General features: G+C 28.8%; 3 long non-coding RNA genes and 1 other non-coding gene across 5 annotated transcripts in view; 2 read left to right on the top strand and 2 right to left on the bottom strand.

The window, feature by feature from the left end:
- The window catches only part of LOC142329941 (uncharacterized), a 24,104-nt gene extending 10,605 nt beyond the window's left edge, over positions 1 to 13,499 (top strand). Inside the window, exons 4-5 of one of the 2 annotated variants that reach the window (XR_012757630.1) lie at positions 6,767 to 6,836; positions 12,571 to 13,499. This is a non-coding gene — a long non-coding RNA (uncharacterized LOC142329941). Of the gene's footprint in view, positions 1 to 6,766; positions 10,207 to 12,570 lie in introns of those variants that run through there. The other variant, XR_012757629.1, reaches the window with a different exon arrangement.
- Positions 13,500 to 40,069: 26,570 nt separating this feature from the next.
- On the bottom strand, positions 40,070 to 41,977 carry LOC142330385 (uncharacterized). The gene is made up of 2 exons (XR_012757768.1): positions 41,242 to 41,977; positions 40,070 to 40,232 (listed from the first exon to the last, which is right to left on the bottom strand). It is a non-coding gene; the product is annotated as an uncharacterized LOC142330385 (long non-coding RNA).
- Positions 41,978 to 57,122: 15,145 nt separating this feature from the next.
- TRNAV-UAC (transfer RNA valine (anticodon UAC)) lies at positions 57,123 to 57,195 on the bottom strand. The gene has a single exon. It is a non-coding gene; the product is annotated as a tRNA-Val (tRNA).
- A 7,964-nt stretch (positions 57,196 to 65,159) lies between these two features.
- LOC142330144 (uncharacterized) lies at positions 65,160 to 68,577 on the top strand. Its single transcript, XR_012757702.1, has 2 exons — positions 65,160 to 65,373; positions 68,413 to 68,577. It is a non-coding gene; the product is annotated as an uncharacterized LOC142330144 (long non-coding RNA).
- Positions 68,578 to 72,089: the final 3,512 nt, after the last annotated feature.

Here is a 72,089-nt window from a genome sequence, read left to right as displayed (position 1 = left end):
TGTAACAAGAACTTAGTTGTAACGTACAAAATTCTGAGATTTGTTTGTTTAGCAAGTTATCGATGCATCATAAACTTGGTTATTACAAGTATTTTCATTTCTTAAAATACTGCAATTCAAAAAAAGTTAACCAAATCTCAATGCAAGGGATTGAGATTTCTTCATTAACAAAATGTACATTTACGATTTATATGTAAGGATGTGACATTTTATCTTAGGCCTGTTCAACTCAGGTCTGAGGGTGAACGAAAGGTTTGTAACAAGACGTTGTACAGTATGTACAATTCAAGTACAGTACATACAGTATAAATTCCATTGAGGTATTACAAAGGTTGGTAGTTATTTTAATTTCTTGGGTTTTCTGTTTGCAAAATTCCAGGAAAGACTGGGGCCAAACAATGATCCGTGAAAACCATCCAAACAGGTTCATCAAACTCTATAGCGTATTTTAAACGATTTAAGTGAAAGTTTGAAGAGGAGCGTGGTTAAAGATAAATTTTACCTGTCCTATCCCCACCAGTAAATTCAGTAGTCATAATTTTCAGTTTAAAAATACAGCTACCATAGAATAAGTTAAACAGTATTGCGCGTTAAAGTGATCGATCGGATACCCAGTATCCAAATACTGTGCAGTATAACTGTAGTCGCGCCAGTGAATGCATTTTCATTTTAGTGTTTCTTGCTAAAAAAAACTGTACAGTATATTTTTAAAAAAGTGGTATTCTATTAACGCCGGTTCATTTGTAATGAATGATCTCAGGCGTCAAAAGGAAACAACTATCTGTGAGTGATAAAATCCAAGTTATGTAAGAACTAGAACGAGGATTATCAAATTCAAATGTTTGCAAAAACATAGACTAAAACGTAGCATACACAGTTCAATTGTGAGCAGTTGTGTGAATGATAATTGGCTACTTTTTAAATTGGGTTATAATGAAGAGGACATTTTTAATATTGATGTAACCGGCTTGTTTTATAAATTAACCCGTGACAAAACTTTTAAATTTAAAGGTGAAAAATGTATTGGTGGAAAACAGTCAAAGGTCAGGCTAATGATTTTGTTATGCTGAAATTTGACTGGGAAACTTAGTAATAGGGAAATCAAGATATCCAAAATATTTTAAGCATGTAAAAAAACGTTCTATCGATTATGTGTCTAATTCTAAAGTATGGATGACTTCAATAATTTTTGTACAAGAAATTTGTAAATGGGATTGGAATTGCAAAAAAAAACAGGAAAATTTTATTATTGATCGATATTTGCCCCGCTCACCCATCACTGCACAATTTAAAAAAATATAAATCTTGTGTTTTTACCACCTAATACTACAGCAAAACTGCAGCTGATGGATAAGGAGGTTATTCACAGTTTTAAAGGTCATTACAGAATTACATAACATTAAAGTTCATTAATGCTTTTAAAAATTATTGAGAACATGGACAAAAAAAAGAATTCCAAATGACAGTTTTAGAGCTAACAGATTTATGACTCAAGCTTGGTATAACATATCACAAGCCATAATTTGAAACAGTTTTAAAAAATCCGGTCTCATTCCACACCATATTTCGATGGAAAGGTTACCTTGATATACATACTACAGAAATTCCAATTATACGTATTCCTATTTTATATATATATATATATATATAAAATTAAATTAAGGAAACCCTCATTGAGATAATTAAAGGTCCAAGGTCCCTTATCTTGTTTTTAAATGAAATAAATATTGTTTTGTATGCTTATAAAAAAAAAATGTTATTTACATAATAATTTTGAGGGTATATTAACAAAGCATGTTGATAAAAACATATAAAATTAACAAACAAAGTATAAAACAAATATACTGTTTGATCACTTACTATTCCATTATTCAGCTTCTATTAAGAATACATCTTATTTAATATTTAAAATATTAAAACCATTTTAAATACTTATAATTCACACCAACTCTACAATATTTATAAATATTATTATAAAAAAAAAAAGTGAACAAGTATCTATTTGTTGATGAGTTACTCTACACTGATAATTTAAAGTAATGAATATACAGTCAACTCCTGGTAACAAACCTTGATAATGCGATTTTGTTTTTTGTTTCCCTCAAAGAACCTGCCTTACTTATAAAAAAAAGTCCATGGGTAACGTGAAAAAGTTATTGTGGGAAATTGTACCTCTACAAGTTAAGGTGATCAAATGATTACCTCTATAACACAAAAAACTATGTTTAAATTTAAACTTTACACAGCTTTACTTTTTTATACAAACCTTACCTCTCTATCTCAAAGTTCTTGCTATGAAGCTTGCTATCTGGAATCCTGTTCCAGTAAACAAACATATTGTTAACTTGTTGATTGCTGCTGACAACTGTCAATGTAGCATATTCTCAGTTGTGTGAGTGTACAGTTTATTGGAGTTAAGTATAGTGCATTAAGTGCTAAAAGAAAGGTCAACATTTAACTATCAAAGATAAATTTAAATTAATTCAAGCAGTGAACACAGGGGAAAGAGGCAAAAAGGACAGCACATTGTTGTTTAGTTTAACATCCAGTCTAGTATTTTATTCACAATTTCAAAGAATGAGACAGAGAGGTTTTTTAAACAAGTCAACACAAGCAAAAGAGAAGCCGATTTTCCTGATGAAAAGTGTTTGGTTGGTGGTTCAAACAGAGCCAGACAAAAACATAACTTTGGTGATCCACTTTTAAAATAAAAGGCAGGAAATGTTGCTAAAAGTTTACAAATGGGTCAAATTACAATTTTTATCGGCAAATACGACATCAAAACTTCAGCCCCTGGATCAGGGTTTAATTAAAAACTTCAAAATATTGTACCGGACTGAAGTTGTACAAAATTTTATCAGATGCATTGAAGAGGGTAAGAGTGTAATATTAACTAACGAGTTATATCGTTACTGTTAGTTTTCTGTGTTCACTGTTATTTACAAAAACATTAAAATATCAAATTCAATAATATCATCAAACTATGTCACTAATATTCCCTTTATATAATATTTTGCTATATATGTATAATTTTTTTGAAGGAATAAAATCTATTTAAAAATTTGTAAAAAAATAGATTCTTTTCCTACTGCGACAAATAAATAAAACATCAACCATTTATTTGCGTCTGTGTAACAAGTACTTATCCAACATAAGTAATTAATTAAAAAAGTAGCTAGATTTTTTTTTGAAAATAGGATGTGTATAATAAATTCATCTTTTTTTTCAGTAGAAATGGTTATTGTCATAGATCTTTCTCAAATTTTGTATATAGATAGGGTGGATAAATAGTAAAGTTATTCTTTCTATATCTCTGTAGCAATATTCCTTTTATTATACAAAACTATATCAATTATTCTTCAATTTTTACCATCAGACTTTTATAGAATGTAATAAAACACTATAATTTATTTTTTTAAGGATATCGTTCAATTATTAAGCTGAACCTTGAATTAAATCACACTTTCATCAAAAGGTTGAAATCAATAATGAAACAGTTTGTAATAAATCCATATTTGAATGACTTGTTTTATTATTATAAAGTGTGATAAATAAACCTGTAATAGAAATTATAACCTGAAGGATCTGATTTAATGTCTTCTCTGGAAATATCAAGGGTTAACATTGGCTAGGGTGGTGTGATCTCACCACCATCAACCTGTAACTAATTGTAAAAATAAAAACTATACCTATTACCTAAACTTACAGTGAGAATATGGGTATGCCAAAAATTGAGGGATATTTTGTTGTTTTGTTTTTATTAGGCTTGAGAATTGTTTTTCAGATATGGTTTTTGGTTATTCAGTAAAGTAGAAGTTGAAAGAATGTTTATAAATGTGATACCCGACTCAGATATTTTCATACATATAAAATAAATTTTTGCTACAATCGTGTTTGACCCCTAGTGATTCCAATTTCTTGGAATTTTCCTGGCAGGTTTTATTGATGGTTTGCTATTGTATTGAATCTAATGATTCGGACTTTTATTTAAATACATTGATTTAATACATACATTTTCTTTGCATGTGGTAAGTTAATTTTCAGATTACTTCCAACATTTTGATGAAAAACGTTTTCTTGTCTGCCGTACACAAGGCTGAAATGTAATGTACAGTCGCTCATAACTCACAAATGTTTAGAGATAGTTAAATGAAACAATATGATATAGAATTACATTTTACTTCCTGCTAAATCTTATGTTTTACAAAAATTTACATTTATTTTTCTACTTAGTCACCATTTACACGTACACATTTCTTCCAGTTGTGAACCAGTTTTCTCATTCTGTCAATGAAGAATGCTGGCAATCTTTCCTTGATCTACAACCTCACTGAATTTTTCAGTTACACAGTAAAATGAATTTTCTTATTACCCCTCTAATTAACAAGTTTCAAAATTACTTTCAAGTTTCAGTCTAATGAATGTTCAGCAATCCATGTGGATTGTTAAATGAACACCTCTTTAAGAGTTTTAACGCCTCTATGTACTGCACAGAATTTATAAGCAATCAGCTATCCAGGTAGTCTCATTCATGTGTTTAGAATCCCAGAACTCTGTCAAGAAAATTGTTTTTGCTGAGAGGTTTTGTTTTGAATTTTTTTAGTTTTTAAGAGTGCAGTGTGACAAAGTGCATGTCATGATGCAGCATCCAGTTGTATTTGATGGCTGGTTTCATGTGGGCAACTCTTTTCTGCAATCTTTCAAGAATTTCTCGGTAAACATATTGATTTACAGTCTGTTCTGTAGGCAAAAACTCTTTATAGACAATGCCATTACTACTGAAGAAACAAATTAGCATGGTTTTGATTTCTGAGTTGCTCATTTTTACTTTTTTGAGACGTGATAAGTTTGAAGTGTGCCACTCCTTGCTCTGGCAATTTGTTTCTGGTTCATACTCAAATATCCAAGATTCATCATCAATAATTATTGTTATTATTATCCATTATTGTTATTATTTATCCATAGAAAATCCGGACCAGTTTCAATTCGCTCTAGAAGATCGCAACACACTTCCATCCTTTTGTTTTTCTGTTCAACAGTGAGGTTTTTTGGGACCAATTTTGCACAAAAGTTTTTCATGTCCAATTTGTTTGTCAGGATTTGGTGTGGTTCAAAGTCAATTGTTCTGCAACCATTTTCACAGTTAATTGCAGGTTGTACTGTATAAAGTCTGATTCACTCAGCATTATCACTTTTTGACGTTAACGGTCTTCCAGAGTGTGGATTGTCCTTACTCCTGGCCATTTGAAAATTCTTAAAACCATCAAAAAACTTGGGCTCGTGATAGTGTGTCATCTCCATAGGCCCTTTTCAATTTTGAAAAAGTTTCAGTAGCATTCTCACCAAGTTTAACACAAAACTTGATTGCACATCGTTGCTCATAATTAGTATCACTCATTTTTATAATGCACAACAAAAACTCGTTTCACGAAAAGTTTGTTTACATCTCATGTGGCAACAGTAGACTAAAAATATTAATACCTAATATAAATCAGCTGTTCATATAACCATATGTTTACTAGTAACTTTACAGTGTTGCCACTGAGGCTGCCAATAAATACTAGTTCATTACTTTATTTACAGACCTCGTATATAAAGCATAGTGTTGTTGCACAGTTTTGTTGTTAACATGCTTCATACACATACACACATACACACACACACACACACACACACACACACACACACACACACACACACACACACACACACACACACACACACACACACACACACACACACACACACACACACACACACACACACACACACACACACACACACACACACACACACACACACACACACACACACACACACACACACACTTACACACAGCATGTTTTGTTTAAGTAAGGGCCGTTTTGATATAAAAATTGAAATAAGCAAAAAGGAGATATTTATTATAACAATATAAATATATATATATATATTGTTATGAACGATCTCGCCTGAAGACCGTTAACATGTTGTGGTAGATTTTAGAACGGGGTTGGACTGTATGTTCATAGGTGATCAATGAAGACAGTGCCTTGTTGCTTGCTGAATAATGGTTTAATGAATTGTTGTCTTGACAGTTAATGAAATGAATTGTAACATAACATATAACTTGACATATAAAATTAAATACAACATTAAAGCTAACGTTCATCCGAACAAAGAATGAAGTTCATCCGGACTAAGAGTATGACGTGACTGCCTTGGATCAGATTCGAGCTTGAATGAAATAAATTAGTCGCTACCTCATAATGACCACTCCCTGCGGCATTATGACATAGGACATGGCGTGATCAGATCGCCATGCTACCTAGCCCTCGCTAGGTAGCAGCACCCATTGGCAAAGTAGAACATAACATATATATATATATATATATATATATATATATATATATATATTCCCCCATGCCTTTTGTTTTGAATTGAATGTGTAAGTTTTGTAAGCGTTTTACAGTACATATCGGTATTAACTTTTCTTCCACGTTCAAGAAATTCAATCAGCAATTTCTCTTCGGCGTCTCAAAAAACCATAGCCTTAAGCTTTTTCATTGAACTTCAAGGGATAATCAATGCCGCCATTGCATTGATTGCTGCTTTGTCTTAACATTTGAATAAGATATCCACGTTTTAAAATTTAAATTACATTTTTAAAAAATGTAATGTAATATACAATTAGGAAGTATAATTTAATATTGCTTTATGTGTATAAAAGATTAATTTTTTTATGAAAAATGTTTCATATTAATTTGATATTTTGATTTATTTACAGTGCTGTGCCCAACATAAAGCTCGGATGTAATAAAAGTTTCGTCCAATAATATGAAAACTGCATTAAGTGGGTAATTACATATATATTTACAACATACAGTTACATGACAAATACAATGCATGTATAATAATAAATAATAATTATAATAATTATTATAGGCTAATAATTGTATTGTACTGTACTGTACTGTATATGTAAAGAAAATTGTCTAATTTAAATCAATATTAAATTTAAGTATAATAAATGCTCGTATCTTTGTAATGATATTATTATGCATAATATTTTCTTTGTTTTTACTATACTCTTTGTGACAGCTAATTTAGAGTGATTCATGAATATTTATCAATGCTCACAACTATAGGCTTAGGCCTAGAGTTAACTGCTACATGAGATGGTGATGAATTCATAGATGATTAAGTTAAAGGGTAAAAGGGTTAAATCTAAGTAATTTTTTAACTTATAGGTGCTATCTTTATCTCCCATTATCTTATAAAATAGAATTATTAAAATTGGTTGGGCATTTCATCAATTATTATTTTTTAAACATTGTGGATAAGAATATGAAAAATATGGTAATCATTAAACTTTTAATTTTGAAAGTGATCACTTTTTGATTTTTCAATTTCTAAATCTAATATCGTTATTATTTATTTGTTGTTTTTTTTTTTAATTTATTCTGAGGAAGAAGGTGGTATCTTAAGTAGAAATCAACCCAAGAAACAGGATGTCAAAATATAGGCTGAAGATATTTGACATGTAAATAATAATTAAAATAAAAAACGTAAAAACTGTGTAAGAAAATTGCATTATAGCAATGTATAATGGTTTTTTCCTAAAATGCAGAGAAAATTTTATAGAATCTATTTCATAAAAATTTGTTAGTTACTTTTAAAACAAATGCTTTGAATTTATTACATTACTCTTAACACCGTTATTTAATATAATAATTTGAAGCTGCCACTGACATCAGTGTTTTTAATTATGTATTTATTAAAATATACATACATTTACATGTTGTAGGAGATAAATACAAATAAGTAGACCAAAAATATGTACATTATTATAAAGGTAAAATTGTATTCCATTTCAAGCATAATATTTTTTGCTTTTTTCATTAAACAATTGTTTATATTTTATGAATTTATGTACAGTAATGTTTCTTAGAAAATTTTTAATTTATTCATTTTTGTTTATTTATTTATTATTTATTGTTGTTATGTTACCAGTCTGTTTACCTTTTTCATCATACATACTTTAATTATGTATTTGTAATTAGTATATTTGATAAGAAAGTAGGCTTAACAAGAAAATAATTTTTATTTATCTATAATAACATATTGTAATTTTTTAATGGTAATGTAAATGTGATATTTCAAGGCTAGATTAATGAAGCTAATGTATAGATGATAATGCTATTAAATGTGAATATATTTCTCTAATTATGTTAGTGTTTAAAACAAACAAAAATTTCATGTGTAATTTGTATCATTAATGATAAATTAGTGATGTTTTTAATTAGATATAAGTAATCAAATTGTGCAGTGTTTATTAATAATAAATTACTTTAATGCATTAAAGTTGGCTCTCATTAATCAGAACTAAAGCAGTCAAATAAAATAAATAGTTAGTTTATGTGTTAGGTATGATGATGTAACAAAACTCTATTTCTGTTCATTTTATTGAGAAAAACTATAACTAAAGATAATATATAAATATAAACATATTTAAAAATCACAATAGCTTATTTATTTTCAAACAGAAATATGTTTGTTTATTGAACTAAAATGAAAAGAAAGTACAGTTGCTATCTTGAAGTAGTAAAACTTATTAATACTTACAAAGAAAAATTGATTTTATTTCATTAAAAAGTAACTTTTTACTATATGATTGAAGTGAAAACTTCTTTGGGCGTGTTGTGTCAGAATTTTTTGTACATACGAAATTACCCATCTAATTCGAATGTACAAAAAATGAACATGGGAAAAAAAATTGCTGACTCATAATCAAAATCTGTAACATAGCGCAAGACGCTAAGCATATATAAGTGGGTTAGTTCTCACAAAATACAACAGATGGTGCTGATGTGAGACCGCATACTTTAAAATAGTTTAATATAGGTTTTTTAAAAATTGTTCAGCTTATTTTAAAAAATTCAGTTTATTTTTTAAAAAAAAATTTTTTAAAAAGTTCAGTTTATTTTTTAAAAATTTTCAGCTAATTAAACCAACTTGAAATAATTTTTAACAATTAAAAATTAGTTTGAATCAATAAAATATTTATTTTTAGCAGTAATAATTTATTTTAATTAAATACCTACTTAATAATTTTTAATTCAATTCAAATAATCTCACATCAATCAATGCCATCGCTTGCATTTTAAGAGAGCTAACCAAGACCAGCACTATGTATATTGTACATTTTAAAATTCAGCAGATTCAAACAATTTCTTTTACACTCCACGTATTTTTAAATTTAATAAATTAATACATAATAAAAATTTCCTTTGTAAACATTTAATTCATGTAGAATCGCGCATGTAAAATATTATAATAGGTTGTAGTATCTATATTCTGACCGAGCTTTATAATAATTTAAAAACATATTTTATCAGTTATGGTGGAAAATGAAGATAGTTGTTATAGTTCAATTAATAGCCGCAAATGAGGTACTGACGATGAAAATTTGACTTATAAAATATTCAAAAAAGAAAATCATGAAGAGAATGACAGTAATAATGAAGAAAATTATGAAAATATAGTGACAAAGTAATTGTTAAAAATGAACATTCAAAAGAATTAAGAAGATTATGTAACCAGCGGTATAGAGAAAGCCATGACAGAACATTTTCTCCAAAAAAATAAACATTCTAACACAAGATTGTGTGTTCAGCGATGTAGAGAAAGGCAAAAGAGCAATTCTTCACAATCAGAAATGTCTGATGAAAAAAAAAAAACACGAAAAACAAAATTACTTGTATGAAAACATAGAGATAAAAAAATTCTGACAAAATGTGCCTAAAGAAGTTTTCACTTCAAAAATAAATTCAGTTAATTCTGAAATGAATTAACTGAAAATAATTTTTTGATTTAATCTGGTTTGGTAAACTTACTTAACGTTATTTGTTTTGAATACGTATGTTTATTTGTATCAGTACCACAGGAAAACTACTTAAGTGCAATTTAGCATTATTTTTTTTAATATTATAATAAATGCTAAGTATTAAAGGTCAAATGTTTTGCAATAATAGTAAATCTGAAATAATAACTTTTAAAATGGTCCTTAGTTGTTTTCTAGTTTGATATTAAGCTACTGCTAGGTTGCGTTTTATGACTAAAATAGATCGCACTATAGATAAAAAAAACCATCTACTTCCAATCAGTCATCAAATTCAGCTCAAGTATTTTGTAAAATGGCATATACAATTAAAGGTATTAAAAGTATTAGTAATTATAATAATTTAATTATTATTATAACCTTTAACCCTTTGAACCCCGGTCCAAAAGTTTGATGATTAAAATTTTTTACCTAAACTTTGTGCTTTAATCATCAAAATTAATTTCTCATCTTCTGTTAGAAGATGAGACAATTGCTATTGTTATAGTAGAGGTGTCAAAATGTTAAAAGAAGTTGTTTTATTGATAAAAATACATTAAATTATGTTTAAAAGATTAAAAATAAAGAAATAATAAAAAATGTATAAATAAAAACATTATTTTGAAAATTTTTACCTACAAAACAAGAAAGATTTATTGGTGGGAAACTGTTTTATTTCATTCCAAACATAGTCTATAATATACAAAAAAAAAAAAAAATTATAACTAAGTAAAAAATTAAGTTCACTATAAATGTTGAAGTAGAAGGCTGGTCAATCATAAGATCTGTATCGGTAAACAAAATGTCTCTAATATTAGACTCCGAATCATTTTCAGGAATATATGTGGGGTCCACATCGGTATCATCAAAAAAAATTTGAAATTTCTGAGGCCATTGATCTATCATGTCTGTAGTGAAGCATCGAACTGTCTGTCAATTTCACTCAATCTGTCAGCTAAATTTCCAGCCATAGTTCAGTTAAATTATATACATAAAACACTAACAGACAGATAAAAATCACTATACACATCAAAATAACACAGGAACACTGGTATTAAAATAATAACACATGTACTTGCAATGTTAATAAACAAATACAGCAACACACAGACGGACTACTAGCAAATGTTGTAGTAAACAAAACAACACCTGTTACAGGATGTCAGCTCCATACAGTATATATATTTATTTTGTTATAGCATTTTTCTTAAAAAGTGCTATAACAAACTCTTAAGTAACAAAATATTTTGTAACAATTATTAATATATTAAGAATAATATGGAATACAAAGAACATGTATTGTTTTCACAAAAATATAAAAATAATCAGTTTTAAAGCAGAAATATCTTGGCAACAATATCATCGCCTGATATTTTTGATGCAGTTAATGATGACTGATGTATCGCCACCGTGGGGTTTTTAGCTACTTCAGTCAGTCACAACATATTGGCATCGATGGTTTAAAGTTATTTTAATTGTATTATTTTAATAATAAAACAAAGCTACTACAATAAATAATAATACAATAAAGCTACTAATAAAATTTATCTATTACACTGAACAGGTATTGAAATAAAATTAAAAATAAGGTTAAAATATGATAATTTTTAATATTAAATAAGATTTATTTTTGAAAAAAATATAATGAATATTATTAATTTCTGCAAATCACTTGCAGAAATGTTTGTACTAGTTCTCTCTCTATTACCTCCCGCATTCAAATACTGATTGGGAGGATTACCTTTCAACTGCGAGATTAAAAGAAGGCCACGGAGATGGATTGTTGAAAAGGCAGATTGGAACGGATACCATAAAGCATTCCAATCTCAGTATGACGATGGAGTGAACATCCTCGACCAATATTCTTTTTTTATGTCCATGATACTTGAGAATGCCAAACATGGGGTAATCCTAGACGTCCTTTCGTTCCATGGTGGAACGATGATTGCAAATATGCTATTAGGAATCGACGGGAGGCAACTACGCAAATTTAATCGTAGGCCTTCAACAGAACATCTAAATTTATACCGCAGGGCTAGAGCGGTGTGCCGTCAAGTATTCTTGGACACTAAGAGGAATTCATGGACGAAATACGTGAGCACTATCTCACGCACTACTCCCACGTCTACTGTATGGAAGAAAATTCGTGCAATTTTCGGATCACCGAAACAATCTATTCTCGGTCTTATTGATGAAGGAGAACTCCTTTCATCACCCTCAGAAGTGGCAAATAGTCTAGCAAAATCTTTCTGCTCGGTGTCTCTCACCTCATCATATAATAACGATTTTCAACGGTACAAGATACAAATAGAAGTATTATCGTTAAACATTGGTGATTCGGTTGGTGAATTAAGCACTCTGTTCGTATTTAAAGAATTGTTACATGCACTTAAAAACTCACGGGACACTTCCCCTGGACCGGACATAGGTCAGTCACTCACTATGATTCCAGAAGCACACGTTCTGAAGGTCAGCATTAATTGCCTCAGTAGATGGCATCACATCAATCAACTAACCATGCAATACTAATAAAAACATCATGTAATTAAAGGTAAAAAAGAATTCTTAATGTAATGCATCCAACGGAAGTTAACAATGAATTATTCTATCTACTTTTTTTATTAATCTGAAAGTCTGTTGCCATGCAACAGAATTATTTTATATTTGAATTGTTTACTTTACCTAATTCATTATATTTTTTCTACTCATAGGTATAAGAAGAATTTTTATAGCGGTTTAAAGAAAAATGTCGCAAAATAATCAAACTGAACCAAGTCAAATATTTAAAGGAATCATAGAAATTAATGGCGAGACTTACAATACAATTCAAGAGATATATATCAGAGACAACATTATAAAGAGGTTGAAAACTGAAATACTTGAATTAAATCGCATTCAAGAATCGAAAACCAATATTTTAAAAGATTTAAATGAAAAAAATCGTCGGTTCCAAGAAGACATAAAAATACTAAAAACTGAATTATTTGAAGCAAATGAAAAATACATTCTACAGGAAAAGGTCATGAAAACAAATAAAAAAAGAATGGAAGAATTAAGTGAAGATTATGATGAAGTGAAGGCTAAACTAGAACATTTCAACGAATTATACAAAAAACAAGAATACACTAATGCATTTCTCAGAAGAGAAAATGAAAATCTGAAACGTGATCTACAGATACAACATTTGGATTCTATTAGAGCAAATAACAAAACGAAGATAGATTATGAAAAACAACTGGCTAGTTTTAAGCAGGAAATGGTCTGTCATGTCCAGACATCATCGAAAACAACAGATAACAGCAAAGAATCGTATTCTGATAGACCTGTTTCATCAGCCCTGAGTAACGACATGACCATAGAGGTATTCGAAGATAATTCAGTTGAATTAAAGGAAGATAAATGCATTATGAAAACTTCTGAAAATAACAAATTTATAAGTTTACTGCATCATGTGCTTCTCAGAATCAGTTATCATTGGAATCAATGGACAAGGACTTCTCCTAAAGTTTCGCATTTCGAAAATTATATTTAATTTAAAATTAATAGTGGCATATGTGACTTATAATACAAAATTCATCGTATTATCTTCAATATATACATCTTGAACTGTTAGAAAACATAATTTTATACCATGACAAACACCCAGATTTTTACTTAATTCAACAATTATTTCAAGGACTTCAGTAATCTAAATGAAAGTGAAATATTTTTACTAAAATCAAGAAATATGTCTATAAGTTGTTCTATTATAATTTCTTGATGATGAAATAAATTGTTTCGTTTGATATTTAATTAATTGTAATGTCTTTTTTTGCGAATATTAATTTAAGATTCTAATTGCTAGATGATAGTTGTTATTCAACGTCTTCTATGATCACTGTTTATTTACAATGTTACTTGATCTTACAAATATAAAAAATGAAATACATATACACACCCTAAAAACATTACACTCCTTTTTGGGCAGTCGTGTAAAAAATTGAGATATTACTTGGAAGATAATAATTTTACTTCCTTTTTATTGCAATTGACTGGTACCAAAAGTGACCGAAAAATCCCAAAATCAAAAAAAAATTGAATTTTGGACTTTTTCTTAACTGCAGTAAGAAGCCCTCATTGAGAGTTTTTCAACGATATATCATATGTGGTACTTATTTTCATTGGTTCCAGAGTTACATCCAAATGAACTTCTAATTAATGAATTATTTGGATCTTACAAGGGGAAAAAATTGTAAATGTATTGAATTTACAGTGTTTCTTTTTATCAGTATAATTTCATGTGCTCCAAATCATTTGTAATGTTTTGTGCAGTATCTTATTTATTCGATCTTATCAACATAATTACATTGTTTTTCAGCTTATCACCTATTGCTTGTAGTCATTTCAGTAATTTTTTATAAACTTACTAATTCAGTTTTACCAAATGTATTTACAGATTAGAAATTATTGAAGGTCTAAGAAAAAAATTGTTTAATATTTTATAATTGTGATACACAGTTCTGAATAAATAAACTAGCAAAGCCTAATGGATGAAATATTTTCTTTCTGGGTGCCAACTGCTTAAATTTTTTCAAAGTTTGCTTATTAGTATATAAAAATATATTCTGTGAAGAATATATTTTTGAATCAGATTAGATTTATTTGTTAATTTCTTTTTTTTATGATAATATATTATAAACTTTTAATACTCCAAACAAAAAAGTAATTCTTTGAGCACTATTCAAACTATGCACAAACATCAAACATTCAGGTAGTACAAACAAACAACTCAGACTAGTAAACTTATCTACAGTTAATTTGGTAAGTATTAGTGAGTATTATTTAAAGTAAGATTCAAATTCAAAACTATTATAGACTAAAACAACAATAATGGTTTTTTCTATTTGCATGTCCCAAAGTGCTTTTGTAAATGAATCACTCAAAATGCAGTATATACATTTTTTTAAACTTTTTTACTAGTTACTATACAACAGAATATTAGTTCTCTTATTAATAGATAATAAGGGTTTCATTCTAAAAAAGCAGTAACTTTCTTATCGACTTTGCAACAGTCAGTAGTCATTTTTGTGAGAAGGATTTGTTTCAAACCGGTTGAAGGTAATGAATGCAACTATATATTTTTCTAATCTGATAAGATATGCTTCTGTTTTTTTTAAGTCTCTTTGTAGAATAATTAGAAATTAATATTTAATTTTATACTAAATTAGAATCCATCAATAAACATCTTCTGAAGACAGAACAGATAAAAGTTGTTTCAGTCACTGAAGATGTCTCAAAAACCTTTTTGATAAAAAAATTAATTTATTATTATTTCAGTAACCAATATGGATTAAAAAATATTCCATGATTTTATTTTTGAAAACAGAATTATCAGCGAGTGTAATTTCCATTTATCACATAGAATATTTTGCAGTGGAGAATTAATCAGTCCATATATTTCTTTATGGCTGTAAAATATTTAGTTTTCTTCATACGAATAAATTAAATATAAATCCAAATAATATTTAGAATTATTCAAAAAAATACTGTATAAAAATGTGTTTTTCCCTCCAATGTACCAAGGAAGAAAAATGTATTTGGTTAGTAATGCTCTTGGTAGTAATGCCTATTAGCCATATTACCTACAAAAAAAGGCTGTCATATGTGTGATCACATATTTCAATGTAAAAGTTTTTGCTCTTTTCATTGGTGGAGTCAAAATTAGATCATTCCATTTGAAAAAAATCATGTTAACCTTGAAATAACAGTCAAGTTATTCCATGTCAAATCCAGTCAAGGTTTTTTTTTGTTTTTTTTTTTCCCCTACTCTCCCCGACCGGATATCCAATTAAGTATACTCAGTCGGGGAGAGTGTCCTTTTACTCTCAAAGGAGGCGTCCCCCACCCGCCGGCTATACGTCCGGCACGGCAGGTTGGCCTCCCCGGTCTCGGATCTTTTGTTTTACATTGCCTGCCTCTAATCCCCCGCTTTAGAGCCAAGGTCCGGCTATGCCGTCCCCCAGCGCCTCAGCAGGGAACCTTTACGCCTTTGGCCTCTAATCGACAGCGCTGACCCCACAAAGAGCCTAGGCTCCCGCAGGGACGACCCCGCCGACCGGGACTTGGTCTTTTATTTTAACCCAAACTCAAACTCCCCTGGAGTTCACCCCCTTCTCAGGTACCCGCACACCAAGGCGTACAGGCCCTCCATGGAGTGACTGTCCGCCCTACCCTACTGTTTATACTCCCATTCTTCTGTCTTCATCCTCTTTGGCCCGCAGGACCTCCCCGGTGAACCTGCGGAACCATTCCCAGTTCTCATTGTTGTACCCCAGTTTATGAGATTTTCTGGTGTAAGACCATTAATTACTATTTGACCTCTGTTATCTTGGACATATGAACAACGTATGTTCGGCATCGTTGTTCTCTGGACAATAGATGCACTGCGGGGTGGCTCTCTTCCCGATCCTATACAGATACTGACCGAAAGAGCCGTGCCCCGTCAGTAATTGTGTCATGTAAAAATTGACATCTCCGAGTCTATTGTTATTCCAGGTTTTAATATTAGGGATTAGGCGTCTGGTCCATTCTCCCACTCTGGACCCTGTCCACTCTTCTTGCCATTCTTGTTCTATAATCCCTTCCATCTCTTCTTTCGACATACCGCTGTGTCTGAGGGTTCTGGCTTTTATCTGAAGGTCTATGGGTAGGACCCCGGTCAGTACGCATAGCGCGTAATACGATACCGTACAGTAACTGCAGCTACACGCAGCAATGCCAGTCTATGGACACTTCTCAACTTATTTTTATTTCGCTGTATGTTCATTGCCGCCCCCCATATGGGAGCCGCATACAGTACCGTCGAAGTGATAGCTGCGGTTATCAATCTTCGAATAACCATTTTAGGTGTGCCGTGGTTTTGAAATAATCCTCTTAATCCCTTTACAGCAGGAGTAAAGCTTTACTCCCACAAATCATATCAATATGCTTGCTGAACCTTAAACTTTTGTCCAGAAGAACCTTTCAACTACTTTTCCCATATTATTTATGAGCGTAATCGGTCTATATGCTGTGTTCTCTTGAGTTTGTCCTGCCTTTGGGAGGAAGACTGTTCTTGCTTCCTTCCAGCATTCAGGGAAGCTTCTATTTTGTAGGCCGTAGCTGGCTACATCGACTATTTCCCAAGGTACGATCCTAGCTATTATCTTAATGATGGCCGCTGGGATGCCATCTGGGCCGGGGCTTTTCTTATTTTTTAATTTATTTATAGCTTCCATGACCTCTTTTTGTGTAAATCTTCCTCCCTGGCATTCTATCACCTCTCTATTATATTGCTCCTCCGTTCTGGGGAATAACTTTCTGATCTGCAAAGCAGCCGTTTCTTCATTCAGTGTCGGAGCTTGTCTCCCAAGCCGCTTGGTTACTATTTTGAAAGCCCTTCCCCACGGATCAGCATTCAGCTCCTCGCATAGTTCTAACCATTTCCTTCTTTTGACCTGCTTTATGAGGAAGTTAAGCGTCTTTCTCGCTTGCCTATATTGCTCTGTTGCAATGTTACATCCTATTTCCGAACCAACTCTAGCTCGCAACCTCTGGGCCGTCCTCTTGTGTCTTTGCATAATTCTACGCTGTTCCTCTATCTCCCTGGACCACCAGTAGACCATATTATGTTTAATATTATTTCTCCTCGGTATGTTCGCCATCTCTTCTTTAACTATATTTTGGAATATTTCAGGTGTTATCTGAGTACTATTTCTAATTCTATTTGCCGCATTATTAGCCACTCTATACATCTGTTGATCAGACAGTCTGATATTGTTATTTATCTGTCTTATTTCTGGCCGTTGCTCTCTGAAGTTAACAAAGATGGCTCTATGATCGCTGGCTGTTTCGTCATTAAGAACCATGAAATCAGCTGCATCAGTACGCATCCTTCCATCAGTTATAACTAAATCCAGGACCGATTGATGCCCTCTTGCTTGGTAGGTGGCTGTTCCGTCATTAATACATGTCATTCCTGTCGCTGCCAGCAATTCCTCCAGGAGTTTTCCTCTAGCGTTCGAGGAGACCGCTCCAGCTAGAACAGTCCTGCAGTTAGTCTCCAAGGACTACAATTCTCTTCCGAGCTCGTATAATGACTTGTTGGAGGTCAAGGAGTCTGTTCTTAAGAGATTCCCTGCTGCAGTTAGGGCTGATTATAATCAGCTATTATACACCTATTATAATCTTATCGCTTACCTCAACAGCATTGAGTCCGTCACCTCTACCATATAGATCATAATCCACATTTCCAACGATCTTTCTAATTGCCACATCACCATTCCCATCGGTCAGCCACTGTTCTCTGGCCGCCAAATACACATTAGGTTCGGTGGCCACCAGGAAGTCCGCTTCGTATCTAGCTGCTATTTCTATGCTCAAATCACTAGAGTCTGCTCCTGTTATTATTAACTAGTATTACTTTAGTCATGACCTTTGTTACAGCATGGGTTCCCGGTCCTATGTGAAGTGGCTCCACAGTCCAGGCATATGGTCGCCTCCTTGCAATCTTTAATTACATGGCCGGGTTTACCACAGTTGAAGCAGAGGTTTGAACGGTCCTGGCCTCTGCACTCTCTTCTGCTGTGACCGACATCCCAACATCGATGACATTTCTCTATATCCGTCTGGATGTAGGCCCTGCAACTCACCCACCCTACTCTCAGCCTTGCTGCAATTAATTTCGTTGCATTCCTTTGACTTGTGACCACCGTGGCATTTTTTGTGTTTCCAAATGCCTCCCTTAGTGATGTGACCTGAAAGTTTTCTCCTTGTCCTAGTACCTTCTCTACCGCTTCCCTGATCTCTCGCTCAGTAGTGTCGCCTAGCATGTCTTTTACATGAACGACTGTTCTGCGGTCTCCTCTTGTTCTTATATCCACCTGGAGATCCTCTGCTCTGTTCTTCAGCAGGGAGGAAAACTCCCCCGCCTTCTGCGCCCCACTAATTCGGACTTCTAGTTGTTTGATCCCTTCCCTGTTTGACAGTATTTCGCCGGCCTCCTCAACCTTAACCTTTTCTTTCATGGTTTTCAACAGATCGGCATAAGATTTACCGGGGGCCCTTACTTTTCATTTTAATTCAAACATTTTTACAGAGGTTAATAATTATTAATAAATTAATATATTTAAATTGAGAAAAACGTTAAAAAAAAATATGTATCTGAAGTTGGATTCAACCAATATATGCATGGTTATGGATCTGACACGTTTTCACTTACACCACGTAACTACTTGAACAATGTTAAAAAAAATTAATATATAAAATGCTGATACAGACACTACAAAAAATGTGGTGTCCACCACTATGGAATTGTATAACTGTCCACCTTATTAAAGAATTGGAGGATCGTATCTCACTTTTAAATGAAATAAGTTTAAATGAAATAAGTTTAAATGAAGTGCAGCAAAAAATGTGTAATTTAATAGGTGTACAAGGAAGTCATGTGGTGTCCACATTAGATTTTTTTAATGAAGTTTGTGGATTACATATCACAGACTCCTGCAATTATCTGGGAAAACGAACATTATTTAACATTTCCAGAAATGCTTTTTCCCACTGAAAAAGTTTAATCTTGTTTCCTGTAGTAGTTTGTCTGCTTTCCGCTCTACATCTTTCTTCATATTATTAAGAAGTTTTTTAACCTCCCAACAGTATAATTTTTCTCCAAACTTCTGGCAGATTCATCTTTTATTTCTACCCATGCGTTTACTTTTAACATGTACAATTGCTGGGATAATAAATTTATTGAAAACAACAGCACGATCCTTTAAAAGTTTTGCAAATAAAAGCCATACACAACTAGTACTTGTATCTGCAGGCAATTCCTCCTCATTCAAAGACATGTCAAATGATTAAATAAAATCCTTTGTCGTAAAAGAATTATAGCTACGACTATAACTAAACATGTTTGTTTATGTTCTGAAATCACACATGTATTCCATTAATATTAAGAGTACTAACAAATTAAGTAATCACTTATAAGAGAATACTTATCCACCGCAAACATTTTCCAGTGTTTGCTTTTAAGTAAAAGGTTGCTTTTATTTATTTACAATCAAGAAATAACTTATGCTTAAGTGTTTTATTCAATAGACCAAAAATATCATGCATCATGATATAAATAAATAATTTGATTTAAATAATTTTATTTCACTCTCTTAAAATTATATTATTATTATTATTTGACTTATGATGGCTGTCTAAAAATAAATTAAGTACTGCTGACCATAACAGTTTAACAATCAGAATAGTTGTATCACAAGTTGTGTAATCTCTGTTACCATTGAATTAAGATGTACTTTAATATAAGTTTAGGTTTCTTTTAAAAATATATTTTTTGGCATAAACTGAAATGTGTATGATCTCATTGTTTCTTAATTTGAGAAAGTGAAATCTGGTAATATTTTTCCACTATTCTTAAAAATACCCAGAAATGCAGCATGCTGAATTTATTTTGTTCCAATAAATAAAAATAATAGATAAACAGATATTAAACTGTTTTTATAAATGGTTATACTAACCTAAATTAAAAATTTGCTCACTAGTAGCAGAATTTAAAATAAGTGTACTCTTACATCATAAAATATTAAATCAAATCAGATTAAATTAAATTAATTATCAGTATGATATAAAATCAGAATTCAATCTATCATGTTATGATAATCTATTATAACAAATAGATTGATTTAAGGCAGCAGAAGATTATTACATAAAAAAATGGTTATCAGTTATGAACAATTAATAACAATGATGATAGTGAATACTTAATACTAATAAACAAATTAATACTAACAACTATCATTTGAACAAAAGCAAGCAGTAACAGGAGCATAAAATGGATTTTACACTAGAAAAAGAAGATGTGAGAGAGTAAAGAACAGAAATCAGAAACAATATTAAGCAAAATTTAATTATCGAGTTTTTCAGTCCTGTTGTATGATTTTGATGGCATTATTCCTTTCTATTAAATTAAAAGGGATAATATTAAACTGCTTGGGGGACTGCATAAATTAGCTGTCTTCTACCACAATTAATACTAAATGATGAATTCAACATGTAGTTGAGTTCAGGATGCTATATCTGCTGTTATAAACAGTCCCAAACTCACCTTATGCTTAAAATAGTTTTCAATTTTCACTCTTCCAATTACCACGCATCTCCATCCATCAGTTCCCAAACAATTAAAAGTTCAGTTGGATTTTTACACCATGAATTTTAATCTTTTAGATATATAGGAAATATTAGTCTCCCATGTAAGATTTTTATCCATTATTATACAGATATTTTTTATTACTTACTATTTCAATCTACATTCATCAGTTCCCAGATAATTACGCATACAATTGGTGTGCAATTTTTTTTTTTATGTGTAGAACTTATATACTACTGTGGTTTTGTTGTGTTTAAGCTTAAATAATTTTTTAATTTAATGAGTCGTCATTTTTTTTATTGCACAGAAACTGTTTTATCTATCTCAAACACGGATTCCCAAGATTCTTGGAAAAATAATTTATTCAAAATTCAACTTATACATATTCACTTATAATAAATAATAAATAAAAGAACAGGGATAACATAGTTCTTTGTAGCAGTCCATGAGGTGTTATGGTGTTTTCACTTGATTCCAAACCCATTGTTAGAGTTTGAGTTCGATCTTCAAGATGGTCTCTGAGAAGATACGTTGCTAACTTTCTGATTCTATGCTTTTCTATCTTTGAATAATTTCTCAAAGGGAAAAATGTTACAATGCTTTTTCCAATTTGAGAAAAGTTGCTAATGTTTATCATCTTTGTTTTCTGTTTTTGTCTAATAAAATTCATCTTTGTTTAAGGCACAACAGTCTTTGAAAATAAAACAAAAGTCTTTAAAAATAAAATAAAAGTGTCTAATGTAATTTTTTATTTAGAAAACCGAACTGGTTACTTTTTGTGATATGGTAATGTAAAAATGTAATTAGTTGATTTTTCCATGAATTTAGTGTGAATGGTGTATAATTTTCATGAATTGGGCTACCAGTTTGAAAAATTGGTTTTATATTCACAATTTTTAATCTATACAATAAGCTACCTGTCATCTAAGTGCTTTTCAAAAAGCATCTATTTATTACAGAAAAAATGGAAACCTATTTGTTTATCCATCCAATCCCAGATTACCGTTATTTTTTAAACTTAGAATAATTCCTTTCACATCAGAGAAACAGACAGAATTAAAGAATAAGAGATCTTTTACAATCAGACATGATTGTAACACTGATTGGCAACACCATGCTCTAAATCCTAATAAAGATCTGTTGAGAAAGGTTTTTGCCTGTGTTTAGAAAAAATATTAGTATTAGTGTTAATTTTAATATTATTTGTTTCTTTATCATTATAATTTTGTGTACGTAGTACTCCACTTACCACTCTTATTTTTCAATTCATCAGTTTTACTCTTATAATTGCTTCTTTGTTTTACTGATAGTTGCATTTATTAAATGTCTGTAATCTTTATATTCATTTTTAAATTTTGTAGTAAAGGGCTTGTTTTTAGTTTATTAAACATTTTGTATCTAAATATAAATAATTGAGTTTATAATAAAATTTTGTAATTTTGGATTTTAGGTATCTTTTTTTTATGGGGTAGCTTGAGTAGCTCTTTCAAAAGTTCAGTATAATTTGATAATTTGGAGACTAAGATGTCAGTAAATAAACCACAAAATCATCTTTACAACTAGACAGTTACCAATTTTCTTGAGTTCAGAACTACTGTAATGAATTTATATAATTTTTTTTTTAAGTACATTTTGTCTTGTGATTATTTTCATATCCCCATGTTAAAATTGAATTAGTTTTAAGATATTTCCCATTTTATAATTAAATTTTTTTCCTAAATATTTAAAAAAAAATAGTGAACCACAAATTTCCATTTTTTCAATAACCCTCATGTAACTATTTACATGTGATTGTTGCCCATTTTTGCTCATAACAATATATATTCATAAATTAAAGGATTGCTTGCTATATTATTAATGTTAACATCACCAGCAGGAGTAAACTCTTATTCCTTGGTAACTTTTCTGAAGTATCAAATAAAATATCAAGAAATGTATTTACGTAAGGTGATTTATAAATCGCTGTGATTTGTAATGATTCACTATTATCAAACTTCATTTTAATGCTTAATGAGTAAACATCCCAACAATTCATATGAATAATATCAAAATTTAGATTATCCATGATAAAAATAAACAAATTGTTAAGTTTGCAGCATTTTTTTATTAGTTTGTAGCCATCTAAACTAAAATTAATAGGTATGCATAAGTTACCAAAATTTTATTAAACTTGTAATTCAATTATTTAAGCAACGCATAAATTCATTAATGTTTTTGTAATGCAAGCAATATTCATATGCAAAAAATTAAAAAAAAATAATCTTGTGTTTATCTGAATTTTTAGATTACAACCAAATCAATTATTGATTTCACCTGTTAGGCAAATATCTTCATTCACACTGATTATTAATTCCAGTCATCAAAACTTTTTATAGAATAACATGCTAAATATCATTAAGGTTCAAAAATATATTAACTGATGGCAAATCAACTTCTTGTTTACTGATTACTTCCTGTAATTAGGTTTACTGGTACTTCCCAAGTATTTCCAAATCATCTTAAGTTTGATTGCATTGTCTTTCTTCCTAACATAAAGTTTCCATTTCAAACCCAGGCATATTTATAACTGTTAATTTTAATAAGCAATTTGGTTTTATAGAGAATTAAATAATATTACTAAAGGTTTTAATTACACTGGTCTGTCAGGTAAATTTCTGTTAATTTCTAATGTAATTAATTAAAAAATAAAGTAATCAATGCAGTTTTGTTTTCTCTAGCCAGAAGCCTAATATGTACTTTTTTAACTTCAGTTTCATAATTTTCAGTGTTTTTACAATTTCCTTTATAATTTCAAGGACACTTTGACCCTCATTATAGCAATTTATTTGTTTTCCTATTTTGTAAACCTTCACTTGCAATAATTCGTTTTCCCCTTTCATCTTTTTATATTCAGTTTTATGAGATTCTATAACATTTGAAAAATCATTGATTTTTTCTAAAAAAAAACTAATAATAACACTTTACTATATTAATAATAACAATATTAATTTTATCAATCTTCTTTAAACTTTTATTGTTTGTTGGCTCACATTGATTTATTTCTATTTTTACACCTTTATCTTTTCAGATTTTTACTTGAAATATTACTTGAAATTTTTTTTATTTGCTTCAATGATTAAAAAATTAATTAACAAAAGTAATAAAATTAAAAAATCTTATTGAAATCATTATAAGATTAATTGTATTTATAAACACAGTAATAATAACAGTAAATATAGAGCAGAAATAGCTGGCGATAACTGTATGCTGTTCACCATATACACACTCTGAATTAAATTAATGTAACCATTGTTCATTGAGTCTTAGCTTAATGTTTTTTGTTATATTATACATAACTACCTCTTTAAAAAAAAAACCGTAATAATAATAATAAGGATAATATTGATTACAAACATCAATGGATAAAATTTTCATTATATACTTAGTATATTCATCTGTACTTTCATTGGGAGTTTGGGAGGAGAAACACGGACAGAGTCTGACCAGAAATACAGCAACATTTAGGTTGTGATAAATAAAAAACTGTAATTTTAGAATTACTATACCACAATACTTTATTGATCATGAAACAAACAATAATTTAATTCTTGAGACAGGAAAATGTCAACCAATCAGTACTCATTATTTTAAGTAAACTCTGGTACACTTTTTATCTTATTATTATTATTTTCACTCTGAAAAACATAGATTTATTATTGATAAATAATGAAAGGATGATAAGTAATGACAGAGTGAAAAGCATATTTCACTCTGTGGATAAATAATGTACAGTACATTTGTACATCACTTGTGATGTACATGAAGATATCTGCTTGCAGATATCTTCATTTTAGTTATTTTTGGGTGAGGGTGTTTAGATACATTTTTTGTTTCTTGCTCAAAACGTGATTATGAAAACAGCCAATTATGAAAAGCAGGCCTAGTTTTTTTACAATCAAAGAATTTAATTCTGCAGTATTTAATGATGAAGAACTTGGGAATTATGAAACAAAGGATCTGCTTAAAGTATAATTACAAAGCAAATATTTGAAATTTCATTAAAGAAAATCATTACACTTTAAAGATCACCAGTCCTTGGCATTCCCCTTTCACCTTTCATTTGATACAATTATTTCTGTATCAGGTGATAAGATTGAATAATACAATATTAGAAAATACTGTGTTAACATTTCTAAACTCCACTGGATGGATTGTAAGTATCTGAGTTTCAATATGGATAAAACCAATTAATATAATTTCCTGGTAGACGTACAATTAAAAATTTCATGGATGGTGATAACTATCATTAACAGATAGATTTTTGTGGATAATAAAACTGAATTTATTTGCAACAAAATTGAACAATTTTTTTTCACGTAGAAGGGTTTTATTATAACGCTAAGCTACCAATCACTATTATGAAATGTGTAGGTGATCATAAATTATTCAAAGTATTTTAGTTGTTAAACATAACAAAGCAATGTACTTATGTTACTGTTTTATTGTTAAGCATTTTAAATAGTTTTATTTATAACACTTTTAACTTCAAACAAGTTCCACATGAGGACCTTTTGAAATGCGTAAAATGTCTTTATGATATTCAGTTTCACACCATACATTATGAAGAATATCTGGTGTTATTCGTGAGAAACTGTGCTGCATAATGTGTGCAGGGCACCCAATCCCCTCTATGTCTTTCCCTAAATTACCTTGAAGTTTGTGGAGAATGTTGTTTATCCCGTTGTAGTTCGCACCTCCAAAATTAGTGTTTGTATTATCACCACAAAATGATGAACACTTGTCTAAAGGGAAGAAGTTTACTTAAGGTTTATGCTCTTAGGCATGTTAAGAAGTAACTGTTATGGTATCTGAAGTGTTATCTTTCACTGATGAAATCTTTATTATTTTATTGACAATACCATCATCTTCTTTAAAGTATTGAACAACAAGAGAAAATATTTTTGTGCTTTATGGTTGCTGCTAGCATCGGTTGAAACCCCATAATATGGAATTTTTTCTAATTCTGAAATGCAAGTACTAACTGAATGTGGAGGAAGCACGTTACTGATAACTGCAGTAGCTTTAGTGTGTGCTGTAAATTGTTTTGCTGCAACCTTAGAGTCGCGATAAATTGTCAGATTTAACTTATTTGAACAATCAACTGATTTGAAGGAGTGATGGTGTTTTACAACATGCAAGCTCAGCAGCAGCTTACCATTATATCTTCATTGGAATCCCTTTTTCACAAAAAAATTTCAATCGGCTTAGAAGTCACGCCATGCAAGCTGTTACTACTACTACTTTTATGTTTGTTTTTAAGTGGTCTAACAAATCATCTCTACTACCATCACTTACTGAAATGAAGATGTTGCTGAAAGAACAAGTGATCTCTAATTCATTCCTCCTCCTTTTTATAAAATCCAATTTTGGAGGCCATGATTGTGTAATTCAGCACATGCAATTAATAACAGATAGATACATAATTTTTGAAAATCAGCAATGAAAGAGGAACCTCCAGGTGAAATGTGGATGATTTGTATGCCAGATGTAATCAAGACTGTTCAAACTGCTTTTATATGAAGCACACACTGCTAAATTTGTAATCATGCAGTGTCTTTTCAGTAGCATAGTTTAAGTGTTTGAAGAATACTGTCGCAAGATTTACTTTACCATCCATACAAGTTGCAGATCATCTCAAATGGTTTTAAAGATAAATAATTACAATACCTTGTTAACAAATTGTGGATGTCAGATAAAGCCCATTTTCATTTTAACGAATTTGTTAATAAACAAAATTTTCATTTGTGGACACAAGAGAATCCTACGCAGCTACACCAGTACCCCCAAACTACACTGCAGCTAGGTTACTGTGTGATGTAGTGTGTCGTGTCATTGTGTGGGATAATAGGCCCTTAACTTTTTTGAAATGATCTCATGAATACAGTCACATCAGATTGATATGTCATCATGCTTAAAAACTTTGCAGTGCAAAACCTACAGTCACTTTCACAAATTATTGACAAAATTTGGTTTCAAGAAGCTGGATCAACATCACATACAGCACAAATATTGATGGCTGCTGTATGCCAATTGCTTGGCAGTCGTATAATTTCAAAAAATGGTGGCATTCCTTGGTCTCCCAGGTTTCCTGATTTGTTGGTGTGCATTTTCTTCTTATGGGGCTCACCGTAAAAATAAAGTATATAATAGTTAACTTGCTATGACAGAAGAACATTAACCCAAGATCCAAACAACAATTACTGAATTTCTTGTTGAAATGTTACATTGAACCATACAGAGTTTTACTACTAAACTGCAGGCAGACATGCAGAGATCATTTGTAACATGTGATCTTCAAAAAATAAATTTTGTGATATGAATTAAATTACATTTATAAATGAAAGCTATTTTATAAATAATTACATTTTTAAATGTCATTGTTTTTTTCTATTTAAATGATATGTATAAATTTATTTAACACAGTTTTTTCATAAGAATATTTAATTTTCAAAATTTCCTATTTCTGGGTTGAACTACATATTTTTTTTTTATAAAAGTTGGATTTTCATTAAAATCATTGTGTGGACAATTGGTATGATTTGCCTCATAAAATAATATTGTATATATTTTATATTAAATTATTGATTTACTCTTAATTTGCAATGCATTCACTGAGTTTTTATAAGATATTGAAAAATCAATAATTTAAGTTTTTAAACCTAGGTTGAAAATCAGAAAATTCATTTTTATTTTTTGTAAAAGAAGGAGCTTCAGGAACTTAAGAGTGGCTCAGCTTGACAGCTCAAACTTTCATTATTTAATCTCCTCCCCTCCCCCTCCCTTCGCCTAACACAACAAAAAAAACATAATAATTTACAAATTGAAAGAGTGAAGATCCCAAACTTATATTTTGAATTAAAGGGAAGTAGAAACTCCTAGAACTATTTGTACAAGACATTTATAAAGTTATTTTCTGAAGATTGAATATATTTAAAAAAAGAAAGGTTTCCATATTACAATGTTTAAATTTTTATTAATGAAAAACATTTTATTAAATGGTTAGGGAAGGGGCTTCAAGCCTCTGGATGACAAGAAAATGTGAAACCTGTGCTCTTCTACAGGATTGTTGTTTTAATTTGAAAGTAGAATATATTTTTAAGTAGAATTATATAAATGTTATAATTCATCACTTGAATTTTTGTTAATTAGGAGACTGGAAGTACAGACCCTTGGGGAAGCAAGGAAATCTTGTCCTTGCTTGCTTTAAGGTTGAAATCCTTGAATATTATAATGCATTTTAATATTTGCTAATGGTAGAACATAACTTAAAAAAAAAATTGCTTGAATGTTGTTTGACCTCAGATTATACTTCAATATCATTAATTAAAGGTGAGCAAATATACATGAACCCTTTGAAAAGCAAGAAAGTGTGTACATTCTCTATTTGATTTTTTCTTTCTGAAAGTAGAAATTATTTTGAAAAAAGTCTTAAAAATTGGAATGCTCACCCTCTATGAATCTCTTGAGACCTTGGTGAGGGGGCTTGAGTGCTCAGTGAAATAGAATAGCTGGACCAAAGGTGCAACCATATTGGAGAGGTATCTGTTGAGAGCCAGACTAAGGAATGGTTCCTGAAAGAGGGCAGAAGCTCTTTCAGTAGTTGTTAAGTCAGGACGACTTAAACGGCATATTAACATCACAAAATCCTCTGAGTACTACACAGCTGAAAGCAATGGAAAACTACAGCTGCTTTTTTTCCAAGAAAATTTAGCTCTTTGCATTTTCATATAAAAATGATGGAGGCACCTTCCTTGGTAAAATATTCTGTAAACTAGTCCCTCATTTGGATCTCCGGGTAGGGACTACTAAGGATGGGGTCACCAGAAAATTAAAAAATAACACTCTATGAGTCGGAGCTTGGAATGTTAGAAGTCTAAAAAGAGGTTGGTAGGTTAGAAAATTGGGAATGGTTAGGATAAATGTAGATGTAGTAGGAATTAGAGAGGTTCAATGGAAAGAGGAAAACAACTTTTAGTCAGGTGATTTTAGAATAATTAATTCAGCTTCAAACAATGGGCAGGCAAGTTTAGGTTTCGTGATGAACAAGAAGATAGGGAAGACAGTAGAGTATTTCAAAATGCATAACGATAGAATCATTGTAATAAGGATAAAATCTAAACCTAAACCAACAACGATACATGAAAAAATTTGACTTGATTTTATCATTTTAATGTAGATAATATAGATTAAGTATTTAAATATAATAGAGAATTATAATTAATAAGTTAGATGTAAACCGCAATTTATTACCTCCTAAAAATTTACCATGTTGACTATGTTATTTGATGGCACTGTCATTATTTTTAAAAAAAGCTTTGATGGCAAAAAGCACATTGCACATCACTCTAAGTATCCATAATAACAAATGGCATGAGCTGGCTTCTATAAGTTATTCAGTGCTGACACTCACCCAAGACTAATTAGAAAATTTTCCATTTCTCTGAATCAGTAAAAAACAATGAATGGGTTATGTTTACATTACATTATTGTGGACAGTAGAGAGGAAGGAGAATGAGTGCAGAGAAAAACATTAAATCATTGAGTAAACATATATCCCAATAAAAATAAAGTTAAATCAAGAAATATATAATAATGATGCAGAAGGAACACATAATGCTCATAAATTGACCTGTTTTGACTGAATTCAGTAGTCCTGGTTCAAACACCCAAATCATTACAACAGTAGTTTTTAAGTTGCATTCACTTTTTAAATGTAATAATGAGGTTTTGCAACATGTATGAATGAAAATGTCATTCCCTTCATGACATGACTTTGCATTGTAGAAGTGCTGCCATATTATTCTTCATTTGCCCAACCTCTCTGTTGAAAAAATATGCTCTCCTCTTTTACTATTTTCTTTAGTTTCATTGCTTTTTGTCACTTAACAGGGATATGTATATTATTTACCCATAATATGCATGATGGAATATGTGTATTATTTATATGTGTTTAAAGTATTTTACATGTCTTAATATAAACAAAAATTTTATACAGGTGTTAATATTATGCTGTTCTCTGATGTTACCAATAATAGCACAAAAATTAACATATCTGCCATCAAATCCACTTGATACAAGACAACATAATCAACATGGTAAATTTTTAGGAGGTAATAAATTGCGGTTTACATCTAACTTAATAATTATGATTCTCTATTATGTTTAAATACCTAATCTGTATTATCTAAATTAAAATGATAAAATCAAGTCAAATTTTTTCATGTATCTTTTTCAGTATTAGCTCTTCAGAGGATGACAATGTATTTATTTCTTGCCTCCTTGTTAATGTCTTCTTCAGTTTAGTAGCTGAATGAGAAACCCACTAAATCAATGATTTTATGATACTTGTAATGAGAAATGAAGATACATAATTCTATGAAGATAATTCCTTTTACATTTTTTAAGCTAAAATCATAATATGTTAGGTAGAATTTAAAAATTCAAATTATTGTTTCTCTTCAAGCATTTCAATACACATCTTTGGTTAACTTATCTAACTTTAATAAATTAATAACAATTACAATTATACATTTGCAATTAGAATAAATTTTTCTTTTTTTTTCTTTTTACAATTCAAGTCTAATTTAAATTTGTTCTGGAAATTACTCCCAAAAAAAAAAGAAAGGACTGTGTTAAGGAAAGGATTTAGAGTATTTAGACGATCCTTAAAATCAGTACAATTATTAATACTATTTACAAATACTATTTTATATACTACTCATGCATGTACGATTTAAAATGAAATATGATTATTCAACTTTAATTTAATTGTATGATAAGTCCTTCCAGTTACATCATAGTATTATTTGTTTGTCCTAATAATAACAAAAACTGACACAAATGGTCACTCTCAACACTCATCCATCCGCAATTCCACAAAGATACAAACACTTGTTAAGATATTAAATACAGATTTAACATCTTCCCAATTCTCTGAAGAAATTTAATACAAAAACCCATCATACTGGTGTTGAGAGTATCCTTGTCATTATTATTCTTTTTATAAAGTTCAGATTTACTAGTAACAGGAAAATTATCAGTCAGATTTATTTTGAATACAACAGGAAGTAAGCTTTCCATGTACTCCAGGCTTTAAAAAAAATGAGCTTCACAATTTTTTTAGTCTTGCCAAGGATTATTCTGAGTTTAATCACTTTTAGTCACATAAATCCATCTAAAAGATTTTCCAACCAATTAATTTAAAATTGAATTAAAAGATTTTCTAATAGAAAAAAATAATTTTACACTGTTAATCAATTTTTTTAATTTTATATGTTTTTTGGTTAATACCTTCATATTATTATTACAGTCTATACTGATTTATTTTATTCCTGCATTTGCATTACTATTATTTCATAACACTTTAGTTAAACTTCATTAATCGATTACCTATTTATTTAATTTTCAGCCATTGTTAAATACCAGAGCCAAAAATAAATCTTGCAGTGCAGTCACCTGTCCATTACCAAACACATTATTCTAGGTTCAGTACACTGGACCATTATTCTCAATGTAATATCTATGCATTATTTTTACCATTGAATTTTTAGTGTTAGTAAGTTGTTTCATAATTATGTAAAAATAAATCAAGAATAATCTTTTTCTATTCTCTATTATTTTATTTGTTATCACTTTCCTCTTACGCTATACAATTTCACTTCAGTATTGAAATTTTTCTTCAAAAAACTGAAGGAAATTTTGATACTTTTCATTACTTTTTTTGACTACTTAGCTAACCTTTTCCCACTGTCCTCTCATTATCCTCATTACCTCCTAATGTTTTTTAAAAAAAATAAATGGAAATGCGAAACTTGTTTATTTCATCTTTTTTTTAGTTTAAAATTGTCTGTTTTAATGTAATTGTTTCCCTTTTAAATCCTGTTTCTATTAATACAAAATTAATACTATATTGTATAGTACACTATATTGAAGTACTGATGCACTATATACTGAATTATTTTTGTGTTGTAAATAAATACAATTTTTTATTACCTAAGATTATCTTATATTTTCTTAACCATTGCAGCCAGAGAACCAACTCCTCTGCTCCTCTAGATTCTCCTCTAGATGAGTTCCTCTGCATTAATATTACTTGATATGAACTGTACCCATTTATCTTCAGGTTAAAGAGAAGAATCCTGAATTTATTTTCATTTTTTATAGTGATTGTTTGAATATGCTACGTTTCCTGTTGTTTTCCTTCATCATCTAAGCAAATTCATGCAGCAGCTTCTTTTGAAACCCACATTCATCATAGATCATTCATTTATAGATCATCTTGAGATGATCTATAATAATTTATATTTTTGCATACTGAGTTGGGTAAAATATTTATTTTGTACATACCTATCCTCAATCCCCAGTGAAAATTTAAAATTAAAAAATTAACTAAAAAATATAAATAAAAACTATATAGGTATTTGGAATTATTGTTTTTTAATCACAAAAAATTCTAACTTATGAATATTTAGAAAATAGAAAGTTATATTAATAAAAAGCAAAGTAAAATTATGTTCCAAGAAATGTACATTTTTAACAGCCCTATTTAAATAGGAAAATATTTATTTTTTTCATTTTTTAAAGCCTGTAGAAAAATACCATGATGAAGTAAAATGTACATTAATTAACTAAGTAATTCATAAAAAAATATCCCCGAAGTCTCAATTATGACTATGATTTTTAGTTACCTTTCTTAAAATTTAAATTGTAGTAAGACTGCTACGTAGGAGACTGAAAAATATTTATAACTTGTTAATATTTTTTTGAAGCTGCCAACAATTTTCATGAACATGAATTCTAATTTTTTAATAAAATTCAATAAATTAAACTATCAAATAGTATCTCTCACAGATACACCAGTAAATTCAGGAATCTATTCCTTGGTACAGAGTAATACAAGTTTTACTCTGTATATTGATGGTGGTAATACAAGTAAATTTTAGACCAGATACAACTAATGAATAAAGTGTAGCTAAAAAATAAGTAGCAGCAAAGTTCATTATTTTTATATCCATAAATACTGTTTTCATCCTCCTATGTATTTTGTGGTGATAATTCATTATTTTAAAAATTGTTGCTTACTAAAGGTGAGAATGCATATAGTTTGGGGACAACAGTCTACAAGTCAACAACCCCACCATCATTATCCAAATTGTTTAAGCCAAGACCACCAGAACTGGACAATTTAGTTGAAGAATATCAAAATCTGATAATTAAAACTCCTGATTCTTGAAATTTCTGATCAAAATTCACAAAAACTTTACCTAAAGAGTAGCATTTTATCTTATAAACTTCAAGTTAAAAGATATTATGGACAGTCATCTACAAGCTCATCTTACTTAAATGATAGGAATCATTTTGTTGAATCTACAAAATATTACCCCAAAATTCAATATTCAAATAGACACAGAAAAGAAAATTTGGGATACAGAACATCAGATGATGTGGTATGTATTTTCTCTAATAGTTCACTTAATTTTATTGGTAATTACAATATTTGGGGTGTGGTGTGTGTATGGGTGTGTATTTATACAGCTGTTAATAAAAGTATGGAAGCCTGTAAATAACTCTTAAATAATTAATTATAGAAAAATGAAATTAATGAAATTTAGCAAACACTCCTATTCAAAATTAGCTACTTTCTGTATGAGTTTATTGCTTGAGTGGATATTCTAGAATACCTTTGAAAAACTATTAAATGGCTGTAATTTTTATTAGGCATATCATAGACTAAAGTTTGTTATGTCAAACTTATTTTTGCAATACTCTTTAAAATGTTGCATCAACCCTTCCAATTCAGTTAAATCTTCTTGATTTGTTTCCCCATGAGGGCTTAGTGGTATGATATTCACATACCATAAAACAGATTGTTTTGAGGTAGGAGCATTTGCTAAATTTAATTTTTATATTTTAATTGTTAGAAAGTTTTTTAAGAGTGAAATTATGAATAAAATAATGAATTATCATCACAAAATACATAGGAGGATGAAAACAGTATTTATGGATATAAAAATAATGAACTTTGCTGCTACTTATTTTTTAGCTACACTTTATTCATTAGTTGTATCTGATAAGCTAGCCTATCATAATTGAAATTATTTTGACTTGAATTGAAAGGTTTAATGATTTTGTTTAATGTAATTTAATTTATCTTTACATATTTTGTGCACTTAAAAGCCTTTTCAGGTGAATAATTTTGGTAAATTAATAAGCATTCCAGGTGAAATATTATGTTTATAAGAATAAAAATAAATCAAGATTTTAGTATACAAAATATTTTACATTCTGGTTGCCTTGAACTACAAACATAAACAACATTTTTCTTTGAAGTTATCTTCATTTATGGGGATGTAGAATAATAAAGAAGATTCAAATCCAGGGTTACATATGACTGCATCATTTACAGTTATATTAAACAATATAAAGTGATATTTATCATCTGCTTTTTATGGTTAAGTCAGGAAAGTTATCTGTGTTCCTCAATTCAGTTTTATTAATATGAATACAGTTGAGTTGTCACACAAACATCTCATTATCATGCAACAATGAGGATTCACACTCATATCCATCGGCATATTAGGATTCAGCAGGTAATTAAGGCTATTCTTGTAGGAAGATAAGAAGTTATTATTTACATTAGAAATGATTCTAGGTCTGTTTTTAAAAGAAGAATTATTATATATTCAATGAGATATCATTAGGCTATTTGACTATTACCCAGAAATTGTGGAATTTGATGGACAGCAAATATAATCAAATTATTCTGGACTAAACAAATAAAATAATTATATATTTTGTTTCTATTTAACAGGAAAAAGAGTTTCTTTTTTAACAGAGAATGAATTTTCATAGTGTTGCAACCTGAATTTGGGTTAAATTTTGGTCACCAAGAGAGTAAACAAGGTGTAAAAGGAGTTTATCACACATTCTTACCTGATGGAAGGACTCAATATGTTAAATATGAAGCTGATAATCAAGGGTACAAACCAAGAATAACTTACAAGGATAATTTTCAAAATAAATACAGATAAACTGAACAACTTTTTCAAAAGATTTTTGCATTATATAATAATCATATGAATATTGTTTGGAAAATAATATCAAGTGATGTGATTACATTGCATAACTAAAATTTGTGTTCTTAATCAAAATATTACTAATACTCATTACATAATTAATATTTAGTGTCTTTAGTTTTAAAATTGTTTTGACTAATCTCATTCAAAACTTGGAATGTTTCTTTAGATTAGTTCTGCTCTTTATATGAGTGGTTTTTACTATGTTAGACATCATATCTGTGTTTCTGTAGTTAGGTAATAAACACACATCATAAACTGTTTGCTACCATGACAGAAATAATAATCAAAAAGTATTGTCATTAATTTTAAACTCATAAGAAAGCATGTGGCCATCTTGTCTGCAAGCATATGACTGATTTGATGAGACTAAACACTTAAAGAGAGAAATATTACCATTCAGATAGCTGAATGAAAAAAAAAAAACATTGCAAATCAGTAAAAAAAGTAATAATAGTTTCTTTATAATAAATTGCCTACGATGGCCTGAACCCCAGCATCGAAAACATTTATCTTCTTCTTCCCTAATAAAGGCTCTGCAGTTGACCCAGCCAATACGTATTCTTTGTTCAACTAGTTTGCAGGCAGACCTGTGCGTTGTCACAACTGTCACATTTTGCGTTTCCGCATAACCTGGCCTAACAGATGAGATCCTCGTCTGATCTTTATCTTCAACTCTGGCCATTACCGCTGCCAATATCTCATCTTCAGACATGTCATGTTCTATGTCTCTAATGTGAACCACAGTGCGTCTGCCTGCACGTCTCCTGAGATCAACCTGCAGATCCGCCGCCTTGTCACGAAGAATATTAGTGAAGTCTGCTGCCTTATGTGCGCCCTGAATCCTCACATATAGTTTTTAGTTTCTACCTTTTCTTAATGATATGACGTCCTTCACCTCATCACTGTCTACAGCAGACTTCATAGTTCTTAATAATTCTGCATAAGACTTTCCAGCAGCCTTAACTACAACTGTACGGCTGTCTTCCGCTGGAGGAGTAGCCCTTTTAATTTGACTTTGGCCGGGCCTAGTAAGTGCCGCCCTGTCAACCGTGTGCATAGTCAGTACTTTAACCGGTTCTTGTCTGTCCCTTGCTAAGTAAGAAATTATCTTTTTAGCATAATTGCCTATATTATTATTAGGCAATATAAATTATACATTGCTTGATTGTGCAATAATCTTTTTTATGGCTCTTAAAACAACACCCATTGTGACTTTATCAGAGTCTGATGAATCGTAAAAAAATTTATATTTACATTTCCTTACATCGAACAAATTGTCACCTATAATTGTTAACTCATCACGAAGGATTTCGCCAGCTTTATATCTTGGCCTCCGTGTTTCAGTATCTTCTCCTGTATTCATTTTATTTACGTCGCTAATACTACATGTGTCACCCACCTCTGAGGGCAACTCTGTAACAGATTTCAGTTTTTCTCTCAAGAAGTTAGGCCATTTTCTTGGTAACAAGTCTACTAATTCATCCTTTTCTAACTCTTTGGCCAGTATTTGCTCTAAATCACTCTCCGTGACCACTATGTCTGTCTGTGTGGCCTGTGTGATTTTTTCAAGAGGGGATGACAGTTCAGTAAGAGCATTTAGTCCCTCATAGATCTTTTTCAACTCTTGTTCATGAGTTCCTATATACTTAGCCAAACCTGGCCCCATATGTTGTTTTAAGGAGAGCATAGCTATACCAAGCTGGTAAATAAGACTCCCCAGAGTGTCTGGTGAGACGTCTTCTTCTTCAGAGGACCCCTGCCGGGCCCTCCTCTTACATTTTGCCTGAGTCTTTTTGGTACCTGTCATCTTCTGAGATCTGGTACTTTGTGATGATGTACCCTCTAGTGGAAGAGACCCTCTTCTACGCATCATGTATTCCCGTAGACTCAGGGACCGACCCTAAGTCCAACGGGGTAGGGGCCTAAAAAAAAAAAAAAAAAAATATATATAAATGATAGCTTGATAAACTAAGTTACAGCAGTCTATCTTATCAAGAGATAACAACAACTGAAATTAATTAAATTAACTCCAGTATCAAAAGTTTATCAATTTGAAAAATAATAAACAATATTATCGACAGTTACAATTGTCTATGCCATCCAGTAAAGATAAGCTACACCCGAATTGAAAACAACTCAAGAAAACCACCACTAACTCCCACTAACCACTGCAACCAGCAGTCAACTATGAACCTTATTGCCAATAGCAATAAGGCCACTCAAATAAAAACTCAATAAAAAGTTAAGTCCGCAACCAAAAATCACCAAATTATACTAAACACTCCCGAAAATTTTCCACCGTCGATTCGCAATTCGAAAAATCAGATATAAAAACCGTTGATCCGAAAAATACCAGTATAAGACAGAGCGCACAACAATACGTCCGACCGCAACAAAAACTTCCACTCGAATAAGGTTTAACCTAACCTAATTTAACTTAACCTAACCTATTATAATCTTAGCTTATTATAAATTATTATAAGCTTATAATTATGACTGGGTTAGGAATGGACGAAAATTAAAGAATTCTATTCAATTGATTGTTCTCACGCTTAACTGGGGGTCTGTTCATGCTGGTACAGTAGATAGGAATTTAAATACTTCGCGGAAGATCACTTGACTTTTAGTCTAAACGAGAAGTTATGATGCGAGTCAGCGAGATGGAAGCTCTGAGAGAGCAGTCTGCTGATTTCGGTCTTCGAGATTATGTTTCGAAGAGAGTCTGCGATTGTGTGCTAAGATAGTGTTGTAAGCAAGAATTTATAATGCGAGTTCGACGCTATTAGAAATACGTAACAAGTAATTTCAGTACATGAAAATATGAAATGGTCGGCGAGTATCAAATACAAGACTTGTGGTTAAAAGTGTTAAGATCAGCGGTCATGCGTCTTTTGTCAATTCGACTGAATTTTATTTGACTAACTGAAAATAAATGCTGACGGTTACTATAAATTCTTTTTTGTATGTAATTACTGTTTATTATTATTTTTATGTATTATTATTATTATTATTGTGGTTGAGATTACTATGACTTTAATTTGTTAAATATTATTATTATTATTGATTTATCTTATATTACATATGTGTTTATACCAAAAGTTGTAATTAGATTAATATATTCAATATTAAATCCATCAATGTGTGTTGTCATTGGTTTAATTATTTCATCTAGCTATTTCTATCGGATAGTTAGAGAAGTAATCTTTGAGGGATGTAAATGTTAAGCGTAGCGATACTGAAGGTGAATGCGTGTTGCCATTGAGTAATTTTTATCTCCTTTCCAATTTTGATTGGATTAAGTAATCATTGAATGTGATCAGTGTTAAGTGTAATCTTCGATACTATGAGGTGAATGTCTGTTTTTTTTTATCGGCTTTCATATTTCTATTAAATAGATACTGAATTTATCATTGACGGTGGTCAACATGAAGTATAATTTTCGATACTGAAAGGTTTTTTCGTTGGATAATTTTTATAGGTTTTTTTTATTCTGACCGTCATTGTTGGCGGTCAATTATGTGTAAACTGCGATACTGAAAGGTGAATTGGTTTAAATTTTGTCGGCTCTGCAATTCTTATTAGATATTCTCTGGTGAAATCTGTGTCGGGTGTGAATGCTAATTCAAATATGCGACACTGAAAGGTGAATGTCTGTTGTAATTGGTTTAATTTTTATCGACTTTTTCGATTAGATTTTAACTGAAGAAATCTGTTAGGGGTGTGAATGTTAATTCTTATCACCGATACTGAATGGTGAATGTCTGTTGACATGGGTTTATTTTTTATCGGTTTTTTATTCTGATTAGATACTCATTGAAGAATTCTAAGAGGGGCGTGAGTTTTAATTCTAATCTCCGATACTGAAAGGTAAATGTTTGTTGTTTCGGTTATATTTATGGAGTAAATTATCTTACTTTAGATGTTTTAGGTTATTTAGATGTTATTTTAGGTGCCATTTTATGATTGATATAAAAGGGTACAAATAAATAATCTAGAACTTTTTTTACTAAATTTAATATCGCTTATATTTAGCTATTGCTATTGCTTCAGAGAATGAGATGAAATGGCAATTTTATAGCGTGTAAAGAAGCCGGGATTCGAACCCGGGACCTCCGGATGAAAGCTCGAGACGCTACCGCTTGCGTCGCGGAGGCCGGCTCATGTTTAGTATTTATTAACTTTAACTTTTTTTGTTCTCGCTGAGTCAGAGGAATACCATTTACATATCCCCCGTGAGTAGGGGAGTGTCAGACTCGTTCGGCTAGATGTAATAAAGTGCCTATGTGTACCCGCACCCTATCGACTAAAACTCTTATCTCACTGTTCCTCTTCCCTCGGGTCGGCCCGACAATTAAGCAGTCCGCGACCCGGAGGGTGCCTCGGATTCGGGAGACCAGAAGTCCCCGTTCCTCATCACCGACGTCCATCCGCCCAATCGCGGACGAGTGGCAGCTCAGCAGGGGGCTCTCACCCATTTGCCTATAAGCTCTTTCTTTATGAGTTGTCTTCAGGATCGCACTAATCTGCTCCCCATTCTCTGTTGTCTATTTCTTTAGTAATCAGAATTTCTTCAACGTACTTTGTAACTTCATTTATAACTTAAAATTTGTTATCTATCAAAACTGCAAAGCGTCGTATCTACGTCGCTTCGGAGGTGGAAAAATATTTATCATTTATACAATATATGCTTGATTTATACATATATAATTCAATAATTCAAGATTTGTTTGTGCTTGAATATATATATATATATATATATATATATATCTGTACGTAACTACACACGCTCTTGTGTATTCCATTAATCAGAAAATATTCTATCGTCATTGAATATTAATTGTAAATGAATAAATATATAACTAGTATATCTAAATCGTAAAAGAACAGTATGGTTTTAAAAGAAATTAAAGAAGTAAAGACATATTTTAATTAATAAATTGTAAAATTTTGAATTTTATTGCCGAAAATGTTGTGATAAATTTATAATTGAAATTTTGTTAAACTAATGTCCGAAGAAGTAAAGGTCAGTCCATATCCAAGAATCATTTTTTGTATTATGACAATTCATTATTTTTTCGAGAAAAATCTGTAACATAAAAACAAATAGTAAGTATTTATATATATATATATATATTTTTTTTTTTTAATTAATTTTAGTATTTTATTAATTCTAATAAATATTAAAAATGTATACAAAAATTGAAAAAATCTATTAACGACATTTCGTGATAGAATTTGATTGGATGACGACAATATTTATAGTTTACAACGTAACAACAGTTTTTAGAGAAGACACTATATGGCATTTAGTTACGTCCTGATATTCCATAATATCAGAAGTATCTCAGGAGGTAGTAGCCTAAAAATCCATGGTGATAAGGTAAGGATAAAATGAAAAACTGATAAACCTTATTTAATGAAATGATTCTTGGCGATATTTAGTAATCTATGAGGATCAGTTCATTAAATTAAAAATATATTTAACGGTTGAAGAAACCAAACTAAATTCATAAGCTTTATTTTTTATCGATAAAATTGATAAATTTTACGAATCTCCTTTTTATAGATTTATAATCTTTTGTAAATATGGCAAAAATAAATTTGAATGTGTTATTTAAGTTTTGACTGTTTTTCATGATAAAGTAATTACGTTTTTCTTTTAGAATAGGGTGTCAGTAATATAAAAAAACTAACCTCATTAACCTTTTAAATTTATAAAAAAAATAATAAATAAATATTATATATATTTTTTTGCTAAAGTAATGCTAAGAGTTCGTTTTATGGGCCTGAACTAGTTAATGAAATTAGAATCAACAACTTAGAGAAATTACGGTTGACCTGTTGTATAGCAATGTTAAATTGCATTGTTATTCGTATCCCAAAAATATATAACCACGTCAGTCTTTTAAGACTGTCTGCACAAAGTCTTAAAAGACTGACATCTCTATTTAAATAATAGAGATGTGTTGCTTATACAACATATCTCTATTATTTAAATTTTTAGAATGATCTACAAAATTTTGCTTATTTTAACTTCAATAAAATTACATCTACAAGCTGTTATTTTATGTAGGAGTATAAGCAATATAATTTACCAAAGTGAGCCGACAACGGCGATGTTGATGCAGTTCCTTTCCTTGCCCATGGTTAAGTTTTGAGTTTTTTGTTGCTACTTCAATCGTAACCTAAAGACATACATAAAATATTGTATTATAAAAGAAAAAGTATTTGTGTGAGAAAGATTTTTGTGTGGAGTATTTGACGTCATATCATTGAATATATAAAAAAATGCCCTTACTGAAAGAAATACATTAATCTGTTGGCTTCTACAATATATGACTTAGTTTTTATAATAGCTTTGACCAGTAAAGCGCCTCTCAGGTTCTGAAAGCATCACTCAGAGTTGCTTTCTCTGATATTATTGATGCTCAATTCAATAAAACAAAAACCCCCTATAGCAAATCTAAAACCACAAAGTATAACCTTTAGTTTTAATTATGCTGGCTTTGTTTATGGTTCAATATCTTTTTGTTTTTTAGTCATATAGCTAACTTGAATGATTCTATGCGGTAATAAAAAATTGAAAAAATATTCTATTTTTGTATATATTAAATTTATGTATGTGTATTTTGGTACAACGGGCTTTATTGCAATTTTTTTTATTTATTTATAAAGACAGAAACATCCTCGTAATTAATCAGAGAAGGAAAGACGATTATTTTATCTTCCTTTCCTATGATATTTTCAAGACAAGATAAATATATAATTAGTATTAACAAACATTTTTACTTTAATGTACAATGTAAATTTATTATAATTCATTATTTATTGATTATCTTAGTAAATAATTAAAATTTTTGAATACATATTAATTAGAGTTTTATTATTTATAATATATATATATAGTTTTTGTTCACTATAATCTTTTAAATGATCTATTATACATCTATTACTGGGTTGATTTGGGGTTTGAGGTTCAATTAACGGCATTAACTCAGAAGTTGTTGGCCTGAGACAAGAAAAAAGTACAGAATTAAAAATTTATAACATGTGTTGCAGTAAAATCTTGATGTTAAAATAAAACTTTTGGCCTCATACAAATAAATATATTAATAATTTTTAGAAAAAAAATTAACTAGAGATATTTCGATTTGGGGTTTTGAATTTATTATTTTTAATGATTTTACATATCATTATACTGTTATCTAATTAAGTGATTTATTGTTGATAAAAAATTAAATTAACAAAGATTAATTTTTAATTGTACAGGTGAATTGAAACGTGTTTTAATACTCAGCTGATTAAAAAAAATATATTAACGAAAAAATGAACCACGTAACATCTGAAATTGAAAAATTATTAGTTAATTCATTCAGTTATTTAATAAAACAAACATATTTTTATAATATGAAACAGATAAATGCTGAATAAAATTATAAATTTATATTCAGATTCAAATTTAATATTAAATTTTTGTACTTATTTTTTATATAATTTTCTTTGCTTTTTTAATTTTAAATTACCTATATTTAAAAGAAAATAGGTCTAATTAATATTTTTAATAAATAAAATAAATATAAATATTAATTTTGAAATGATGGTACTTACCAAAAAATGAAATATACGTTTGAGATCAAACGTTTGCCCTTATATATGAAACTATTTTCTGAATTTTATGATAAAAAATAAGTAACCAATCAGAACGAAATTACTTCATCACATGACTTTATCATGTAATCCGTTACTCGAACGATACAGTCCAATGTTTTTCATAACCAAAATAGTCTACATTTGAAAAAATGTAAGTAATACACACACGCGCGCGCACGCGCACACACACACACAAAAGTCTTATTACAAAAATATCAAAACTAAGAAACATTTATTAATATATTGTAAGTTTTAAATTACTATATATTGGTTTTATAATAAAGTGGATATTTATGGAAAAGATAAAATATAACTAGTTTTGATTGAATTAAAAGAAATAATAGTTTTTCTCTAGTGTTACAGTTCTACATACTCAGAATTAGTGACTAAAGTTTGTTATTGAATAGGAAACTTAATCTATTTTACATCATAAATATTATTAGTATAATTAGTGCCAATAATTATACTAAAAATCATGTTTCTTAAAGTAATCTCGGGATATATTGTTAGATGGCTAGGATTCAGAACTACTAAAACTAGTATTACTTCTTTAGTAGTAATATATTAGTAAATATTACTTTGTAATATTTTGAATACGTATATTCAAAATATTACAAAAAATAAAGTCTTAGTAATAGAGAAAGCCTGCTCAAAATAAATAAAAAATATTCTGCAGATCAAAAATATTGAATAACTTTTTTTTTTAATTTTATTTTTCCGTGAAATTCATATTGTCAAAAATACAGTTCACATACCTTTATATCAAAGTTTTTTGTAGTAAAAAATTAAATAGAGCACAACTTAAAAAAAGTGAACCATATTTAACCAAAATTATTAGATTTTTAATAGTACAATCTCGACTCAAAAAAACTAACACAGGATGAAGATGAATCAGAGAAATAAGAAAAGATCTGAAAGAAATTGATCTTACATCGGAAGACACCGTAGAGAAGATAAAATTAAACGAAAAACAAAAATATTCGCTTCAGGCTTACAAGAAACAAACTCACAACACGAATATTTTCAACACCAGAAAGAATACGCAGGTCGTAACTTAAATTATATTTACAGTATTTTATAATGAGAATGTTAAAATAATGTAAATTATAGTGAACTCATGTATACTGGTTACAAATATTAATTTTTACCTTACGTTGCAGAATAATCAGTTTTTATTATTGAATTATTAGATAAACAATCTATTTAAAAAAGTAATCAAGGATATTTTACTATAACCTAATATTTCAGGTAAGATTATTGAATTAATAATTGTGTAAATATTTGATGTAAAAATAAAAACTAATATTTTAGCAATCGTGTAACTGTCCAGTTTTATTAAAGAATTGGAGGATCGTATCTCGCTTTCAAATGAAATAAGTGCAGCAAAAAGTACAAGACGTACAAGGAAATCTTGTGGTATCCACATCAGATTTTTTTTATATAAAGACATCATCGTAATTAATTAGATACGAAAATACGATTACTTTACCTTCCTTTTCAAAAGAAATCTCTTTACCAAGATTACAGAACATTTTCCTTCATTACGTTCTCTAAATAAAATTTCAGTTGATAATTCCAAGACTTATATTAAATTACTAGCACAAAAATTGTTTGGTGAATAAGTTATGCAATAACATATCAATCTTTTAATATTGCATTTCTTTAACGATGACAGCTTTAAAGATATTGTATTTGATTAGAAATAAGTTGGTAAATTTTGTGTGTGTGTGTGTGTATGTGTTTGTCCTCACGTATGGGTAAGTGTTTACACATCTTGTTGGTGCAAGTTAAATAGACGGTTTATTGTAATGAGGCAACAAGTTGTTTTTCTAGTTGATGGTTCAATAAACCGTCACCTATAACACTTCCATTATACCAACTCTATATACACAACAGTATACAATTGATGTTGTTCCATTTTGTCACAGTTACTTACGTAATCAGTGTATTGTGAAAATACATAAGTAGGTTTAATCTTTTTTTTTTTTTTGAGAAATATATATATAAATTTAAATATACATACATAATTTATTAATATTTATCTTCCTATAATTAATTTATTTAACTTATCCTTATACAGAAGAAGGTGTATGTGATCGGTAACTTTTAATGAAATACGTAATTCAACTGTTTTTTTCTTTATTAAATTGAATCCAACAGCTGTTTTTCTGTTACAAGAATCTTGTCTTTAAAATCATACAACATAATTATTTATCACAGTATGGGGAATATTGTTATTTACTGAAATCTGTTCATCATTAATAAGTTTTATACAAATCGGTATTTCCAATAACAATTTCATAACTGTACGTAATTTTTACTTTCTAATAACTTCTTCTGTATTCTAATCTACGTTCATCTTTTAACAAACTAAACGTAATTTTATTTTTTTTTATAAAACATAAAAACAGGCTTGTCTTTTTTTAAATTATTGTCATGTCATAAATTTTTCCAGTTTTTAAACTAATATTTTAAAGATGTATCATTTATACCTGTTATCACATCACTACTAAACCACCAATGTGATGAACTAAATAATTTATTACATGGTAAACCACCTTATCTACTAGTACATCTGTATATTTTTTAAATTTTACTTCCATTTAATAATAATAGGAAGCGAGATAAAATTTATAGTCGTAATAAGCATTTAATTTTAATTTTTTTAATTTATTATTTTTCTTTATTTATTAATCACGATAGAAAACTTATATTAATTATCATGACACAAATAATTGTAGGTGAGTTGATATTACAAGCAATAATTTAAAAACATTGTTTTGATGGAATTAAGAATTATAAGCATTAACTTAGCCTACTGGAGAAAATGAAAATGAAAATTATAACATCTGTATTCTGCTCATTACATTAAAGAGATTTAACTAAATAATAAACATCATAACTCTAAAGAAAAGGAATTATGATTAATGAAGACTATTCTTCTGATACTTTACATGTGTTATAACCATGAAAATGACTGAATAGAAACTAAAAAGTAACTAAATAATGTACGATTTATGTTGAGAAGATATATATTATACAGAGTCTCTCGCAAAGAAATAGAAAGAATTTCAAGAAATGTGCTACAAGTGAAAATAAATAATAAATTTTATACAAACATGGAATGGGAAATGTTTTGTTTTTAATAGAGCTTAAATTTCTTTAACTTTTGTTCATATTTAAATGAGTTTACTTACATAGATTTTCTCAGAATTAAACAATACAAAATTTATGCAAGACTGACACACTGTATTGAAAACGAACATTTTCCAAAGTTTTTTGTTATAATTACCTGAAAATTCTGGCAATTTAACAGTTATATGGTATTTCATATCTAAAACACTGTGTTTTGTTTGACACTAGTTATTTTGTTTCACAATAATTTACTCAAAAATTATTAAGAATAAGTTCTTAGGTCTGTTTTATTTAATTTTTCAGGCCAAAAACCATTTGAACCATTAAATTTACATTTAAATTTCAAGAATTTCATTATCGTTTCATTTTATCCTGTAAGCAGAAATCAGGAAAAATATTTTGCAAAATATAACTCGAAAACGAAACCTACATTTATATGATTTTTTTTCTTTATTTTCACTTGTAAAATATTTCTTAAAATTATATTCATTTCTCGTGAAACAGTTTTTTATAATTTATATTACTTTCACTCAGAGAATAAAATTAAATTGTTTAAATTTTAAATAATTTTTATGAAATAATCTTTGAAATTTAAACAGGGACTCGTTCCATTTATTTATTCAACCCTCTTATTTATTTTTATTATTTCCTAGTTGGAGATGTTTTAGCGAATTATTTCAAAGCTGAAAAAATAAATATATGATTTGAAAAAAAAGTTTCAAATGAAATGAAATTTCATTTCGGCTTGGTTGGATTTCAATTTTTTGCTTGCTTTTTGAAATATTTTTTAAAAAAACAATTTTTTTAACATTTTTCAGGTAAATATAAAAATTTAACCGAGGAAAACACAGTTTAATCCATTGAGGTTTCAATACTGGGAGCCAACATTTTATATAACCTTCATGCTCAGCAGTATGCTCAGCATACTGCTGAGCATGAAGGCATTTCCTAGCATGAGTATTCCTTTCCTTATTCAAGTATTGAATAATAAATAATACATTATTTAATCATTAATCGTATTTGAATGGTTCGATGTTGTTCTACATTTATTTTTATTCTACGCTATCTCAGCATAATTATTAAATTCTGAATTTCTCCTGATTTTCGGATTCTACATTTCTGTTTAGCCTCCGGAATCACCGTAATATATTAATTCAGAGGATGAATGAGGATGATATGTATGAATGTGAATGAAGTGTAATTTTGTACAGTCTCAGGTTGACCATTCCTAACCCACCTAGTTGGTCTAGTGGTGAACTCGTCATTAATCAAAAAGTTAATTCAATTATACCAATTAATTAAACACAATTACAGCCTATAAATTTACCTGTATTTGAAAGTAACGTGTTAGAATTGCAGCATTATTTTAATATGTTTATTAATTTAATACATAACAGACATGACTTATCTAATATCCAGAAATTACATACCTACATTCTTCTTTAAAAACGAAGCTTAAGCTACCATTAAAAATCTCCCAATAACAAACGAAATTTATGTTATAGCTCTAGAATTGTTAGAATCACGATTTGACAACAAATATTTAACTGTATCTCATACTGCTAATAAAGCTCATAAAGTCAGATTCTATAAAAAGAGAATCGGTGGATAGTTTATCAAAAATTATTAATGAGATTTTCTCATGTGTCAATTCCCTCGAATCAATACAACTTCCTGTCAACACATATGAATTTACTGTCGTCCAATTTCTTTCATCCAAGTTTGATTAAAACACTTTCAAATTATGGAATGAGAAATTATCAAATGAAAGGTTTCCCACCTTTAAGTACTTTAACGAATTTCGTAATTCCAGACGACAACTTTTAGAAAATATTAATTTATTCACTTCAAACAAACAAATAAATATAGAAAACGAAACCTAATATTCAATGAATTATTTCTTAATCACAAATTTAATGATTCTAAATTAGAAAACAATAACTCTGAAATTAATACTTATTGTTTATCTAAAAAAAATCAGTCACAGAGGAAAACTGCTAGAGTTCATTTATTCATATCATGTGTTGGCAATGTAATGAAGAAAAACATATCCACGTAAGTCGATAATTAATCAATATTAGACAGTCTCACAGTAATAGACCTTTCAGCTCGTCACAGTAATAGACTTCCTGACATAGCCTCTGATACAGCCTGTTTCAATTTTTTTAACTTTAATATCTAATTCTTCATATCGTTTTTCTATTAATTGCATTCATTAAATTAATTATCTTCATAATTTATTTTTAATTTACTCCGTCAAGTTTAGTGGTCTCGTATCTAATTTTTTGTTACTTCTCTTTCTTTTTTTTATTTATTTGTTATTAATGTTTGTTTTTTTGGACTATATATATATATGGTGCTGAAATTAATGTTTTGTGATTTATAACTGAATTTGAAATGTCATATTTGACTTTAAGTTTGCTTGCAACTGTTTATTGTGTATTATTTATTTTGGGGGTTCCTTAAGGACCTTCTTATCAAGTGATTTTGTCAGGAAACTTACTTATGGCTCCGCAGGAGAGCCGATTGTAATTATATTTGTTACTAAGCAAAAAAAAAATTTACTCCGAAAGAACAATCGTATTAAATGTTTTTAAACTCTGTATTCATTGAAACTACTGTCAAATAAACACACCAATTTATACACATATACACACACTTACACATACAAATTACCAAAATTGTATATTAAGCTTTAATTTTTTTTGGTCAGAATAAGTTAATTATACTAATACTTATAAAAAATAGAAAATTTTTTGACCTCATGAAAATAAAATTTATAGGTATACTAGAAATAAAATGGCATATAATATTTCATTAAAAAAAATCACATTTAATTTAATTAAATTAGGTTAATAATATAAAAAAATAATAATAAAATTAGGACACAATTTATTATGTTGATTCTATTTTTGTTTCTTTTTGAGTGTAAAGAACAGGTCGTCGAACTGCAATAGTTGTATTTTTTTTTTTTTAAACTGGAATAACCACTACTTTTTTATTTCTAAGTTAATTATTGCCTACGTTTTTTTTAAAGAAATAATTGTTAGTAATTATTTCTAATTATTAAAAAAAGTTTATATATATATATATTCTCAAATCTACCAATAGCGAAGCATTGCCGGGTCTGGTAGTATATATATATATATATATATATATATATATTATATTATATTACATGAGCACAATTGAAAGTTTGATAAAACATTAACATAATGAGCATTAGGAAACTTCACAAAATTTAACCTTTCCCTTTTTCCCTGTTACTCTTTCTTCATTTTCCCTTTACCCCCTTTCCTTAAACAAAATAAATTTTCTCCCATAACTCGACTATTTGTAAACCGATTTAAAAAAAATATATATATCATTTTGCTCAAAATAAAAGGCTTAATATTTTATCAAAATATTTTAACATAAATTTTGATAAAACTAATATTTATAAAGATATTACTGGTTGAAAAATAAACTTGGCCGCCATTTTGTAATTTGAAAAGGTATTTAAGTTCTGATTTTTTGATAATTTTAAAACTTTATTATAAAGACGTTTACCAAATATTAATGTGATTTGTCTATCCGAACTTGAGATATAAATTATTATATAAAAATATCAAAATGTGGACAGGGAGAGAAGGAAGGAAAAACTTCCATTTTTTCTAAGGATATTTTTTGTTTAGTTTTACTAGTAGAATCCGAAAAAGTGTAGCCAGTCCACCATTTTAGAAACACTCTGTATTTAATAAAAGAATTTCTAGGTTTTATTTATGTTTTTCTATTTATTATTTATATAGTAGTGAATTTTGATAAGGTATAAATTGCGGTAAATATTTCGGGAGGGGGGTCATAAGAAAGCTACAGTTAAAACCTGGTAATGATTAGTTCAGCAGTTTTAGAGGTTATCAAGAACAAACGAAAAGACGTTGTCCATTTATATAATATTTAAATAATAAGTGAATGATATTACAATGGATATAATATTGTTCTAGACATTATATTGCATTAAAAATGTGTGTAAAAAACAAGCAATTTAAAATTTTGTTTTGTTCATTATAATGAGAATTAATAACATTTAAAGAAGAGTTAACGAACTTTGAACGTATGTTACCATATAATCATCTGGAATGATGTAACATTTAACAGATTATTAATTAATGTATTGTTAAATATATATTATATAAATAAAAACTTTTGTTTTTTTTTTCAAAATATAATTCTCAATATAAGATAACATTCATTAAAAATACTTCTTTTTGTATGTATTTTGTAAAATTATTATTTGTATTTTTATTTTTTTATTTTATTGATAAATAATCTTATTTGACGTCAATTAAATTAAAAAAAAAACAAAAAATAATTGTATTTAAAATGAAATGTTAATGTATTTCCAAATAAAAAATATCTATATACTTATATTAAAAATATTACATATATTTTAAGCTAAAAGAATAAATAAAAATGTTCCTAATCCAGGATTTATATAATCCTTCAATATGAATTTAGTTGAACAATAATTAGCTGTTGAGTTTCATAATTGCACACGGAATTGGAGAGAATTTTCCTAAGGAAATCTAATATACGAAGTGTTCCGGGACGTATTCCATGAATTTCAGGATACCAAAATGAGCAAAAACGTTCATATCCACGTAAATCCTATTTTGCTTTGTTTTCCTTTTGGATGCCAATTTTGATTTTCAACAAAAAAAAATTATTTCTTAGGAACGGGTAAACCTACTTTAATTAAATTTGGAAATCTAAGGGTAGCGTCTTGTTCTACAAAATAAAAAATGTTTAAAACGTCAGATTCAAAAATTTCAAAATGGCAGCCATCTTAATCTTCATCTTCAATATCTTTGTAATTATTTGTTTTATAAAATTTTTACTTATTACAAACTTTATTAAGCATTTATTTTCAACAAAATGACACTTTATTTGTAAAAATCTATCGACAAACTATCGAGTTATTGCAGACAATTAATGCGGCAGTACGCTTGCGGATCGTAATGCAAGCTTATAATTTTTATTAATTTACTATTATTATTTATTATTAATAATCTTTATTATATGTAGTGGAGGTGATAAAAACAGGCAAATAATTATCAGCTTGCATTACGGTGTGCAAGCATACTGCAGGATTAATTGTCTGCAATATCTATCTGTTTTGTTCGTTAACTGATTTTTACAAATAAGGTGACATTTTGTTCAAAATAAAATGCTTAGTAAATAATAATAATATTATTATTATTACTATTATTTATTTATTTACATAGTAACAACAGGCTTATACTTTCTAACATTTACAAGATGAATGACAAATTAATTTTTTAGCATGTGAAAAATGGTCATGCCTGACCGTGATTCGAACCTGGAACTTCTGAATGAAAGGCTGAGACGCTATGCTACGGTAATAAATAAATAATAATAATAATAATAATAATGATAATAACCTTCATTATGTATAAAACACAATTAAATTAATACATTTATTTTAATGGACATTGTAAGAAGGTACGGATCAGTAAAAAAAAATATAAATTTTATATTTAGGTAAAACTGCACAATTTTTTGCTAGTTAAAGCAAAAAATTATTATTATTTAATAATGATAATAATATTATTATTTCGGTGACGAGGTTGTCGAGACTAAGCCGGCCGCAAAGTACCTCGGTATGATGATTGACCGGAAACTCCCAGTCAACTCTGATGATTCCACCTGCTTTCTGAAGCTGTTCAGCAGCTTCGGAAAGCCGCCAACAAAGCTGCGAAAGCTAACCGCTCTCAGACGCCTCATGGCGAATGTTGGCAGATCGATGCATTCCATTCTGTTATACGGGGCGGATGTGTGGACCCAGGCATTAAGATTCGAAAGAAAAGAGAAGCGGCTCGCGCAGGTACAACGCACAGTGGCCTTGCGAGTCGCTTCCGCGTATTGGACGGTTTTCGAGCCTGCCGTACTGGTGGCTGGTGGTAAGGGAGTGGCAGGAGGCGACGGGCAGGCGAAGACCGGGAGACCATCGCCAAGGAGAAACGGAATCGCACGTTTCTCGCATGGCAAGAGACCTGGGATTACGAGACCAGAGGACGATGGAGCGTAAGGCTTATTTCTCTGGTCAGACCGTGGACGGTGTGGTGGCATGGAGAGGTGAACCACTACGTGACCCAGTTTTTAACGGGTCACGGGTACTTCAGTGCTTATTTTCATGTCATAGGGAAAGCGCCGTTCCCCAACTGCCTCTATTGCCCCGGTGTATGGTACGAGGTCAAGCACACCTTTTTCAAATGTGCTCGGTGGACGACAGATCGAGGGATAGTAGAGGGGGATCTCGAAGCGCTAAGCCCCCACAACGTGGTTGCGATGATGGTCCGTGACCTGAGAAGCTGGGAAAGTGTGGCTCGATTGGTCGGCAGCATTTTTAGGACCAAAAAGGGTGACCTGGATAGTCGTGAAAATTAAGTAGCGACCTACTCAGGCTAGGATAGCAGAACTCTGCCTGAAGCAATGTTTAAACGGTTTCGGGTCAAGTCCTGGTAGAAAGGGGATAGGTTTTAATCGATAGTCTGCTGATGGTGGTCGGATAATATTCCTAGTGGAAGCCCAACACTCCGTGCGTAAATGCATTTCACCTCTCTCCCCCAACAAAAAAAAAAAACACTTATTATTATATAAAAATTTTTTTACTTCTAATAAAAGACAAGTTACTTATTAATACAAACAGTTTAGTCGTTAGGAAAAACTTGTTTCTGGAGACGAACCACTGAGTAGAAATAATTAAGTTTGATATGCAAATAGTGGACCGGCAATGCTTCGCTATTCCTAAATTTGAATGTATGAATTAAATAAATTTTGAATTATATTTGACATATGTAATCTAGTTCGTTCATTTCATGGTGCTATTTCTTCCTCTATTTCACTTCTTCTGTATTCTCTCATTCTCTTGGTTCGAATTGCGTGTTAACTAATATTTTGTAGTTTGTCAATTGTTATTTTTAGATTATAAAAGTTTTATCTTCTATATAAGTATTAATATTATTATTTACGTTTTTTTTTTTAATTTTTGTAACTTACGAAAACAATGAAACGGACAATATTACGAAAACAATAAATTGTACAATATTAATTCACTATTAATATTATTACAAATCGTTGTATGTATAGATTATCATTGTCTATATCGATCGTGTCTACTATGTCAATATCGATTTCCTCAAACAGTTATTATGCGACAAATGTTTTGTCGTTTTAATCCTAGTAAAGGCAGTTACTTTTATACGGATTTGAATACTAGATTGTGGATACCGGTGTACTTTGGTGATTGGGTTTCGATTAATCACATATCTTGTACACGTCTTGTACACATGGAACTGTGTACAAGACTACAGTTCATTTACATTCATACATTTCGTCGTCATTCATCTTCGGAAGTAATATCTTACGGTGGTTCCGGAGGATAAACAGAAAAAAGAGAGGAGTATTTTGTTGTTTTGGATGGATTGTTATTTAAACATTTAAACGCTCTTGGGACAAATAATAATAAATTGTGAAATTTTTAGCGAAATCGGTTGAGTATTTTTTGAGTTATTAGGACACAGAGAACGAAGATTATCTTTTATTTATATAGTAGATTAAACTTAGTATTTCGGGGTAATTGTTACAAGTTCCATTAAATTTTGAAATAAACTTGTAACAATCAACTTAAATTACTTACAAAAATTATCTTATATTCTTTCTTCCTATGCCTGATAATGCTACTTACTCGTAGTTATATATAGCATTAGTTTTTAAAAGATTATTTAAGAATAAATGTTTAATTACAACTAAAAAAATAATTTATATATCCTATCCTACTAAAGACCTTTTTTATGTGTATTTGTGTGTCCCTCCCCCTTAGCTTACTAATGGAAAATCCGTATTCGTTAGTGCATGTCTCGTGGTCGTCAGGTGTATACTTGTGTTGTTACTATATATCGATATATCGCATATATGTCGATATATATGCGAAATATATATTTATAGTACATTTCTTTTTTATTTATGTGATTGTTTTTCTTCATAAAATAATGAACTATAACCAAAAGGTAGGCACCGGAATGTACCGATCACTAGCGAAAAATCCCGATTCGTTAGTATCAATTTGTAGAGTTAAATTTTTAATTCAACTTTCGTTATATATCATTCAAAAAAAAATAAAATACTTTTACACAAGAGGTAGTCAATTTTGGGCATCTTATAATCTCATTCCAAGAAGCCGCCCGCCCCGAGAGCCTGCAGCTAGTATGTATATACGTATATATATATATATATATATAATATCTTTACCGTTTATTGGTACAATATGTAAATATATATATATATATATATATATATATATATATGTAGTACTAATTAAAAATTACAGTAGTTTAAATGAAAAGTTTCTCTCGTACAAAGCCTGTTGCTTGCAACCCGTTAATAAATATTTTTATATTATTATAATAATAATAAAAAATATATTTGCAACTGAAAATAATAAATACGTTAGTATCGTAATAGTTTTGATAAAACGGAGAGGATGAGTCAAAAAAAATTCTACTTTTACCTTTTGTTAAAACAATATTTTTTCTTAATTGAAACATACATATTAAAATAGATTTTTGAAATTTATAAAAAAGAACAAAAAAAAAACAAAAAAAAAGGCCGACAGAATATTCTAAATTCTATTTAACGTTCAAATTATATTTCCGGGTAAACAATCAGAAAAGAGAATTTTTTTTGAAGTAAAATCTTCTTAAAAAATAAAATTACAACTCGTTACTCGTTTAAGAACGTTTTAACAATAAATAATATAGAATAGATGGAATTATAATTTGGTTAAAATGAAAATTTTTCATAAAATTTTTAAATAAAATCTTTTTTTCATTATGTTTATAAATTTCTAATCACAGTTTAAGAAAATGATACCTGGGAATCTTTGTTTAAATGACCTTGGTTTAAAAAAAAAACAGAAAAAAACGTAGTATAAACTGAAATTAAACAGCTATTCTGTTCAAATACTTTTTTAATTTCTGTATTTTTTTAAAATTATTATGACATATTAACATTTAACTGAATTTTATTTGTTTCTTTATCTGAACCACTTTTTTCCATACAATCTCGATGCAACTTTTTAAAAGTATTTACGTTTGTTTCAAAATCCCACAAATCTTTTCATAATTAGGTAATTAATAATAATTATTAATATGTTTTACGATAAGAAAATATTTAATTTATGTTGTCAAATTAACTTGTACTTAATATGTTGTCATTAAGTGTATATTATGTGTAGTTTATGTTTGTACTTGTTATGTTATTATTAATATGTTATCTAACAAGATTACAAAGTCGTACAGCAAATTATTATTATTATTATTATTATTATTATTACTATTTATTTACAACTATACTATATTTCAAACAAAATTAAAATTCCGTGAATAAATTACTGTCATTAAATGATAGAAAATTTATATATTTAATTGAATACAAATGTCAGAACAATGATTGTATTGAATAGTCATTGGCCTACATATAACTCATTATTATAAAGCTACTAGCACACCTGGCATTATATATATATATATAATAAAAAAGTCTGTTTGTGTATTTGTTTGTTTGTTTCGTAAATATCTCGACACCGGCCCCACCTAACGGGTATAGTTTTGGCAAAAATATTTCTTTTCACGTAACTAATATTCATATTCTGAATATGAACCAAATCGGTCCATAAATATGATTTTTCTAAATATCTCAACCCCAGCGCCATCTAGCGGGTTTATTTTTTTGCAGAGATAATTCTTTCCATGTAAGTAACATGTATTTTGAATATGAGGAAAATGGGACCAAAAATACAATTTTTCGAAATATCTCGACGCCAGCGCCACCTAGTGGGTTCAAACTAATTCAGAAACCTTCCCTGGCATGCGTCCAACCATTCTCCAAAGTTTCATCTCTATCAGATGAACGGTTTAGGAAGGCATAAGAGATATACAGACAGACAAACATTCATTTTTATATATATAGATTTTCTGCAATTACTATTTTCCTAATTATTATTATTATTATTACTATTTATTTACAACTATACTATATTTCAAACAAAATTAAAATTCCGTGAATAAATTAATGTCATTAAATGATAGAAAATTTATATATTTAATTGAATACAAATGTATTCAATTAAATATATAATTAAAATTTTCTTTTTAACTTATAGTATAGATTAAATTTTATTATATTATACAAAGAAACTTTCATTTATTTAATGTACATAGTTTTATGCAATAATTATAATTTTAACGATATTACGTTAAAGCCACATACACGTTTTATAATATCTATTATCCATTAGCAATTTATTTATTTATATCATTAACTGTACGTGTTAATAACTGTAAAATTTTATTTAAATTTAATTTACGACAAAAATTTATATAAAGCTCAAAATATATTAACATGGATACAAATCACAAAAATTTCAAATAGTTGCAATTTTTACTGACTGTTTGTAGAAATGTACGCTATTACTTTCGGTCGCATGGTGGGACTGGGAGGGTCTTTACGTTATATATATATATATATATATATATATGTTTTTTGGGGGTAATCCTATTTTATTACAATGCACGTAATTAATATTAAGCCAAATTGCTTTTTTTAGTACCTACTGTTCTAATATGATATCTGTAATTACTCGTACTTAGTACAAGTTTTTATAAAATATTACCGTAGGTAAAGTTATAGTGGAAAAAACATAACGAACTTCCTATGCTAAAATTTTTTAATGTTTAATCATGTAACGAAAATATTTAAATATTACTTCAGTTTTATTTTTAGGCAGCCCACTTTTTTTTTATTTAAATAACCCGAAACAAAATATTATAGAAAAATATATTAACAATATCATTTTATAAAATAACGATCAAACTGTTGAACCGATTTCCATTTTTAATAGAACAAATTATTTTCTTAAATTTTTCAAAAAAAATAAGTATTTTTGAGTTCACTGAAATTTTCTCAGCTTTTCAGACATTATCATTGAATGACGTACAAAAAATATAAATAATTTAACTACGCCTATTTATTTAAAAACAAAACATAATTTATCGATATAAAAATTAATTATTTAAACAATAATTTGTATTTTAAATTACTACTAACAAAATTAATTAAAAAAAAAAAAACATGATTCCGGCCAGGATCGAACTGGCGACCTTCTGCGTGTAAAGCAGATGTGATAACCACTACACCACGGAACCGTGGTTGTAGGGATGTGCTAATAGTTATATTTAAATGTAAGTTTACAAATAACAATGTAACAATTCCGAAGGTTTAGAAATTCACAAAGATTATTTGTCTGGTTTCACAATTAATACAGTAAAGTTAACGGAACTCATTAGATCATTCCTTTTTCATTTGTTTTAAATCAAAACTTTATTTATTTTGTGTTATATTGAAGTAAAAAATTCAGCAATACTACTTTGTTTTATTAATTATTTATGTATTAAAATAAAATTTTAAAGCAATATTTTGATTATAAAACTTTTTTTTGTTTTATTTAACTTATTTAATTATTGGTTAGTAATCAGTTTTTAATTGAAGATTTTTAAAATACATTATTACAAAAATATTCTCAGTGTACGTTTTAGAAACTGGGTAATTAACAATAAATTTTGAATTAATTAGCCTACTGTTCTATCGTAAAGTCAAGCTGTTTTTTTTTATTTTTCCTATTTATTTGTTAATATTTAATATGTTCAGAAGGTTACATCAGACAATATGATAACAATAAAACTAAAATTTCATTGTGTGTTCTAGTTTAAACAGAAACTTTGGGAAGTACAGAATTATGAATGGTCCGCTCAATATCTGATTTCATGTTTGTTGAGAATTTTAACACATAGATTTATAAGATTATCCTTTTTATTATAAAATAAAATTAATTGAAAAAGTAAATTAATAGTTAAGTCATTACATTAAAAAATATTTTATTTTAATTACTTCATTGTGGCAGTTTCTGCTACTTTATTACTTCCTTGTACGAAGTAAAGGAAGTATTGTAATTGCGAAAAATTTCGGTTTTAAGATTTCAACGGATATATCCATTTTGACCTTCCCTGAATCCATTTTGACTAGTTTCAAAGTGACGTCTGTACGTACGTATGTAAGTATGTATGTCGCATAACTCTAAAACGATTAGCCGTAGAATGTTGAAATTTTGGATTTAGAACTGTTGTAACATCCAGTTGTGCATCTTCCCTTTTGATTGCAATCGACTTGACCAAAAATATCCAAAAAAGCCCAAAATCTAAAAAATTTGGATTTTGGACCTTTTCTTAACTGCAGTAATATGCCCTCATTAAGATCTTTTCAACGATATATCATAAGTGGTACTTATTTTCCGTACTTCCAGAGTTATAACCAAATAAAATTTAGTACCACATAAGTGGTACTTATTTTCCGTACTTCCAGAGTTATAGCCAAATAAAATTTTAGTTAATGAAATATTTGGATCTTACGGGAAGATTCGAATCAGACTTCATCTCCTTTTTGTTTTAACATTTTTTTAAAATTTAAATATATTGATTTATTAATAATTATTAGCCTGTCATTGCAAAAAAAAATGTACGATGAATAATAATTCAAAAACAAACAAAAAAAAGAAAAAATATCAGATTAAAAAAAATATTAATGATATAAAATTTTATGTACTTTTCATTTTAAAAAAATTGTGTATGTAATTTCATAGACTTTTTTCTTTTTTTTAACCTCTTGGACCACCGGATTGCACAGTTGAAGTTATTTCTACAAAACTTTACTTATTTAAAAAACCTTTTCAAACAAAAGATTTTACTATAAAATTTTCATTATTGCTTAGTATTAGAAATTTGCATATTAATTATATATATATATATATATATATATATATATATATCCATACGAAAAAAATTAGGGGAATTAATAATCCGTATTTTTCCATTTCACTTAGCTTAATAATACATGGTAGTTTTACAAAATTTGTTTTATTCTTTTCTTACATCTGATTCAGGCTTCTTGTTTTACAATTTGTTTGTGCCCAGCTTTTTTTAAAACTGGGAGCATTGCTTTTTTTTTAAAAAAAGAAGAAAATAAAACTTAAAAAAGTAAAACCTTCTTTAAAAATAAACCGCGGTGTATCTTTATCATCGATTTCTTAAAATTGAAATTTAAAGAAAAATTAAAAAACTGCTAATTTTAATTGTTTATAAAATATAATTATAGCCGATTTTTAGTAATTAAAAATAAGATTAAAAATCAGATTTTAACTGACTAAACTGAGTTTTAATCAACTGTGAAGAGCATGGTACAATATGAAAAAAATGTTAACAATACCTTGATATTCAAATCAATCGGAAAACTAAGTTTTTTTTACTTGTTTCCGACGGAAATTTTATTAAATAAGATAATTCATATAATTTTATTTTCCTTTATATATTCTAATCATTCCAGAAAAATCAGGTCGTGAGAAATCCAGTTTACCTAGGATGCAATTATGTTTTTGAAATGTTTACAAATTTCTGAATGTTTTATACATTATTAAGATCTGAGACTTTCAAAATAATTGTTAAAAAATAAATTTTCAAAAGTTTTGATTTTGATTGAACAGTTCACACATACATCGCTTGATTTAGACGATCCTCGATTTTAACCGAGTTCAAAAAAGGAGATTATACATTCGACCCGTATATATTTTTTTATGTTCGTTCACGCAAATTGTTTCCTATTAATCCGATTGAAATATATTTTGTTGCAAACGATGCATCGGCTTTCGCGGTGATACCATGAAGTTGATAAAATCTTTTCGACACAAAAAAAAATCGGTCTGAAAATTGACAAAAAAACCTTTCGTCATCCGGCGGGTAGGTAAGGACAGTCGGAATCCTGATATTCTATATGTAAGCGTCAAAGTTAGATGATGTAATATAGTATTCTGTAAGGCAGGTAATGTGAGTTTCTGCACAAGATATGTATAACACCGTCAATAAAATCATAAAAAATCGAGATATTTCATCTTAAAACTTTCACACGCAGTATACATTATTTATAATAACTAGCTTCCAGTCGCAGTTTCGCCTGTGCTTTATGGTTACTTGCGTTTCCCGTAGCGGTACATTTTTTTATTTTATGTTTTTTAGTCAAGTAACCGGAGACAGGTGCAGACACTCATACATAAAGAAACAGTTGCAATGGTTGTGTTGGTTAAGCCATAGCGCCGTATAACTTCGCACCCCTTAAAAAAATCGTAATTTTAAAAAAACCGAAAATGGGGTTTTAATATTTATCTGAAGGGCATTTGCAAGCACAAATCTACTTAATATCTCGTTTACTGTAGTCAGGATTGGGTAAATTTATAATTATTGTTCAAAACCTTTTTTATCTTTCTTACTCCCATTTCAAGGTCGAATTTTAAAAAATCTATATATTCGTTACAGTGTGTTTCTAAAATGATGGGCTGGCTATACTTTTTCGTACTACTTGTAAAATAAACCAAAAACTTCCTTAGGAAATAAGGCAATTGCTCCTTCCTTTCTCTCTAACCGCCATTTTATTATTTTTATATAAAAATTTATATCTCAACTTTGGATAAACGAATCACATTAATATTTGGTAAGCGTCTTGGTAATAAAGTTTTAAAATTAACAAAAAATCAGGACTTAAATACCTTTGTAAATTAAAAAATGGCGGCCATCCGCCAATCCGTTGTATCGCCTTAAATATTAGTTTTATCAAAATTTATGTACTAAAATGTTAAGCCTTTAATTTTGAACAAAATGACATTTTATTTTTGAAAATTAGTTTACAAATAGCGGAGTTATGGCAGAAAATTGATGTTGTAATTATATATTTGTTTTCACGTCCTTCACTTTACGTTCACTTCGATGAAATATTAATTGTTTTTATTTATTGATAATTCTAGTGTTTTAAATAAGTATCAAATTAAGTAATAATTTTCTCACAATAATAGACCTAATAATTATGACACAAAATTACAACATCAATTTTCTCTCATAACTCGACTATTTTTTAACCAATTTTCAAAAATAATATGACATTTTGTTCAAAATAAAAGGCTTAATATTTTATCAAATAACATAAATTTTGATAAAAATAATTTTTTTGGAGATATAACGGATTGAAAAATAAACATGGCCGCCAGTTTGTAATTTGCGAACATATTTAAGTCCTGCTTATTTGATAATTTTAAAACTTCATTACCAAGATGCTTACCAGATATTAATGCGATTCGTCTATCCGAACTTGGGATATAAATTGCTATATAAAAATAACAAAATGGCGGGCAGGGAAGAACGAAGGAGAAATTGGCATTTATGTAAGAATATTTTTTGTTTAGTTTTACAAGTAGAATCCGAAAAAGTATAGCCAGCCCACCATTTTAGAAACACTCTGTACACACACATGTGTATATATAATATTGTAGTAGAAATAACGAAGATGGACCACTGAATGTAAAAATAGGGAAGAGAAAAGATTATGGAGGTAGAAGAATTTTGTTATTTGGGAAGTAGAATTACTAAAGATGGACAAATCAGGAGCGATATAAAATGCCGAACAACACAGGCGAAACGAGCCTTCAGTCAGAAATATAATTTGTTTACATAAAAAATTAATTTAAACGTCAGGAAAAGATTATGAAAGTGTATGTTTGGAGCGTAGCTATATATGGAAGTGAAACTTGGACGATCGGAGTACCTGAGAAGAAAAGATTAGAAGCTTTTGAATTGCGGTGCTACAGGAGAATGTTAAAAATTAGATGGGTGGATTGTCACCTTATCCTCCTTATAGGCCACATATTAAGGCATCCTGGAATAGTCGCTTTAATATTGGAGGGGCAGGTAGAAGGAAAAAATTGTGCAGGCAGGCAACGTTTGTAATATGTAAAACAAATTGTTAAGGATGTAGGATGTAGGGGGTATACTGAAATGAAACGACTAGCACAGCTCAAATCCTGTTCACAATTCATTAAAGTTTTTGCTTCAACCGGCAAACCTCTTCACTACTACTATATACATTTCTAATTTTTTTCCGAGATGAAATATATCCAAAAACCTTTTCAAGTATGTCAAAAATCATGGGTAAAAGTTTATTAGCGATAAATCGGGTATCATTTTTGTTTATCCCGAATAAATAAAAACCTCTTCCTTTTTGTATAATTGTATAGATATACAGCGTTGATAGAGACAGTGGGATCTCATAATTATATATAAATTCATCACTTTACATGATTTTGATGTCGGTTCCATTTTTTTTTTTTTAAATAATAATTATATATTTTATAAGTTTATATCAGCCCCAGTTGAGTTATTTTTTTATTATGGAATACATGAAATTGTTTAAAGAACAGTTTTTTAAAGGACTTATTATTTGGTTTCCTACTTGATGAAAATCATTTTAAACAAACTTTCAAAAAATGTATAATTCCATTACTCTTCTAAATGCATTTTAATAATATCATGAATAAACTCTTGATTAACTATTTATTTTTGCCTTTAATAATTTTAATAAATTTCAATATTATTTTCTATTTTCAAAATTAAGTTTCCGACTTTAAAAAAAATTATATTTTTAACTATTCATAATGACAAATTAATTTCAAAATATTAACGTATAATTTTTTTTTTGTTATTATATTATATAAAAAAAATATTATTCTTTTATCTTATATATATTAAAAATATTTTCTTACTCATTTTTTTTTATCTGTATAGAGATTTTTTTTATATTCAATTTTGATAATAATAAATGTATGAGAGAATTATAATAACAGATCACAGTAATGTTACATCATATGATGAATAACTAGTGCTGTGATTGGTCAATTCTATTTCAGATAACATGAAATTTTTAGTATAAAACCTGCATACCAGCAACAGAAAATTATATTACTATTTTTTGGTAAGTAGAAACACGCATTATTATACATATTAATCATTTATATATATATATATATATATATATATATATATATATATATATATATATAATAACCCATATTATATATATATATAATATGTTAAAATTAATATATTTTATTAATAATATTTATTATTAATACAACGTAACCTAATTTATTAAGTTTTTTTTTTTGTTTTAATTATACAATATACATATTTTTTAAATAAATTAGTAAACTATTTTTCAGTTATTTATTAATAATGGTTATGTTAATTAATATTAATTATCAGTCGAAAGTGTTATCAATTAGCTTATAACAAACGTATTACTATCAAATTATTACCCACTCGGATTTTCATAACTATCAATGTTTTGAAGTGCTCTTATACGAATATATATATATATATATATATAAACAAAATTTTTAATTATTTTATAATCCATATATATATATATATAATAAAATAAATCTTTTTTTTCAATATTTGTCCTAGCCTTTTTTTATGACTGTGATGTATTTAAAGCATCTAAAACACCAATCGAAGTTACTTTCTTTGAGAGTAATGATGTTCAATATACAGTAAATCTCTGTGATGAACAATGTGTATTTTGTAGGGCTGAATGTTAAATACACGTTAAAGGCTTGGTATGCTGATATATCTCAGTACATTTGATTGAAGAAACAAACAGGAAACCATTCTCTCCTTTTTATGTGTTCGTTTCTATTCTCATTTTTATCTTAGTAATAGTTTAAGCTATAATTTAATATGAAATTTGATATGGTTGATATTTTAATTTAAGAAAAATCATTTTAAAAATCAATTATTTTCTGTTTTATAATATAATAAAATGTTGGGGTAATATCTAAAAAGTCATATTACTCACAGTTGAAACTTATAAAAAATGTTCTCGTTCGTGTTTTATAGTTTATTAAAATATATCATTAAAACTATTGTTTGAAAAAAATATAATTAAAAGAAATAATTTATAAAAACAACCCCTATTTCAAAATTGTATATTTTTATTACATTTTACTACTCCAACTTTTCAACTTGAAAGTTTTTAATAAATGAATTAAAATTAAAATTGAAATATTTTAATAAACTAGTTCAAATAAACGAGTTATTTTTAATAAACGAGTTCTAACGTTCAAATCCTAGTAAAGGAAGTTACTTTTAAACGGATTTGAATACTATTTCGTAGATACCAGTGTTCTTTGGTGATTGGGTTCAATAACCACATATCTCAGGAGTGGTCGATCTGACCTGAGAATGTAAAAAACTATACTTCATTTACATTCAAACATATCATCCTCATTCATCTTCTGAAGTAATACCTTACGATGATTCCGGAGGCAAAAGAGAAAAAAAATTATATAGAGTAAATTTGAAATTATTTTTTTCTTTTATATTTACCGAATTTTAAAATAAATTTTACTTGAAAGGACAATTTTTTTCTCCCAAAAAACAATACCGGAACGCCCCATTATACATGATTTAAACATCATAACCAAATAGTTGTAGAAAATTTAAAATAAACAGAAAACATTCCCGAAAATATTATAATCATATCTATATTAATAAACATCCTATACTAAGCTTGTTATGATACAGAAGAATGAAATTGATTGAAGAGGATAAAACTTCCAAATAAATATACCAAGCCACCAAAATGCAATTGATATTCAACCTTACAAATGACACCATTCTATTCATTGTACTTCATAAAGACTGGTTTTATAATGAACATAATTACTTTCAGAGAAAGTAATTCTATTTAATAATACTTCAGATTCTTACATATATTATAACCATAATACATGTAAGATTAGGCTAAGATAAGTAAAATAATATTAAGCAACATATTAATATTTTGCTTTTAATTGGGGAACAATGAATTTTACATAACATTCCTTTAGCAGAATAGTTTTTGTTTTTTAATTTTTAATCAATAATTTTTTTGATATTTTACTTAAAAATATTTTAAAGAATTTAATACAAATTTATAATCAGGGTTTTATTAAGCTATAATTTTTAAGATTACTAAATGATAAAATAATCCAGAATTAATTATATAAATAACAAAAAAAATTATTATATTAATTGGAGATGAGTTTATTTTTGTTATTATGAAAGTTTTCCCACTATATAATACCTTTAAGAGTTATTGACAAAATAATGCAAAGAAAAATTCGAATTTTGAAATCAGATATTCGGTATTCAATCTTTGGGAGTAAAAAAAAATATTTACCAAATAATGAATTTTGGATTTTTTTTTTGACTGTATTTTATTATAATTTATCTTAATTAGAAAATCTTAATAAATGTTCTTTTAATTATAATTATCTAGTAAGAATAACAAAAATTATTTATTTATATATATATATTTTTTTTTACAGATTATTATCGAAGTACGCAAACTCAAAACTCAACCATGGGCAAGGAAAGGAACTGCGTTAACATCGCCGTTGTCGGCTCACTCTGGTAAATTAAAATAATTTTTTTTATTAATAAATAAACTAACAATAAAATAATCAAATTTTTTCCAAATTTTATTGATTAATATGAATTGCTATAAAAAAAAAAACTTAATTGTGTAAGTATATCTTTAGATAAAATAAATTAGGATATTACTTTTAACAATTAAAGAAAATATAGAAATTTTTTTCCGCTTTTGTATCGAATAATTACTTTTTTAAATATCTTTACCCGAACCGATTTTTTTTTTATTGTAAAAACACTTTTTTGTAGATTTTAAACTACTTGAAAATAAATTTCAAACATTTTTCATAATTGGTTAAAACAATTTATAGATATTTATTTCGTAATTTTATTATGTGGAAACATTATTTTTTTTATTTTTTATTTTTTTTTTTGGATACTTATTTTCATAAAATTATTTATTTATCCAATAAAATAATAAATTATAAAAAAAATGATAAATCAGATGATTATTTTAGTTTGTTTGATTATTCAGAAATTATAGATTCAACCTAATTTTGTTCTGAATCAAAAAATGTTCATTCTTAATAGAATATTAGGTTTAAATAAAAATAACTCATACATGAGAAAAAACAAATTTACAGTAATCAAAATCACGAGACTTAAACAATTCATAAAAAAAAAACAAAAGATTAACTTTATTAAATTAAAATTAATTTTTAATTTCAATTTTTTTTTATTCAATTGCTTGTTCTGTTTTGTTAACCATTTAATTTTATTTTTCTCAATACCTATTTTACGTTACCATTTAACTTCTTCTTTTATTTTTGTTCTTAACGGTTAATTTCCGAATTGCTTGTACTTTATTATAATTACTTATTTATTCGACATAATTTTTATTGTACTATACATGCTTTATATGTAAATTATTTATACAGTAGTTTCCACTTACCAACAATCTTTAATAGTAATGTTCGAGCGCTTTCAGGCTATTAATCCATCCTCAGGAACAATGATGTGTTATACATTATAATTATTTACTTCACATATCATTAATCATACTATTGAATTTTATAAAAATATAAATATAACAATTGATCGTCAAAAGGTAAAATAAAGTTAACGTTATCCGTAATATCACTACGAAGGTCTCAATTGTATTCAATTTATTTATAGTTTTATTGTTCATGAAACAGATTGTAAATAAAGCAATACACTCAGAAAAAAAAATAAAAAGATTTACCCGTTAAACACTCTCTCTATACATTGAATAAATAAACAAACAATTTTAAATTATAAATATAAACCATAGAGTAGTGAATTAGGGAAATTTTATTTTCCCTAATTGTAATATCTGAGGGAAAATTTGACTACAGATAAAAATTTCACCCTCTTGTTTTCTTAAATTTCGTGACATTATACGGTCCAGTGACTGCTAAAAAGGAAATCCTTACTATTATCTACTTTTATCGATGAGAGTAAGTGAATGAGCAGATATGTCATCTACTTACAATTTTTATGTAAATTTTATCTAAGAGAAAATATTTTTTTTTCATACGGATTCAAAATAAAAAAATTAAAAGAAGTTGATTTCATAGAAATTCTTATTTCGATATATTTAAAAGAACATTATTTTTATTTTTTTAATACTATACCTTACTCTAAAAACAATCGGGATAGTTCAAAATTTTTGTCACCGGTTTTTTTTTAATGATATAAATTTTAATGATTTTTATTTCAAAATATTTTCAATTAACTCACTTCATTGGGAACTTCCAGTCCTATAATTAATTTTCGATTATATGTTGTAACTTTTTTAAATTTCATGAAACTTTTGGACAATTTATTACCGAAGACTTCGTTTAATTTTAGAAAACACCATATGTTAGGCTCCAAATGAAAAATTTCTATAATAATCTCTTTCATCATGTCATTAAAAATACAAGAAAACTTACAATTCTCAATAACTAAAATTTCAATCTTCTAAACAGAAAAATTCACAAATTTTCAGTTAGTATTGAGTAAAAATATTTAAAGACTACTATTTATTTTTTTTTTTCACTAGCATCCTGTCGCGGCCTCGACCCTGTCGCGTTTAATTTTTTTGTTTTTAGTCAAGTAACCGGAGTCAGGTACATAACAGTAACAGTATCTGCGTTGGTTGAGCCGCAGTGATGCTAAAAAATCGAAGTTCTCGAAAATGTTTTTTTTTTTTTTTAAATTATCGGAAGAGTATTTAAAAGCCCAAATTTATTAAATATCTCGTTTAGCGTAGTTAAGAAATTGTGAAAATTTGCAACAATTGTTCGACATTTTTTTTACTTTCTTCACCCTTTTCAAGTTCGAACATAGAAAACCTACCTAGAAATTGGGTTTTAGATATTCAAATGAAAATTACTTACACCAAAAATCAAGTTGATATCTTCATTTATTATCTAGAAATTAAAAAATAGCTGTGCTTCAAAAAAAAAAATTCAAAAATCCATTTTAACCCTTTAAACTTGGAAAAAATTAGAAATTGGGTTTTAGATATTCACATGAAGATTATATTCACCGAAAATCAAATTGATATTTTCATTTTTTACCGATAAATTAAAAAAAATAGAAAATTTCATTATTATTCCATTTTAACCCTTTAAACTCGGAATTACAAAAACTTCTTAGTAAACACTCCCGACACAAATAATAATAAATTTTGAAATTTTCAGTGAAATCGGTTATGTAATTTTTGAGTTATTAGAGCATACACAAAACGAAGATGTCTTTTATTAATCTGTATATTGATAAAAAAGTATCTGCTACTAATACATTTAAAAAATATAATTTTTAATTTTTTAATTGCATAAATGCAATTAAAACCCTGAACGGATTGGAATCCCAGTCAGGCACGGCAAACTGTTTTCACCTGACTAATGACCATAGTTGTTCATTCCCTCTCTCTCATACCACACACGCGCGTGCGCTCTCTCTCTCTCACACACACACACACACACACACACGTACATACACAAATACCATTCATTGATGTAAATATTAATAAAAAATATCTTTACTACATATAATTTTTTGTATCTGTTACAGAATTATTGGTTTAAAATAAGATTTCCTGAAATGAATTAAGATGATTATGGACACGGAATGACGCCTCAACGACTAAAAAAAAACTAAAAAAAAATTACACTCTTTAAATGTAAATTCACATACCTTTCTACAATAAATTTCAAAATTTTACAGTTCATCATTTAATTATGTGTACATTTTACTTATTTAATTATCTCTAACCTTATTATTATTTCCTTGATCAGTAATCTCCTTATTCTAATATTAAAATAATATGTTTATTATATTATGTTAATATTTACGTAATTAATTTTTAACTTGTAATTACATCCATACATGAGTGGTTTTGTGTGTGTGTGTGTGTGTGTGTGTGTGTGTGTGTGTGTGTGTGTGTGCGCGTGTATGTATGTACACGCACACGTACACACACTCTCAATGTTGTCAAATATGTATTAAATTTTTAGTTATCTCTTTGCGCTATAATTTCTAGTCCTATTGTGTTACGTAATTTTTAAAAAAATATTTTCTCTCTCTCCTTGATATCACTTTTTTCTTCTTTCATAATTTTCTTCTATTTCTGTTCTAGTTTAACTCTTTTTTTATTATTTTTTCTTTAGCTTAGTCAGCTTCTCTTCCGTTCACTAATACTCTTGTGTTTTTTTTCATTTTTTGGTTTGTTTTTCTGTTTACTTTATTCTAAAATAAAGTAGCGTTCTCTGTTCTTTTCTGCGTTTTTTGTGGTTATTTTGTTAGTATTTTTAAGTTTATCAAGTTAATTTCGTTAATTACATTAATACTAAAGATTATTGTAAATTTTTTTGTGGTATGCACAGAAAAATTCACAATTTTTCAGTAACGATTGAGTAAAGAAATTTATGCATATTATTTTTTTCTATTATTATTATTATTATTTTCACGAATATGTTGCTCGGATTGTCAATAAAGGACGCTGGGACCTTGGTCTTGTCCTTTGGATTTGTGGACGGTTTAACAATATTTCCACTTGTAACCTGCTGTACAAATCTTTGGTGAGTACACCAAATCTTTGTACTGCTTGTACTGCTGTACAAATCTTTGGTGAGGAGTCGCTTGGAGTACTCGACCACGGTGTGGAATAGTACACGAGCTTTTTCCTCTGATCTGGTTGAGGGTGTTCAGAATAGGTTCTTGAACCGGATGCGTTTTAAGTTTGGAGATTGTTTTGTTGGCGCTAGTAGAGAGGATATGTTGAGACGATTAGACCTTTCCAGGTTATCTGATAGAAGAACGTACTTTGACTTGGTTTTCTTTTATAAAGCTTTGCACAATAAACTTCCGATGCGTTACCGAGCATTTTGTCTCCGATCGAGCGGTGTACCAGTGTTGCAGTGGAGTTCCAGGATAAGCTAAGCTTTTGGGAAAATTTTTAACCTTCATTAAATATTTGAGAGAGTTACGTGGCGATGGATTATTGTCCTTGGTGTAATGCTCACTTTCATGATTTTAGAATTATTGTTGTTTTTTTGAGGATTATAACTTGTTTTATTTGGAATGTATTAGTAATATTGTGTTTTTGTTTTTGTATGTTTTCATCTATATGTATTTATTATCACTCCATAGCTACCGTTTTTAAAGTTCTAATTATTATTTTTTTGTATTTGACTGTATCATTATTATTATTATTATTATTATTTTGTTTTGAATATTGTATTTTCAATTTATATGTGGGTTGTTGACTTGTGGCTGTTCTTTTGTGACTTTATGTGATATTGTGCAACATATAAAGGTTTTGTGTAACTGTTCTGTCGCACAAACAAAGCAAATAAAAATAAAAAATTGATTAATTACATCGGTAAAACTACATTGTATCATCTATTAACAAATTAAAAAAACATGTTTTTACATTTTATTCAGCGATGTAAATGCTAGTAAAAAATATTTCTACTAAATTTGTTTCACTCGCTTTCCACTGTTAACTCACTGCATGTATGGTTTGCTTGGCATTTCTCCCGCCACCACCCCTTTCGGTCGCCCTAAAGCATAAAATCGAATGTCTGTGCCACAAACGGCTACAGAGCCTCGAAAAAGTTTAACGACCAGTGTCCTAACTAGCTCCTAGAGCAAACCTAAAAGCGTAACCGGAATGAGCGTGGTACCATCCATCACTCGCTTGCGTGTCCCACCGACCACTTGTCATATATCACTAAAATAGGTAGGCGCACCCCGTCAACTACTAAACATATATGACTATCAATAATTAAATTTATCTCGTCAAAAAAAGTAATTCGCTGCCACGCCTAGGCCGCTGAATTCCAGCAAGTACCTGTTCACCATTAAAGTGCTTAGAGTCTTAATCTGGCTGGTAGCCAGCCGTATCTCTCGGTTAGCTTCCTACAGCAGCGCGGTAGGAGTCTTTTCCCTTAGGCAAACTACTGATGTCGGTTGAACAAAGCAATCGCATCAAGAAACTCCCACACGGTCCGACAATGCGGCTCTCGCCATATTGACTCGCCGCTTGTGAGTGGCCAATTTTTCCCTTGGCCTGAGTTCTGGCCCCCCTAAGAGGTGGGCAGTCGAATATCATGTGTTCGTTCGACTGGACCTCTCCGCAGACGCACAGCTCATCAGCTGCCAGGCGCAACCGAAACAAATATTGGTTTAAATTTACATGGTTGAAGATAACTCGGGCTCCCGTTGCCCTTAAAAACGTAGGAGTGGCATTTCAGGTTTTAAGAAAACGGGGTAAAACACAAAAAGGTTATGTCGGGAAATACACTTTTTTACGTTTGAATAAAATAACTTATTAATTTATCAATAAATAAAGAAAATATTCTAGTTGACTTTGTAGAGAATCTAATTCTGAGAAAATTGATATAAATAACGTCTATTAAAATTAAACACAAATTTGTGAAGTTCAACTTTAATATAATTTTGACAACAGACAACATACTTCAAGTTGAGGTCATGTAGACTGTGTAGTGAAGAATTTTTAATACACATTTTTGCAGGAGTCACATTGGTGAATGACTTGATACTTGATACTTGTGTGCAGGGTCTACCGGTTAATCGAACGTATGTAGTGCGTTGTAATTTGAAAATCAGTGCGTTCCTGACTGCGAAATAGTGAGAGCGTCGGAAATGAAAAGTCGGTCTTCTTGAGCAGAACTGTGCAAGTCTTTTTTCTGTACATCAGTTTAAATTAAGATGATTAATAAACCTCAATTTTTAGTCATACCTTTTTATCTTTATCCTTATCAAATTTTTAGTGTTTTGGTAATTATTTTGGGGCGTTTTAAAAAACAATTTTATCTTCATCAATAGTAATTGTATTAAAAAAATATTTTTGTTCCTTATAAAATCTCAAACTTAGGCGTGTCGTCTTCTTTTTGGATTAAAAGTAATTTGCATATTTCTAAGTGAACAAAGTTATGGAATTCATAGGGTAAATTTGTGTATTACCATTTCATAATTACAATTGAATGAATAAATTAACTTTAATACATACACACACGCACGAACGCGCGCGCAGAGAGAGATTATATATATATTAGCCAGGGAGCTTCCACTTCACCACCGCAAACCTCGCTTTACCATTCCCATCTAGTCATGACCCGCATAGTGTTTGCTACGTTTATTTTTATGACAATAATACTGATAAATTACAATTAAAGTACTCAGGCTTTACAGAAACCTGAAAAAGCTAAATTACAAAAGACAAA

This window comes from Lycorma delicatula, chromosome 9 (genome assembly GCF_047948215.1).
Source record: "Lycorma delicatula isolate Av1 chromosome 9, ASM4794821v1, whole genome shotgun sequence".
Taxonomy (NCBI): Eukaryota; Metazoa; Arthropoda; class Insecta; order Hemiptera; family Fulgoridae; genus Lycorma; species Lycorma delicatula.
This window is presented reverse-complemented; position numbering and strand designations above follow the sequence as displayed.